Source organism: Nelumbo nucifera, chromosome 5 (assembly GCF_055504915.1).
Source record: "Nelumbo nucifera cultivar China Antique chromosome 5, China Antique-T2T, whole genome shotgun sequence".
Classification (NCBI taxonomy): domain Eukaryota; kingdom Viridiplantae; phylum Streptophyta; class Magnoliopsida; order Proteales; family Nelumbonaceae; genus Nelumbo; species Nelumbo nucifera.
Genome location: NC_142653.1, coordinates 27,778,543 through 27,850,631, shown reverse-complemented (window position 1 = coordinate 27,850,631; position 72,089 = coordinate 27,778,543). Strand labels below are relative to the sequence as shown.

The 72,089-nt window shown below is 42.3% G+C and overlaps 1 protein-coding gene and 1 long non-coding RNA gene across 2 annotated transcripts; one reads left to right on the top strand and one right to left on the bottom strand.

Moving 5' to 3' along the window:
* Positions 1–19,556: 19,556 nt before the first annotated feature.
* Positions 19,557–21,130, bottom strand: LOC148791342 (uncharacterized). Its single transcript, XR_016075950.1, has 3 exons — positions 20,233–21,130; positions 19,912–20,150; positions 19,557–19,880 (listed from the first exon to the last, which is right to left on the bottom strand). It is a non-coding gene; the product is annotated as an uncharacterized LOC148791342 (long non-coding RNA).
* A 22,066-nt stretch (positions 21,131–43,196) lies between these two features.
* LOC104607573 (NAD(P)-linked oxidoreductase superfamily protein) lies at positions 43,197–65,339 on the top strand. The gene is made up of 5 exons (XM_010273240.3): positions 43,197–43,731; positions 43,838–44,066; positions 44,172–44,471; positions 63,901–64,029; positions 64,946–65,339. The coding sequence occupies exons 1-5, from the start codon at positions 43,553–43,555 to the stop codon at positions 65,075–65,077; spliced, it is 969 nt and encodes a 322-aa protein (XP_010271542.1). The 5' UTR covers positions 43,197–43,552; the 3' UTR covers positions 65,078–65,339.
* Positions 65,340–72,089: the final 6,750 nt, after the last annotated feature.

Sequence of the window (72,089 nt, the reverse complement as noted above, 5' to 3'; positions counted from 1 at the left end):
CTGTGCTGCATCAGCTTTGTAATGTCGGTCACCCACTCCTACAAGAAGCTACTAGGAGCTCGACCTTCGGGGGCAGCACTACTAACTTTAGGTTGCCAGCTCACACGGGAGCCTTGGAAGGCTCGACCGGTAAGGACGCCTATGTAGTCTGTTGGCCGTCAACTCCCGCGGAAGCCACGAAGAGCTCATCTTTGTAGGGGGACCTTGCGGAGAGGACTGATGAGGCATTATCTGAATTGAAAGTAAGGTTGGTAGAGCTACTTAGTCTGTTAGCCCCCTGCATAGTTTTTGAGTTCATAAAAAATGTAAACTATAAAGTGATAGCTTCAAAAAAGTGAGGACTTAGCTTTGGTAAGATGAGAACTTAGCTTTTGTAGGATGAGAACTTAGCTTTTCGTAGCGTTTCCCACAGACGGCGCCAATTGATGTAACCATTTTTTGGTCACGTACCATTTTTTGTGATGTATAAATTTTTTGGCTAAGTACCTCGTTGTTTGACCCGGTGGTGACGTGCCTTGGTGATGAGCTACTTGGTGGCGAACTCCCTAGGGGAGAACTACTTGGTGACGAACTGCTTGGTGGCGAACTACCTAGTGGCGAGCTCCCTGGTGGAGGGCTACTTGGTGACGAACTGCCGGGTGGCGAACTGCCTGGTGGTGCTCCCTGGTGGCAAACTGCCTGGGGGCAAACTGCCTGGTGGCGAACTACCTAGTGGTGCTCCCTGGTGGCGAACTGCCTGATGGCGAACCGCTCGGTAGCGAGCTGCCCGGTAGCGAGCTGCCTGGTGGCGAACTGCCTGGTGGCGAACTGCCTGATGGCGAACTGCCTGGTGGCGAACTGCCTGATGGCGAACTCGTCACTTGACTTGCTCCTAGGCGGTCTGCAACTCAGAGGATGGTGGAGCTCCCTGGTGGAGCGCAACCCGACTACCCCCCGCGTGAGGTGATTTTCTCCCCTTTGTAGACGGCGGGAGCTAAGGGACCTGCGAGAACTGAATCAGAGGACACGGGGGTATTTTCCCGACGGGGACTCTCCGATGCCTAAGTTAACATTCTGATTACAAAGGGCTTGGAGAGAAATGAGAGAGCTAGAGAGCGGGGGCTACCATCCTTTTTCTTCTCCCCTTTGTCTTTGGGGGTCGGAGTCCTTATATAGTGGTGCCCTCGCGCGTTAGGTGGGTGAAAAGCCTTCAAATGGTAAGACGTCATATCCCGTCAGAACCGGGGTACGGTGATGAACTCCTCGAGGTTGTCGGGCTGGCGCTTGTGCCAGGCGGCCAGGTCGGCGCCTGGGCCAGGTTGTTAGGTCGGCGCCTATGTCAGTCGACGGGTCGGTGTCCGGGCCAGGTTGCCAGGCCGGCGCCTGTGTCTGTCTACGGGTCGGTGTCCAGGCCAGGTTGCCAGGTCGGCGCCTGTGTCCGGGCCAGGTTGTCAGGTTGGCGCCTGTGTCAGTCGGCGGGTCAGTGTCCGGGCCAGGTTGGCAGGCTGGCGCCTGTGTCCGGGTCAGGTTGTCAGGTCGGCGTCTGTGTCCAAGTCAGGTTGTCAGGTCGGCGCCTGTGTCCGGGTCAGGTTGTCAGGTCGGCGCCTGTGTCCGGGTCAGATTGCCAGGTCGGCGCCTGGGTCCGGGCCAGGTTGCCAGGTCGGCGCCTGTGGCAGGCTGATCAGGCCAGGTCGCGCGCAGGTCGCGCACAGGCCGTGCGTAGGCCGTGCGCAGGTCGGCCAGGTCGCCTTTCCCATGCCGGAGAGGCGACCGGGTCTTAAGCAGTAATGTGGCCCATAGGCTTTTTGGGAGTGACTCGTAGTCTACTCTTTTTTGACTTTTGCCCGTGTCGGAGAGGCGACTGGGTCTTAAGCAGTAATGTGGCCCGTAGGCTTTTGGGAGTGACTCGTAGTCTACTCTTTTTTGACTTTGCCCGTGCCGAAGAGGCGACCGGGTCTTAAGCAGTAATGTGGCCCGTAGGCTTGGTCTGTGAGGTGTCGAGCTATGATTGTGCTGCATCAGCTTTGTAATGTCGGTCACCCACTCCTACAAGAAGCTACTAGGAGCTCGACCTTCGGGGGCAGCACTACTAACTTTAGGTTGCCAGCTCACACGGGAGCCTTGGAAGGCTCGACCGGTAAGGGCGCCTATGTAGTCTGTTGGCCGTCAACTCCCGCGGAAGCCACGAAGAGCTCATCTTTGTAGGGGGGACCTTGCGGAGAGGACTGATGAGGCATTATCTGAATTGAAAGTAAGGTTGGTAGAGCTACTTAGTCTGTTAGCCCCCTGCATAGTTTTTGAGTTCATAAAAAATGTAAACTATAAAGTGATAGCTTCAAAAAAGTGAGGACTTAGCTTTGGTAAGATGAGAACTTAGCTTTTGTAGGATGAGAACTTAGCTATTCGTAGCGTTTCCCACAGATGGCGCCAATTAATGTAACCGTTTTTTGGTCACGTACCATTTTTTGTGATGTATAAATTTTTTGGCTAAGTACCTCGTTGTTTGACCCGGTGGTGACGTGCCTTGGTGATGTGCTACTTGGTGGCGAACTCCCTAGGGGAGAACTACTTGGTTATGAACTGCTTGGTGGCGAACTACCTAGTGGCGAGCTCCCTGGTGGAGGGCTACTTGGTGACGAACTGCCGGGTGGCGAACTGCCTAGTGGCGAACTGCCTGGTGGTGCTCCCTGGTGGCAAATTGCCTGGGGGCGAACTGCCTGGTGGCGAACTGCCTAGTGGTGCTCCCTGGTGACGAACTGCCTGATGGCGAACTGCCCGATGGCGAGCTGCCCGGTGGCGAGCTGCCTGGTGGCGAACTGCCTGGTAGTGCTCCCTTGTGGCGAACTTCCTGGTAGTGCTCCCTGGTGGCGAACTGCCTAGTGGCGAACTGCCTGGTGGCGAACTGCCCGATGGCGAACTGCCTGGTGGCGAACTACCTGATGGCAAACTCGTCACTTGACTTGCTCCTAGGCGGTCTGCAACTCAGAGGATGGTGGAGCTCCCTGGTGCAGCGCAACCCGACTACCCCCCGCGTGAGGTGATTTTCTCCCCTTTGTAGACGGCGGGAGTTGAGGGACCTGCGAGAACTGAATCAGAGGACTCGGGGGTATTTTCCCGACGGGGACTCTCCGATGCCTAAGTTAGCATTCTGATTACAGAGGGCTTGGAGAGAAATGAGAGAGCTAGAGAGCGGGGGTTACCATCCTTTTTCTTCTCCCCTTTGTCTTTGGGGGTCGGAGTCCTTATATAGTGGTGCCCTCGCGCATTAGGTGGGTGAAAAGCCTTCAAATGGTAAGACGTCATATCCCGTCAGAACCGGGGTACGGTGATGAACTCCTCGAGGTTGTCAGGCTGGCGCTTGTGCTAGGCGGCCAGGTCGGCGCCTGGGCCAGGTTGTCAGGTCGGCACCTATGTCAGTCGGCGGGTCGGTGTCCGGGCCAGGTTGCCAGGTCGGCGCCTGTGTCTGTCGGCGGGTCGGTGTCCGGGCCAGGTTGCCAAGTCGGCACCTGTGTCCAGGCCAGGTTGTCAGGTCGGCGCCTGTGTCAGTCGGCGGGTCGGTGTGCGGGCCAGGTTGGCAGGCTGGCGCCTGTGTCCGGGTCAGGTTGTCAGGTCGGCGCCTGTGTCCGGGTCAGGTTGTCAGGTCGGCGCCTGTGTCCGGGTTAGATTGTCAGGTCGGCGCCTATGTCCGGGTCAGGTTGTCAGGTCGGCGCCTGTGTCCGGGCCAGATTGCCAGGTCGGCGCCTGTGTCCGGGCCAGGTTGCTAGGTCGGCGCCTGTGGCAAGCTGATCCGGCCAGGTCGCGCGCAGGCCGCGCGTAGGCCGCAACAGGTCGCGCGGGCCACGCCAGGCCGTGTGCAGGCCGCCCGTGGGCCGCGTGCAAGTCGCCCGTGGGCCGCATGCAGGTCGCGCCAGGCCTGCCAGACCGGTGCCCGGGGGGGACACCAACTTGGTAAGTTGTTGCCTGGGTGCTTACCTAGTTGTCACGAGGTGCCACGTGTCGCAATTTCACTGGAGGGCCAAATCTGCCCTCATCACAATGTAATATCTTGTTAATCACATTAATATTACACAATTTACTCTCTTGATTAGAACAGAGAAACATTGTTATTAATAAGTAAGAATAATGGAGAAATTAGAAATCTTCTTTGCCCCAAATGTTTCCAGGAAGAACCCTACTTTCAATACATAGAAAATATAAATTAAGTCTGTAAGAAACTATGGATGACAGCACTTCAAACAAAATACAATTAGATCATTCAAATTAACACTTTCCTAGGAAAAATGCAATTAATACCCAAGACTTCATACTAATAAAACTATCAGTATGCATCTTGGGCCAAATCCCTTGAAATTTTTACAAATTCTCATCCCAGGCCCACCAAAGTTGCATCCCCAACCCATCCTTTACATCCTCAACTGCATTTGCTGCATTTTTTAGTTCAAAAGGTGCAATTACATTTGTGACAATGCAAAACTATTGCACATGTATTCTTGCATAATCAGGAGACGAGATGCACTAGCCATTGTTAAAATCTACCGGCTTCATTGAAATAAAAAAAAGGGCAGCCCAGTGCACGAGGGGTCTGAGGAGGGACAGATGAAAACAGCCTTACCCCTGCACATAAAGAGGCTGTTTCCAAGATTTGAACGCTGGATTCATTGAAATATCCTTCCAAAATCAGAAAACGTACTCTATTCGCACAGCTTTAATCTGTTGGCCTTACTGCAATGTGTCTCAACAACTCCAATATAAAAAGGTTACTTGACTGAAAATGTATGGAAAAAGCTACACATATGATGAGATTTCTTACGAATTTGTCCTGAACTCAACTCAAGTAATTGACATTGTGCACATCATTTTGAATCTCTAGGATCACCAATCGACACTACAAACACAAGCAAAAGACAATTATGAAATGGTGGTAATAAATGCAAACCCTCACCACTCATCATGCCCGGTATTCACATCATCAACTTATGCAGATTCTTCAACTTTATTCACACCAACAAGATTGCAGAATACTCTCTATCATAGCTCATACAATTACCATAAATAGAGTGTTGCGTACATCTATAACTATCCTCTGAATTGCGCCCATGAAATTGGTTGTGCCTGATCATAACAAGGAAAATATCAAGTACCTTTCTTATATATTCACATGCATCCAGATGTCCTCATGCCCATCACATGCATTGGAATATGTGGGGTCTTGGAAAGAGTTCACTGGACACAAACCTAACCTTTGGTGTTTTTTTTAGGCAGAAAGTGGCCATCTCAAACTCAAAACCACATTTTCACACTTGCCAGCCCAAGATTTTACCATTTCACCAAGAAATATGCCCTGTTCAATCCAAGAATAAGGGTGACTATTAAAACAACCTACTTGAATATAGAGGAACCAAAGCACAATAATTGATTGCATGATATGTAGAGTTGCCCAAGTGACAGAGATGCCTATCCACCATTTTAGGTCCATACTCACTGTCTCACTAGTGAGGTATAACATTTAAATTACGTTTCCTCTAGTTTGTAATCTTAACAAAACCAGACCTTGGGACAAATTATGAATGCCATACAAACCCAAAACATGAGTAAAGAACGAAAAAGAGGAGTGGAAAGAGCATCGCTTTGGGCACACTCTATTTCTAGGAACAAGACATATGGCCCTTGTGTAAGTGTAATATCTTTCCATTACCATAAGAAGAGAACGGGTTTGCACAACATAACAAGAACAGGGTCTGCCCATACAAGCAACCACATATATATACACACAGAGGGTAGATAGTTCATAATGAATTGAACTTTAGGACTAAACCCACCTATGCATAGTAAGGACCACAATACTTGATTATTATAGCATCCTAATGGGTCCCACTAAGTCTTGGGCCTAGCTTGCAACTGGCATGCATGGGCCCAAGCCTAATAGAGACTGACTGAACTTTGATTATGTCTAGCAGATCAATATGGCTGTTAGCCCCCACAGAAAGAACTCAATAAGGTCATAAGCTATCGCACCAACCATCAACATTCTTATGTCAAATTGTATTTCTTTTTATCACTTCTATCTACCATCCATTGTCCTATTTGGCCTTCTCCTTGCACCAAGTCACTCCTTAATGATGAAGTAACCGGTTGCCTTTGAACATAGCCAGACCATCTCAGATGCTGTTTCTTTACCTCATCTTGTCACCTATCAAGGCCACTTATAATCCTTTACAATGCGCTTGTTTTTATTTTCCATGGTTCCTAATTTTGTCACTCATCCATGTTAGTATTCTCATCTCAGCTACCCTTATTTTCTAGACATTTTCTTCCTCTTGATTTCGCAAGACTCCTTTCCAAAGAGCTTTCCAGGTCTTATAACTGTTTTATAAAACTTTGGTTTTAGTCTTGTTATTATATGCCAATCATGCACACAAATACACCAGATGCACCTCTCCACTTAAACCACCTTGCTCCAACTGTAACTCTGAGCAACATCCCTTCACTTCCTTATGATGGATCATGGATGATTGTATTTTTTTTTCATCTTAACATATCAGTATATATTTTTGTTTTGGCAAACCAGGGAAAAAGAAGATATTACCAACAGAAATTATAGCCATGTAGCTCCTTCATAAAGAGTACATTGAACCCTCCAGCTCACCCACCAATAAAAAGACTCTCACATTCCCTGTACCTATCTCTCAATGCAGCTCCACTATATAGCAAACCCATATTTATCTCTTTCCTAGCAAAAGTATCAGCTAGGGAAATTTGCAGATCTCTGTCCATCTTAACAAGGTGTTAAGAATACTGGCTAGAAAGTAGAAACCTAGTGTCCTCGAGAGCATATCTGTACCTCTCTCCCTCTATTCAGCCAAGCTTATCACCACCTGAGAGTACCCTTCCACCTCCAATAACTGTTTTGGGTAATCACTTGATCATCAATGTTAATTGCACACTATTACGACACCTTTTTTTTCTAAATCATTTTCCCATCATTCTTTGGGTTCAGCCCATCTTGAGTCTCATAAATCAAAGTTTAAATTTTTATTATCAACAAACACCACACAAAGGCCTTCTCCATGAAGTGTTTAGTCAGTTCATAATTGAAAAGGACAGGTTGTGTTGATATTGGAGCAAACCCGCTATAACTGAAAAGTTCTTGTCACTTATCAGGTGTTGTCATACATTTACTGCTTCATTATACATATCCATAATGATATCTAAACCTGCTTAAGTCCACTTCTTTCCCTAAATCAACCAAATCACCTCCCTAAGGATTTTATTGTGCACCTTCCTTTAAAACATAAATGCCAAGTGCAGATCTCTCCTTTATCTAAAATTATGTATGAATCTCATAAATAGAGGAGATTGTTTCCCTTGGTCTCTGTGCTTAAGTCCACTTCTTTCCCTAAATCAACCAAATCACCTCCCTAAGGATTTTATTGTGCACCTTTCTTTAAAACATAAATTCCAAGTGCAGATCTCTCCTTTATCTAAAATTCTGTATAAATCTCATAAAGAGAGAGATTGTTTCCCTTGGTCTCTGTAGTATATGGCCAAATTCGTTGTCAAAGACATTAGTTTCATGTCTTAGTAGTAGTAGTTCAAGCACTTTCTACTAAAAGTTTCATTATATGGATTTTTTTTATCAATAACTGAATTTTTTCATTAAATTTAAAAGAGAAGATGACAAGGAAAACAAAATACAAAGGAGATAAAATAGATTATCTGTATAAAAAAAGATTTTACAACTGATCCCAAAACATTAGAGTCTCTCAACCCTTTGTTTTGCCATAGAATCAGCCATGCTGTTAACCGTCTTTTGCACCCATTGAATTTTAATATCCATACCCCTGGTCATCCATTTAATGTAGTCCTGTATATACCTTGTATTCCATTCTTTAGCATTTTTCCTCAAATTATCATAATAGCATGGTCAGCCTTAATGCACCCAGTTCACACATGAACTTCAAATTTTCTATTAAGATACCAGTAAGCCCCAAAGCCTTCCAAATCTTCATCTTCTTTGAGGCCTTTTTAACTTCGCATACTCTAATTCTATGAAAATACTAGCATTCACATTTAACAGTGCTCCTAATACCTCCTAAATTTGAGCTCCCACTGCACAAAGCGTCTGCTCCCAAACTCGAACCCACGTTCTCACACATACCAGCCAGAGATTTTACCATTATACCAAGTAGTGGCCCTTGTGCCCTACATTATTCATTTAATAATCTTTAAAAATAACTTTACCTTTAATCTCCTAATTTTTTACTAAGATTCTCTAATTTACATTCTTGATGCACCTAACATAATCCAGAATTTGTCACTTTTCTTCTCCCAATTCTCATAAGTTTGTATGCATCCCTCTAAACTTCCGCAGCCCCCCATAGTGGGATGTTCCAGCCCAAACCAATAAGATATATTAGTTGCGGACCTTGATCAAACTAGGCAACAATAAAATGGCTACAAGAAATCAGTATCTTCACAATGCCCTAGAGAGAGAGAGTAAAACAAATAGTATCTCCAATGAACTAACAAATCTAAAATTAAAATCAATTGGAAGTTTTGACACAATCAGAAATAAACATGGACAATAACAAAAGCATATTACATCTAGAGATTAGACTATGTTGGCAATGTGTTATCATGAAGATAATAGAAGTTCCAGAAACTGCACCAAGATTCTGTCCATGAATTCCAAGAATGTCCTGAACAAAATAAATGACATATAGAACAGTCCATGTGTGTGCACTGCATACCACATACGTTTAGGTCCTTCAGTTGTCCCAGTGAAATGGTATCATGGATTGATTAAAAGAACTAGCAAGCAAGTTATTAACTTCTTTTTGAGAAAAGGTAAAGTATATTGTATTGTATTAGTGTCAAAAATCACATATCCTGTACAGTGAGAAGCTTGCACAAATGTAAACCCATTTAGGAACCCCAAAAAATCCACCCTCAGAAAAGATGCAGAAAAAAATATCATCTTTAAATACATTAGATATTGACATTCAGCCCTGTTTTCAGGCCTGAGATATGAGAGGAGAGGAAGAGAGGAAGGAGGAAGAAGAGGAAGAGAGAAGAGAGAAGAACGTTTAGATTCAAAACATGGAGCTGGCGGCTCCAGCTCTCTTTTCTTTTTATATTAGGGCGATCCAACTTAGAATAAAAGATGTGCGAAAATTACAAGATTGCCACTGCGGCACTAAAGAACAGAAAAATATAAAAAACTGCTTAGGAGAACTAGCAGATTTCAACAAGCCATTTAAAACCTCTACTACAAGTCACCCCTACCTCTCTGGCTTTGCTTTCTGCTCGAAAATCCAGCCATTCCTTTCAAGCCAAATGGCCCATAAAAATGTAATTGGAATAGCTACCCATAGAAATCCTCCGTTTTTTGGACATAACTGAATCTGCCAGCTTTATAATAGCTCCTTCATCGACCTTGGACCAGTTTAAATGAACTGAGTTTATAAGTGACTCCATACTGTTGCAGAAAAACTACAGTGGATGAGTATAGATGGTTTGAGGATTCAGTTTCTGAGCCACAAAGCAGACAGAGCAGGTCTGGAGTAACAAAGCCATTCTTTATCAGCATTTCCTTTGTGAGGTACTTCTCCCTTGTTACCACCCAAGAGAAAATTTTGACTTTTAAAGGGGCAACAGTTCCCCAAATGGCTTTACTAGGGAAGTTCTGACTTTGCTCTTCAAAGAGGCCCTTGTAGAAGGATTTTACTGAAAACAAGCCTGAGTTTTCCCATCTCCAGATTCTTGAATCCTCAGAATGCAAGTCTAGCTGCTGGTTCTGGATCGAAGAAAGGATTTTTTTTTTTTATCAATAACAGAAGAATTTCATTCATTAAGCAATACTGGAATGTACACAGCAACAAGAGGAGAGATAAACTCTCTTATCTCTCCTGAAAAATTAGAAGATTACAAACAAGCCCAAAATAAATGATTTCTTCTCACCCCTTGTTTTGCCAAAAAATCAGCAAAGAAATTATCATCTCTTTTCACCCACTGAAAAGTCACCTCCATTCCTTGTAGCAGCCTTCTAATTCTTCTCTTTTCATGGATATATTCCCACCATCACCCATCCCCTTGTTAGACAGTTTTGTATGCCCTTAGCTTCAATCAGAATGATGTGCTTTATGAGTTTATTGTAAATGAATAAAGATACATATTTGATTCATGTTCCCTTGGTATGTTTCTGTGTAATACCCTTAAACTGGACACTTAATGAGACTCGTGTTAGTTTAGAATGTTCACAGCCAGTGGGTCGGTCTGGGGAGACCTATCCTGACAAGGCTGACACTGTAGTGCCACCAAGTCGGTTGGGGTGGCTTGTCTCAGCTGCCAGGGTGAGACCCTAGGCACATACAGTGTAGGATTAATTGAATTTTTGAACTGGACCAGATTTCCAATATTGCCCTGGACCTTGGAGATTGATGGGCAAAACTGGAAAGTTACACCCGACCCCTAGACTCGATTATGATACTGCACTAGGTGTCGGATTGGGCTATCTTTGATGTACCAATCAGTGAGATCCTTAGCGGGGGTCAAAACCTGGGTATGTTGGGACAGTCCAAGAATTCATCTGAGTGGGTGATCATAGTGACAGGATCAGCCCCTTTGTCGGACAAAGGTAATGATCGGGGATGCACTCTCACTGATGGAAACCAAGACTGCCGGCAGCCGATTTCAACCGTTGAAATTTGTTTTGCAAAATATATTTTATATAAGATATAAAATATATATATGGTTACTAAAATGTTTGCAAGAAGGTTTTAATTCCCGGGATCCATATGAGTGGAGAGTGCAACACTGTTCCTTGCAGCCGAGGGAGAGGTCCTCTCTTGTCGGGCAGTGTATGATCATTATGGGCTGAGAGGTTAAGTGTAAGACCATTGAGGATAACACCTGATAGGCTAATCTTGCATCTGCCCACAGTCCCTGGGTGTTACAAGGTGGCTTGGCCCAGGGACCACTTAGGGTAAGTGTTGGGCCCATAGAGCTCATTTGATGGGTTTCAGGGGGTACACTGTCTTCAGCAGTGCATTCGGCCAGGCCTTGTAACTAAGGCTGGGTTGAACACATGTGGCTGATGTGTAGATCAATGCTTGAGTCCCACGCCATACAAGGAAGCCCAACTGAACAGTAATTTGGAAGGTTTTTGAGTACATAACCTTAAATGGGCCTTAAGCCCATTTCGAACTGGGCTGATTTGATCAGTCATCTAAAGGGGGCGAATTCTGAAGTGGGTCAGCTAAAAGGATTGGGCTTAGACCCTATCCACTCATAGAGTCCAAGATCTAAATAAGATTTAGATCAGGAAACCTCCTAATTAGATTAGGAGACAGCTGATCTGATCTGCAGATAAGATAAGGATTATCCCTTATCACTAAGGGACTTCTAACCCAAATATGATTTGGATTAGCAACTCTTAATCTGATTAGGAGCTGATCCCTTTAAGATTATAAAAGGGGAAGGGGGTGGCAGCCTTGAAAGACACAATAACATCAATAGCATTCTTCTCTTTAAGAAAGAGAGATTAAGAGATTTCCTGCATACTGCGAATTCTCTTCTGCCGCCACCTTCCTGCCATTGCCATTCCTTCAGTTCGATCTCCAGTTCTTGGGAGCAATCAAGATTGGATCTTGATTTCAATCTTTTGGGAAAAGATTGATTGGAGCTGTACTCACAAGCCGTCCAGTTGATTCTTGCGAAGGGTCAAGTTCTTTTGAAGAACATTGCTGATTCTGCTCCATCCTTCACTGCGCCATCTTCAGTGGGAGCAGATTTTGGATCCTTCCTTGGGCGTGAACACCTCCATTGGGAGATAGTATTTCTCCGTATCAGGTATAATCCTCTCCCACTCCTTTTGGTTCAGATCAGGTTCAGTTTATGGTTCAAGATTGATCCTTGAAAATATGATTTTCTAAATAGGGAATACGATTCCCAGTTGAAGAGAGAGATAAAATTTTTGAAATTCGCCCCTTATTCCGCAATCTTTGGGCGTCCATAGGATGGATTTCTCATCCCTTCAGTGGTATCAGAGTCAGGTTCAAATCTTGAACCAGTTTGTTTCAGATCTGAACCTGTGCAATTGGGCAGAAGGTGTTCTACCCAATTTGCGCAGATATGGGTTTTGGGAAATTTGTTCCCAAAATTAATGGGCGAATAATCTGAAATTAATTTTATATAAATCTGATTATTATTTAGAATTGTTCTTTATGATTTTCTTGATTTATGGGTTGTTCGTACAAGAGGAGATCGAAATCTTGGTTTGCGTAGGGAACCTGCATGATTTGCAGTTTCTTGATTTATTTATTACATTTGGTCTGTAAATAATTTTTTTTATTTTCTAGACTCAATGTATAGGTATTCGATCTGTTGTAATTATTAATAGAAATAGGATTTCTATTTATTTTAATTATGGATCGAAGATGGCGGCGCAGAAAGGGAGATTTCGCAGATGGGAGAATCGCCATCTGCAATTTGCAGTTTGTGAAACTGCATTCTGTGATCTAACCTCTGTTTTGCAGGATGGATTGTGCGAACAGCCCTGATTTACTGATTGTTGTTTTTCTTTTATCAGTAATTAATTTCAGATTTTTTTCTTGAATTAAAGATTTGATTAAAAATCAAACCCTAGACCCATTCGAACCAAGATTGGTTCAAACTGTTTGGTCCAAATCTAGGGCTTAATCAAGGCTGAAAGTCAGCCCTAATTTACCACTAATGGGCCTAAGGATTGATATTTAATTAAATGGTTAATTCGGCCCAACCTGTAAAGGCCCAGTTTTAAACAGTTAAAACTGCTATAAGCCCACTTAACCCTTAAAGCTATATGGGTTGAACCGTTCGGCCCATATACCTAGATAATGTTAATGGTTAATATTATGAATTTAAAATGGGCTTCAAATGGGCTTTACAGATAATTAATTGATTGGATCAGTTTATCCCTGCATGTGATGTATGAATGTGTGATGTGCTACGTACATGGGCCATAAGTACTTGGCCCATGCTCAATCGATAGTGGCTCTTTCGCACACCATGGCTGAATGCACATCATTGCCATGGTGTCCCTTTTGGTCATTGGATGACCTCCCTCAGTGGTGGGCCCCACACCTTATCATGAGGTCTCGTACGGAACCCTAGCCGATTTAGGCCCACCAAAATCTAGCTTTATGAAAGTCAGTGGGAGCCACTTTGGTTTGACCTAAAAATAGAACTAGGGCGTAATTATTTGTTCCCTCTAGTTGATATGAGTGCATGTGATAGGGAGATTCATATGATGAACTCTCTAAAGGCCTTCCATCATTAGCACGAGGATGGGTCCTTCAGTAATGAGGAAACGCACCAGAAAATGGGCTATCCATTTGCTGTTGGGCTCGTCTAAGTGTTTCATAAGATGATAGGGGCGTCATAGACCGATGTGGGAGGGGCTTCACCAGAAAATGGGAACTCTCTCACGGTACCTTGGTGTTCACGAATATGATGGGTAAGCACTCACTGGACAGAAAGGTTTACCTGAAAATGGCTCTGAACCTTGTCTGACAGAGGCCAAAGGGAAAACTCATATGATGAGTGGATATGATCCTTCACAGAAAGGTGGTGGGGTTATGCAGCTGAAACAGTTGGCCTCATGCACCCTATGTGATTTCCCACATTTCCAGAGACAACCCGTAGTCTCCGTCACTGAGAAAGGAGGGAAATCCCAGAGACGAATAAATGGAAATGGATCGTAGATTAAAATCCATATCTATGAAATGAACATGAATCGAATTAGGTCGTGGACTGATGTTTGCTCTTTTATCAGAAAATGGCAAACGAATCATTTGCAAAGCTACTTGATGACAACAAGTTGAAAGGCCCAAACTATGCTGACTGGTACAGGAACCTTATGTTGGTCTTAACCTCTGAGAAATTGGACAAGGTAGCCAAGAATCCTGCCCCGGATCGTCCGGGGGATAGGGCTTCTGAGGCCCGAAGAAGAGAATACCAAGAATGGGAGGAGAAAAACTCCCTTGCCCGCTGCTATATCATTGCCTCCTTAGACAATCCAATTCAGAGGCAGTTCGATCAGATCGAACTTGCTAAGGACGTATTGGACAGTCTTAGGACAATGTACGAAGAGCAGAATCGTTCTACTCGGCAGAAGGTCTTGAAACAGTTCATGACCGCGCAGATGACCAAGGGCCAACAAGTTCACGACCATTGTCTCCGGATGATGGGCTATATCAACGAACTAGAGGCTCTTGGATCCGGGCTGGATCTGGTAACTCAGATCGATGCTATTCTCAATTCTCTGCCTCCATCCTTTAATCCATTCATCATGTACTACAACATGAACAAGCTGAACTTCAGCTTGCAGGAACTCAACAATATGTTGCAGAGGGCCGAAGAATTGATTAAAAAGGATGAACCCATTGCCATGCTTGTTGAAACTGGCAAATCGGGCAAGAAAAGGAAGCGAAGAGAAAGCCCTAGAAAAAGGCTGCCAAACCCATGAAACGGAGGAAGGACAAGGCATCAGATGCCTGTCATTTTTGTAAGAAGACCGGCCACTGGAAAAGGAATTGTCCTGCCTATCTGGAATCCAAGAAAGGTAACTTCGAAACTTGTGTTATAGAAACCAATTTGTTGGTAGCTTCTGCGTCCTGGTGTATTGACTCCGGGGCTTCAACTCATGCGTGTAACTCACTGTAGGGGTTCAAGGTAAGCAGAAGGCTGAGTGAAGGAGAAGTCACACTCTACTTGGGGACTACTACAACTGTTGCAGCCGCGGCCATAGGAACCGTGGAATTATATTTTAGAGAATGAATAATTGTACTGAAAGATTGTCTTTATGTACAAAATTTAAGAAGAAATTTGATTTCTGTCTCAAAACTGTGTGCAGATGGTTATTCTGTCTTCTTTAGTAATACGATTACTATTAAAAGAAATAACAGATTCATCGCATATGGGGAACTGGAGAACGGTCTCTATGTTCTACATCCTTCTCTAGAAACTAATATAACCGAAACTACGTCGGTTGAAAACCCCAAGAAGAGAGCCCGTGATACAGTTAATCCCACGTGTCTGTGGCATTACCAACTTGGCCACATCGGTGTTGACCGAATCACAAGGTTGGTAAAGGATGGTCCTTTGGATTTTCTAGCTGTAGAAGATCTTCCCACTTGTGAGCCTTGTCTACAAGGCAAGATGACGAAACGGCCATTTAACGGTAAGCCTGAAAGATGTACAGGCACACTTGACCTAATACATACTGATGTATGTGGTCCCCTGAGTGTTAGGACACGAAATCAACACGTGTATTTCATCACCTTCACAGATGATTTTTCACGATATGGTTACGTGTACCTAATGAGACACAAGTCTGAATCCTTTGAAAAGTTCAAAGAGTTTAGACAAGAGGTCGAGAAACAGTTAGGGAGAGAAATTAAAGCCCTTCAATCAGATCGAGGTGGCGAATATCTCTCTGATGAATTCAGGGACTACTTAAAGGACAATGGGATAGTATCACAATTAGCTCCTCCTGCTACACCACAACTTAACGGTGTTTCAGAGAGGAGGAATAGGACCTTATTAGATATGGTCCGGTCGCTTCTCATACACTCAGAGTTACCCACATCCTTTTGGGGTTACGCATTAGAGACTGCGATTTACGTGCTGAATCGGGTTCCAACCAAATCGGTTCCGAATACTCCATATGAACTTTGGACCGGAAAGAAACCAAGTGTCAGACACTTGAAGATTTGGGATTGTCCAGCACACGTTAAAAGAACGAGTGCAGACAAGTTGGAATCTAAAACCAATCGTTGCCTATTTGTAGGCTACCCAAAAGGCTCTGTAGGTTACCTTTTCTATGACCCAAGTGAGCAGAAAGTGTTCTGCAGTCGAAATGCGCAATTCTTGGAAACCGACTATATCCTGGACACCCATCGTCAGGAAGTTGTTCTTGATGAGGAGAGCTCAGGAGCAGTGGGAGATGTCCCACAAGTTCCAGGTAGTGACCAACTTAGAAGATCCACTCGGGCATCCAGGCCACCAGTCCGTTATGGTTATGACCAGGATAGTTACCTGGTGGAAACCTTGACTAGTGAGGAGGATCCCGTGACTTACGCGGAAGCTATGTTGGACATAGATTCCCAGAAGTGGATGGAGGCCATGAGAGCAGAGATGGACTCAATGGAGGCCAATGGAGTCTGGACTCTAGTAAATCCACCCTCCGGGGTAAAAGCAATCGGTTGCAAATGGATTTACAAGAGGAAGAAGGGCCCCGATGGCAGGATTGAGACCTTCAAGGCTCGTCTAGTGGCGAAAGGGTACACTCAGAAAGAAGGCATTGATTATGAGGAAACCTTTTCGCCTGTGGCCATGCTTAAATCCATTAGGATCCTGCTAGCTGTAGCAGCATACCATGATTATGAGATTTGGCAGATGGATGTCAAAACTGCATTCCTGAATGGAGATCTTACTGAAGAGATCTATATGCAGCAGCCGCAAGGCTTCATTGCTGCAGGTCAGGAAAACATGGTATGTAAACTTAACAGATCCATTTATGGACTTAAGCAAGCTTCTAGAAGTTGGAACATCCGTTTTGACTCTGCTGTCAAATCGTTTGACTTCGAGCAGAATCCGGATGAACCCTGTGTCTACAGGAAGTACAGTGGGGATAAGGTTACCTTCTTGGTTCTGTATGGCTTTTGCAGCAATTCTCCATGAAAGATCTTGGAGAAGCCTCCTATATACTGGGTCTTCGACTTTATAGAGATAGATCGAAGCGGATAATTGGATTATCCCAATCTGCTTACATTGACAAAATAGTCAAAAGATACAGCATGGAAAACTCCAAGAAAGGAAATGTTCCTTTCAGGCACAGAGTCACTCTCTCCAAGAAGATGTCTCCCAAGACTTCTAAGGAGATTGATGGCATGAAAGACGTTCCCTATGCCTCTGCCGTAGGGAGCATCATGTATGCCATGCTGTGCACTCGTCCTGACATTGCTCAGGCAGTGAGTGTAGTAAGCAGATTTCAGGCCTACCCAGGGCAGGAGCATTGGACTGCTGTGAAAAACATACTTAAGTACCTTCGAAGGACAAAAGAGTTTTGTCTGGTGTTCGACGGTAGCTCACTGCAAATCCAAGGGTATACAGATGTCGATTTCCAGTCAGACCCAGATGATAGAAAGTCTACATCTGGATATGTTTTCACGATAGGATCATGTGTTGTTTGCTGGTTTTCCAGCAAACAGGGGTCCACTGCAGACTCCACGACCGAAGCCGAATACATTGCCACAAGTGAGGCTACCAAAGAAGCTGTGTGGATTCACGAGTTAGGAGTTGTTCCGTCCAGCACATCACCCATCCCATTGTTGTGTGACAACAATGGAGCCATTGCTCAGGCTAAGGAGCCACGAGCCCACTCGAAGTCGAAGCACATCGAGAGGAAGTACCACGTACTGTGGGAGATTGTTGGTAGAGGGGACGTCCTGATTCAGAAGGTAGCGTCAGCAGAAAATGTAGCAGACCCATTGACAAAGCCACTATCACAGAAAGTGTTTGAGAAACACGTGGAAAGCATGGGATTCCGGCTAGTACCTGATTGGACCTAAGTGCAAGTGGGAGCTGTTAGACAGTTTTGTATGCCCTTAGCTACAATCAGAATGATGTACTTTATGAGTTTATTGTAAATGAATAAAGATACATATTTGATTCATGTTCCCTTGGTATGTTTCTGTGTAATACCCTTAAACTGGACACTTAATGAGACTCGTGTTAGTTTAGAATGTTCACAGCCAGTGGGTCGGTCTGGGGAGACCTATCCTGACAAGGCTGACACTGTAGTGCCACCAAGTCGGTTGGGGTGGCTTGTCTCAGCTGCCAGGGTGAGACCCTAGGCACATACAGTGTAGGATTAATTGAATTTTTGAACTGTACCAGATTTCCAATATTGCCCTGGACCTTGGAGATTGATGGGCAAAACTAGAAAGTTACACCCGACCCCTAGACTCGATTATGATACTGCACTAGGTGTCGGATTGGGCTATCTTTGATGTACCAATCAGTGAGATCCTTAGCGGGGGTCAAAACCTGGGTATGTTGGGACAGTCCGAGAATTCATCTGAGTGGGTGATCATAGTGACAGGATCAGCCCCTTTGTCGGACAAAGGTAATGATCGGGGATGCACTCTCACTGATGGAAACCAAGACTGCCGGCAGCCGATTTCAACTGTTGAGATTTGTTTTGCAAAATTTATTTTATATAAGATATAAAAGTATATATATGGTTTCTAAAATGTTTGCAAGAAGGTTTTAATTCCCGGGATCCATATGAGTGGAGAGTGCAACACTGTTCCTTGCAGCCGAGGGAGAGGTCCTCTCTTGTCGGGCAGTGTATGATCATTATGGGCTGAGATGTTAAGTGTAAGACCATTGAGGATAACACCTGATGGGCTAATCTTGCATCTGCCCACAGTCCCTAGGTGTTACAAGGTGGCTTGGCCTAGGGACCACTTAGTGTAAGTGTTGGGCCCATAGAGCTCATTTGATGGGTTTCAGGGGGTACACTGTCTTCAGCAGTGCATTCGGCCAGGCCTTGTAACAAAGGCTGGGCTGAACCCATGTGGCTGATGTGTAGATCAATGCTTGGGTCCCACGCCATACAAGGAAGCCCAACTGGGCAGCAATTTGGAAGGTTTTTGAGTACATAACCTTAAATGGGCCTTAAGCCCATTTCGAACTGGGCTGATTTGATCAGTTATCTAAAGGGGTAGAATTCTGAAGTGGGTCAGCTAAAAGGATTGGGCTTAGACCCTATCCACTCAGAGAGTCCAAGATCTAAATAAGATTTAGATCTGGAAACCTCCTAATTAGATTAGGAGACAGCTGATCTGATCTGCAGATAAGATAAGGATTATCCCTTATCACTAAGGGACTTCTAACCCAAATATGATTTGGATTAGCAACTCCTAATCTGATTAGGTGCTGATCCCTTTAATATTATAAAAGGGGAAGGGGGCGGCAGCCTTGAAAGACACAATAACATCAATAGAATTCTTCTCTTTAAGAAAGAGAGATTAAGAGATTTCCTGCATATTGCGAATTCTCTTCTGCCGCCACCTTCCTGCCATTGCCATTCCTTCAGTTCGATCTCCAGTTCTTGGGAGCAATCAAGATTGGATCTTGATTTCAATCTTTTGGGAAAAGATTGATTGGAACTGTACTCACAAGCCGTCCAGTTGATTCTTGCGAATGGTCAAGTTCTTTTGAAGAACATTGCTGATTCTGCTCCATCCTTCACTGCGTCATCTTCAGTGGGAGCAGATTTTGGATCCTTCCTTGGGCGTGAACACCTCCATTGGGAGATAGTATTTCTTCGTATCAGGTATAATCCTCTCCCACTCCTTTTGGTTCAGATCTGGTTCAGTTTATGGTTCAAGATTGATCCTTGAAAATATGATTTTCTAAATAGGGAATACGATTCCCAGTTGAAGGGAGAGATAAAATTTTTGAAATTCGCCCCTTATTCCGCAATCTTTGGGCATCCATAGGATGGATCTCTCATCCCTTCACCCCTTGCTTTAGCAGCCAACTAATCACCAACTTCGAGTCGCCCTCAATTGAGAGTTTGCTTAAATTCAGGTCCTTTGCTTTCTGATTCCATGACAGCTAGTATTTCAGTTCTTAGAGCATTACCCGCCCCTATTGGACCAGAAAATAGAGAAATAATTTTTCCTTCCTCATTTCTGAACACACCTCCAATACCAGATGGTCCCGGGTTGCCTTCACTGCTTCCATCAAAGTTCAATTTTGTGAACCCACTAGACGGTGGGGATCAAAGTTCTCCATACTTCACCTTTGCAGGAATGGAGTCAGCAACCTTCATTTCCTCATCAACTCACCTGCTGGAATTTCATTTCCTCATCAACTCACCTGCTGGAATGCCCTCAAACATCTTCAATGTCTTCACCCAATGAACCACTCTAATGGATATGACTTCAATTGTCACCTCCCTACTCCTTTCTTTTTCCACAAATATTCTTTGATTTCTTTCTTCTCAAAGAATAAAGTAGACAGCCGTTCTTGTACATTTCCAAAGAATTCTACCCTTCTTCTGCCATCTAACAAAACTAGAGGAGAAAAGGCTTTGTACAGAAGGCAGGGAGTTCCATCTGCACCCAAACAAAGAGAGAAACCATTCTCAAATTGAACCAAAAAAAGGGTAATATATTAATAAGTGATAGCAGGACTCACCATCACCCTTGCAGAGAGGACACCAATAGGGAGAAAGACACCAGCCAGGTCTTTTTTCTTTGCAGCAAGTTACTTGTGTTAATTCTTTCCAGATAAACTTCCCAGCAAAAACCACTAATCCTAAGTGGAATAGGAGTGGTCCAAACCTCTTTAACAGTAAAAGGCACTCCCAAACTATCACTTGGCTGAATCAAATTCAAAAAGAATGGCACACATGTAAAGGAACCAGAGGGAGAGGGGGTTCAAATTTGGTTATCACTATTGGAATGGTCCAGCACTACCTTTCCAAGAGCTTGAAGCAAATTTGATACACAACAAATTTCAATATCTCGAAGCCCTCTTCTAAAACCAAAATCCCAGCCCAGACCAACATTAGAGTTAGAGGGAGCCAAGAAAGATGAAATAGGCTCCCCCCTTCAGGTAGAGAGGGCAAAGAGGGAAGGAACTGTTCCATCAAAGATGAGTTACCCAACCAGAAATGCTCCCAGAATTTGACTAGCTTTAAAGAGCACGGGTTATACCTGATGAACGACAAGAAGGAAGGATGGCATGAATGGACTTCCAAAGGGCAGCTCTTGTAGCTCTGGCCAGAATTCCAAAATCCCACTCATTTGCCACAAGCCAATGAATATTAAAAATTACTTTTGCCCATCGCATGCTTTCGCGCTGACGTGCTCAAGCCGTTGCGCTAACAGCATGATTCAAAACTACAGCGCAACAGTTGCGGCTGCTCCACTCCGCTGTGGTCTCATGAACTGAACTTCGTTGCCTTCCCGCGCGCGAATTCTAGAGGCAATCTCCATAGCCACTTCCCTAGAAAAGTTGTGTTTCTTTCCTAAATATTCCCAAGACCTAAACCTCATTACTTCACATTTAACTATATGGTCCCTCTTCTCCTCTCGTGGTTCCCACAAGAAATCCCTCATGAGCTTCTCAATCCTTCTACTCACCCCCCACTGGAATCCGAAACACAGATAGAAAATAAACAGGAAGATTTGCTAAGGTGGATCTGATTAAATTCATCCTATTCCCCCAAAGACAAATAACTCTTCTTCAAAGAAGCTAGCCTCTTCATAAATCTTTCAATTACAGGGCTCCGAAAGTTGCTCCCTCTCAGGTTCCCCCCCAAAGGTAATCCCAAGTAATTCATTGGAAAATGAGAAACCGAACAGGAGTCCATACTACCCTGCTTCCTTCTAGATGATAACAATCACCAGCCTTAGCTTGTTTAGTTTCAGCCATAAATAGAAGTGGGAATCTATCTCCTAGAGATCTATCTTCATACCAAGGGACCAACCAAAATCTTAATTTTCTTCATCACTTACCTTGTATTTTATCCCTTTAATAAACTAGGGGTAAGGTTTGTAAATGTACCTTTCCACACTCTACACCCGTAAGAGTGATGGGAGCCTTCTGTATCCCACTCATTGGCACTGATTCCATGCTTTTCAGCTATGATAGTTCTCCATAATTCATTTTTCTTAGTTGAGAAGCTCCAATACCACCTTCCTAATAATGCTATATTAAATTGTTTGACCAAGTGGTACTTAGAAGAGTCCTTCCAGCCCATCCAAAGGAAATCTCTCATCTTTTCTTCTACTCTGCCTACCACCTCAGAGTAAATTGGGAAACAAGACATGCAGTAGGCTGGGAGGGATGCCAAAACACTCTCTATTAAAGTGAACTTCCCTCCTTTAGATAGATATCTTTCCTTCCTAGATGCCAACTTCCTACCTACCCTTTCTACTATTGGATTCCATTAACTTTTTGAGATGCATTTTCCCCCCAAACAGTAAACCCAGGTACTTGGATGGAAGACTTTTAACTTTGCAGCCCAAGACCTCAGCCAAATCTTGCACATTTGGAACTTTCCCCACTGCCATCATTTGACCAAATTAATTTTCGGTCCAGAGACCACTTCAAACCAGCATAATAAGTATCTTGAATTGAGGACCTGATCTGATGATGCATTGCAAAAAATTAAAGTATCATCAGCAAATTGTAGGATTTCCACCTTTGTGCCATCGTTACACACCTTAAAACCTTCTAAGAGTCCCAACTCTAATGCTCTAGCTGTCATCATACTTAGACCTTCCATAACCATTAGGAGAAGAAAAGTGGACAGTGGATCCCCTTTCCTCAAGCCCCTTGAGCCTTTAAAATTCCGTTGAGATGGACCCTTGATAAGAACTCAAAAACTTGGGGTGGTAACGCAAAATTTCATCCAATTTCTCCATCTCTGCCCAAAATTCATCCTTGCCATCATGTAATCTAGGAAGGTCCAATTAACATGACCATAGGCCTTTTCTAAATCAATTTGGCACACCAATCCCTCCCTTCCACTTCTTTTCCTTGAGCCATTGAGCTCAATGGCTATAAGTAATCCAATATTTCAATTTGTCAAGGTGCATTTGTCCATAACAAGCAAGTTATTAACATGGAACTACTTTTAAGTTCATCATCACATATTTCATAAGAAAGCCAACAAATCTAAGCATTCAATAAAAAAGCCATGTTTGCAATTACCAATGAACATAAACATTCAATAAGAAACCTAAAGCTTCCTATATTGTCTCTCCTACACCTTCAAATCTATCAGACCAATCTCAATGGATGTTCACAGGTAATTTAGGTCCTTCAGGTATTGGAAGTGTGTTAAAATCCATGAAGGCAGATTCTACAGGTATAAACTGGGTAACAAGCAGGAGATAAACTATCAAGTGGTGTTAGGATGGATGAGAGATAGAAGTGTTACATCAACAAGTGCATCAATGTTGTATCAGAGAGGCTAGATCCTTGGTGGCCAAAGGGAACATTGTATTCTGCTGGATTAGGAAATTTTCTAATGATCTAGATCCTTCTTTGGCCAGAAGTAGAGTAGAGACTGGAGAGCAATGAGTTGTGCCAGGGATCAGCACTTCCAGATAAAGAGCTTTTTCTTTTCTTTTGGGGCATCTGGGGAGCTTGTAATTTGTCAGCGTAGTGGTTTTGTGCATCCTGCTGTTTTTTTCCTCTTTGTAATCTCTTAGTTTCTATCATTAATATAACTCTTGATCCTAATACCAATAAAAATATAAATAAGTACCTAATAAAAATAACATAAATAGTAAGGTGTCCAGGTTTGAATCTTTAAAATAGATAGGAAAGAGACAAAACCCAAAAGCATACATTACCCCCCCCCCCCCCCTCTCAATACACAATAAAAAAAGAAAGAAATTAAATAGAAAAGTTTTATAACAGACCATTGGAAACAACTACAAATTAAGCTATTAGATCACAATTTAAATCAATAAGGAACCAAGCTCTTTCAAATGGTGCCCAATAGTACAGATTGAACATTTAAAAATGATGAATTTGTCATATAAAGACACAAGACCTTTAAACACCTACTTCTACAAGGTTTTCAAATGATCGATTTTATACTTGGGAAATGGTTTATAAATGCTCTGACAAATTTTATTACTCCCAATTCATGGAAAAACTTAAGTGTTTCTTATTCAGTCCGATTACTCCAAGACAACTTTGCATTGGCTAGAGATAATGCCTATACTTTCTTTTAACAGCATCAAGAAATTTCTTAAATTTTTATCAGTATCACCAGAGCTGCACTAGTTCATTTTTAACAATTCCTAATCCAACAAAAAGTAAATAAATAACAATTAAAAAATTACTAGAAAAGGAATCATCAGAGACTGGCTCTGAGAGATCATAAGATAGGAGCGTGTTTATAAAACCTAAAGATATGACCATTCTGCTTTTATCATACCCTTGACCCATTCATGACAGTCTTGCATGTCATGCTGTAGACACCGTCAAAAAATGAATACTTTCAGATTCTTGGAGCTTTTAACTGCATCAAAAACAAAGGAAAAAGAGAAAGGACCATTGAAATTTCATATAATGCATACTATAGATATGTATCCATCCCAAATATACAGACTTTCAGGTTAAATGGAAGATAGAATTGAATACTATAATATTTCCAGCTACTCTTCAGATGCAGAGTCTCATAAGGTCCAGACCTATGAACTTGGAGGTTATATCAAATATAAAACTAAAAAGCATTAGATTCAAGTGATTATCACAAATTTCCAGTTAAAAGAACAAGTATTACAAAGAGTAAACCTAATTTGCACCTGGGGTGCACTTATCAAAAAGTAGACAAGAAGAAGAAAAGAGAGGATCCAAGAGAAAGAGAAGAAAGATTTCAAGGAATTCAGGACCAGCTATCCAACCCTTTTAATTCCTTATTAGAAACATATGATGAAAAGAATATTGTTGAATATGTTAGTCTTTTCTTTAGTTTAGTGCCACAGGGGCACATATGTAATTTTACCTTCTTTTATTTTAAAGTGAGTCGCCCTAATATAAATAACAAAAAGGCTGGTGCCGCCAGCAGTAGTTTTGACTCCAAAACTTTTCTCTCTTCTCTCTTCTCTCTTCTCTCTTCTCTCTTCTCCCTTATCTTCTCTCACTGTTCTGATACTCTACTGTTTGTTTACCAAGAAAACAGATATAAATGTTCTCATTATAGTATACAGCACCTATATGACTTACAATAAGTATTCAGCTAATCATCCAACAACCCCTCTCAATCTGATCCATAAAATGTCATACATGCCCATCTTGCTTATGTTCCAACTTTAATAAAGAAAAGAAAAGGTGAAGAAAAGAATAGGAAAAAGAAAGAGAAGAAGATAGGAAGAGAAAGAGAAGGGAAAGAGAATAAAAGGAGAAGAAAAGAGGAAGACTAGCTAGGAGAAATCTAATCTCCTCTCCTTACTATCGACCTAGGTTGTATTAGCATTCTACTAAAGCTGAAATGACTACAAAACCCTTAGGAAAGTTACAACAGACATTAGAGAGAAAAATAACATGAAAAAGACAATAATGCTCCCATTAACTAATTCTAACACTCCCCCTCAAGCTGGAGCATATATATCATAAAGTTCCAACTTATTACAAATATAATCCATCCTTGAGCGACTCACACTATTAGTAAAAAGATCAACTACTTGGTCTTCATATTTAACATAGGGAGTAACAACCTCTCCACTTGTCACTTTCTCTCTCACAAAGTGGCAGTTAACTTCAATGTGTTTAGCCCTTTCATGAAACACTAGATTGGAAGCAATATGTGTTGCAGCTTGGTTGTCACAAAACAATTTAATGGGTTGACAAATTGTGATATTCATCTCCTGAAGAAGATGTTTCAACCAAACTAGTTCATAGGTAGCATGAGCCATTGCCTTGTATTCAGCTTCAGCACTAATCCTAGCAACCACTCTCTACTTCTTGCTCTTCCAAGTAACGAGATTTCTGCACAAGAAGGTACAATAACCTCTAGTAGACTTCTTGTCCATTAGAGACCCTGCCCAATCTGCATTTGAGTACCCTACCAGAGACATATCTCCCCCTTTCTTATACAAAATCCTTCAACCATGAGCACCCTTTAGATACTTCAGCACCCTCATAACACCATCCCAATGAGAAGTTGTTGGGTTCTGCATGAATTGACTAAGGACTCCAACACTAAAAGAGATGTTAGGCCTAGTGATGGTAAGATAGATCTTGCCTACTAGTCTTCGATACTTTGTAGGATCTTCTAATGGCTCCCCTTGATTATCAGACATCTTCACATTGGGATCCATAGAAGTCTCAACTAGCTTGGATCCGAGCAACCCAATTTCATCCAACATATCCAAAACATACTTTCGTTGGGACAAAGAGACTCCCCACTTCGATCGAGCTACCTCAATTCCAAGAAGTACTTCAAGGATCCTAGATCTTTAGTTTGAAAGTGTTGCTGTAGGATTTGTTTCAACTCATCAAATCCATGTGTATCATTGCTAATGAGAACAATATCATCAACATGCATTGAGTAATAAACATTGCATTGTTTCAAGCCAAAATCTTGCACCACACTACTAAAACGACCAAACCATGCTCGTGGTGATTGCTTCAGCCCATAGATAGCCTTCTTCAATCGACACACCTTTCCTAACTCCCCCTAAGCAACATACCTAGGGGGTTGCTCCATATATACCTCCTCTTGAAGATCACCATGGAGAAAAGCATTTTTTAACATCAAGCTGAAATAGGAGTCAATCAAAGTGGGCAGCTAAGGAAATGAACACTCAAACAATAACCTATTTTAGCCATAGGAGAGAAGGTTTCTAAATAGTCCACACCATAGGTCTGAGTATACCCCTTAGCAACAAGTCGAGCTTTGAATTGCTCAATACTACCATCTTGACAGTGTTTAACTATATAAACCCATCAACAACCAACGACCTACTTCCCAGGTGGTAAGGAAGTGAGATCCCAAGTATTATTGGATTGAAGAACGTAAAATTCTTCATCCATCACCTTCTTCTAGTTAGGAGATGAGAGGGCTTCCTATAGAGAACATGGTAGAGAAACAAAGGATAGAAGGTGATGAGGGATGATTTGACCCAACCTATGAAACGGTGACATGTAGGCACCGACTTAGCATGAGCAACAGCCTAGCCCTGAAGCCCAGAGCGACCAAGTGACGGGCCCACAAAGCAGTCCGCTACGTTACAGCTCACGAGGGGAGGAGTCCGCCGCAAGGCGAACTCCGGGTTCCCTGTGCTATCTTGAGATACCCCGAGGCAACTGTAGCTCGCGAGCTAAAGTTATTAGCTCGCCCGAGCTCCCTAACAGAAGTCATTCCAAGGACCAATTCCACTAAGGTAATCCTGGAGTATCCCAAGCTCGCTATGAGATAGCTCGCGAATGAGCCGCGCTAGCGCCCTCCAGGAAGCTTCCGACTGACAGACTGTACCGGTTAGACTGCACCATATCCTTTATTAACGGCACAATCCCAGTCCTTCCGACAGTCTGCATCCACGTCTCTCAACAGGCAAAGGTGTGCCTGCCACTTTGGAAACGTGTCACTCACTCGGGCAAAGCGTACACCACAACAGCCACCTGCGCAGCCCTGGCAGGTAACGGTTGTGGCAAGAGCCCAGTGGCGGTTATGCCCGACCTAATGTGAGTGTCCCTATAAAAGCCCTCAGGATAGAAGGGAAACTTCTTCTAAAATCTTCGACCTCCTGAACATAGTGATAACGCACCATCCTCACTCTTAGCCTTCGTTCTCCTTTCGCTTCTTGCACACAGTACTAACTTAAGCATCGGAGTGTTCCCGTCGGGAAACCCCTCGGGAGTTCTTCCTTTTTCCTCTCATCTCAGGTACCTCTCAGGAGCCACGTGAGCGCCAGCTAGGAGTGACCGGATTGTGCTACATCATTTGGCACCGTCTGTGGGAAACGCTTCAAAAAGCCTTTCTCTCTAAACACTTTCAGTTCTTTCCCTCCTCGAAACAATCCAACGCTCATGGCTTCCTCTAGCAACGTCGGACGAAGCACGGAAATGGATAACTCCAGGGAACGACCCCAACTTCCTACTGTCTGTATCGGACAGTTCACCATCCCCCTCTCGGCGGACGGAATCCCCAGCTTGAATGTGCCCCTCACAATGGCACCTGTCATCGCCTCACTCCCTGCTACAGTTGGAACGATGTTCACCAAACCTTCGGTCATGCGGTCAGCCCGAACCAGCTGGAGGACCTGATGCAGTGCATGAGAGCCATGCAGGCTCAAATGCAACAGTTCCAACAACTTCAGCTCTATCAACAACACGTACTGCACCAGGTCTCCCAGTATCAGTATCAGCAGCAGTTCCCCCAGCTGCCCCAACCTCAGCTTCAGCAGCCTCATCTCCTGCCTCAGCGCCTAGCCTCACAGCAAGCCAAGTCTCGCCGCCAGAGCGAGCACCCCTTCGGCCGAGGACAGGCCCCCCAAAATCTCCCAAAAAATCTGGCCTCCCCCCACGGCAGACGGGAGAGACTAGCTACCCCGATCTCGCTGCGGGCGGACAGGTCGGGAGGACCCCGGTTCGGCAGGTCTATGTCACCTCGGCAGTCGAAGTTTTGAACCCCGATCCTTGAAAACCGGTTTGAGATCCTGGTAACAGACTCCAAGCAGGACCCCTCTGTCCACAACCATCACCAGTAGACCGAGCTACTCCCTGCGCAAACCACTCCAGATAGCGCGGAGGTGAGCAACACGAACGCTGAACCCACCAAGAAGCAGAGGCGCCGCCGCCGAGCTCGCCGATCTATCTCCCGCGATTTGCCCGAGCTCATGGGCAAAGAAGAGGTAAGCTCGGCCGAAGCCAAAGCTCCCCTCCTCTCGTTTCGTCCCCCCTGTCTTCCGAACTCCTGGCAGTCCCAATGCCCAAGGACTTCAAGCTCCCCCCTCTTGACAAGTATGACGGGTCGTTCGACCCGAATGACCACGTAGATGCTTTTCAGTCACAGATGCACCTGGCGCGAGCTAGTGAGTCGTGCATGTGCGTGGCCTTCTCCACCACTTTTAGGGGAGCAACCCGCACGTGTCCGGAACTTGGCACCCGGTCGATAAGAAGTTGGGCGCAGTTCGCACAAGCCTTCACGTCCCACTTCGTCACCAGCAAACGGTGCCCACGAACTGAAGAAAACCTCCTCAACATAGCGCAAAGAGAGGGAGAGTCCATCCGGGGCTATATCAAGCGGTTCAACGACGCTTGTATGCAGATACCGCACCTGGACCCCGCCGTACGCCTTGTAGCAGCCAAGAAGGGCGTGACGCACAAAGAGTTCAAGTGGCACATGGTCGTCAACCAACCCGCGACCATAACCAAGTTTCTGAAGCATGCGGACAAGTTCATAGCCACCGAAGAGGAGGTCAACCAAAAGGGCGAGGGCACACCCGAAAAAAGAAAGCGAGAAGGAGAGCCTTCCAGTCAAGGGGACAGCCGAAGAAAAAAGGAAATGATTCGGGGGGCAAAGCTGGGTCAATTGTTCCGGGCTCCTATAGCGGACCGAGCTGATTACACCCCACTGAACGCGAAGCGGGCCAAGATCCTGATGGCGATCAAGGACGTCCCGTACGTGAAGTGGCCACCCCGTCTGAGGGGGAATCCCAATGAAAGAAATAAGAGTCTGTATTGCAGTTTTCACAAAGATCACGGTCACAGTACCGAGAGTTGTAAAAACCTCTGCGACGAGATAGAGGAGCTCATCCGTCGCGGATATTTCAGAAACTTTGTACAAAATAATAGTAACAATAATAATAGAGAAGGTCGGCAAGGGGAGCACGGTAAAGATGCCCCCGAGTCTAGCAGCAGGCTGGCCGAACAATTGTAGAGGCAGCCTCCAGAGGAGAGGCCAGTTCGGGGGACCATCCACATGATAGTGGGAGGTTCGATCGTTGCGGGTTGCACTTCTGCAGCAGCTCGGACGTCTGTTCGTGAGGCCACCCGGGAAGAGCAGAACCCCCCAAAGCGGCCGAAGATGGGAGACCCGATTTTCTTCACAGAAGACGATGCATGAGGGGTCTACTACCCCCATGATGATGCACTCGTAATAAAGCTAAGAATCAACGACTTCGAGGTCAGACGCGTACTTGTGGACTCAGGCAGCTCAGCCGACATCCTTTTCAAAGCTGCGCTCGACCAGCTTCAGTTGCAGAGAAGCAACCTGAAGCCTACAGACACCCCTTTAGTGGGCTTCAGCGGAGAGGAAGTCCGCCCCCTTGGGAAAGTAACAGTACCTGTAGAGATCGGCAAATGGCCTTGTGTGGTCAGATTCGAACACAACTTCCTGGTGGTAGCGACCCCCTCCCCCTACAATGCCATAATAGGTCGATCGATCACCCATGTCCTATGGGCGGTGGTCTCCACGTACCACTTGGCTATGAAGTTCCCAACGGACTTCGGTGTGGGAGTAGCGTGGGGCGACCAGCTCGAGTCCCGCAAGTGCTACGTTGCCGCCCTGAAGGGGAAAATCAAGGTGGCCGATGACCTCGAACTGGAACGACCCACGGAGCAAGGCGAAGAGCGAGCCATGCCCACGGAAGAAACAGTCGCGGTCCCGACCTTAACAGCAGACCCAGCTCAGACGCTTCAGATCGGCTCTTCCGTCCAGGAGCCCCTACGATCCGAACTGGTAAGCTTTTTACTTCAAAATTTAGATATTTTTGCATGATCCGCGGCAGAGATGCCCGGTATAGACCCCAAACTCATAACTCACAAGCTGAACACTGATCTTGTAGTTAGGCCCGTTAGACAGAAGAAACGCAACCTAGCCTCGGAATAGTGGAAAGCGGTCGACGAGGAAGTCGAGAAGCTCCTCGCAGTGGACTTCATAAGAGAAGTCCATTACCCAAGTTGGGTAGCCAACCCCGTCTTGGTAAAGAAGGCCAACAGCAAGTGGCGCATGTGCGTCGACTACACCGACCTGAACCAGGCTTGCCCGAAAGACTGCTTCCTGCTCCCCAGAATCGACCGTTTGGTAGACGCGACCTCAGGGCATGAGTTGCTAAGTTTCTTGGACGCCCATTCGGGCTATAACCAAATCCAGATGGACCCGGCGGACGAAGAAAAGACTGCCTTCATCATGGAATTCGGCATGTACTGTTACAAGGTTATGCCCTTTGGTTTGAAAAACGCAGGGGCAACCTTTCAAAGGCTCGTAAATAAATTGTTTGCACCGTTAATCGACAGAAAAGTAGAATGCTATGTAGACGACATGGTCGTCAAAACTCATTTCTCACATGAATTAATACAAGACTTGCATTCTGTTTTTGAAATTTTGCGTAAGTTTAATATGAGATTGAACCCAAACAAGTGTGTGTTCGGTGTGACCTCGGGTAAGTTCCTAGGATACATCGTTAACCGGCGCGGCATTGAAGCCAACCCGGATAAGGTTAAGGCCATCTTAGACATGAGACCACCCTGTAAGTTGAAGGAGGTTCAAAGGTTGAATGGCCGCATAGCCGCCCTGAGTCGCTTCATGTCCAAATCGGCGGACCGTTGTCTGTCGTTCTTCAAGGCAATCAAGAGCAAAGAGTTTGAGTGGACCCAAGACTGTCAGCTCGCGTTTGACGAGCTCAAGAATACCTCGCTAGTGTGCCGACCTTAACCCGGCACGAGGAGGGCGATGTTTTAGAACTGTACCTCTCGGCGAGCGACGAAGTGGTCAGTTCGGTACTAATAAAGGAAGTAGATCGGGTCTAATGACCCATCTATTACGTTAGTAAAGTATTGCAGGGAGCAGAAACGAGATACCCGGAAATGGAAAAGCTAGCATACGCACTAATAATCACAGCTCGGAAACTCTGCCCGTACTTCCAAGCTCATACTGTTATCGTCCTCACTGACAGACCCCTGAGGCAAGTATTTCTTAAGCCCGAGGTCTCTGGTTGGTTGACGAAGTGGGCCGTTGAGCTCAGCGAGTACGACCTCCAGTACAAGTCGTGAACTGCCATTAAGGCCAGCCTTAGCAGATTTCATTGCCGAGTGCACATTCAGCTCCGAAGCCCCTAGGCCGGTCGAGCACGAGGTCCCCAGTTCGGGTGAGCTCGAAGCTCCCAGGCTGGTTCAGTCTGAACCCCATGAGGTAGTAGCCAGTGTGGCATCTCTCCTAGCTAGGCCAAGTGCGAGCTGGGATGAGGAGCCCTGGATCCTTCATGTAGATGGCTCCTCGAACCAACAGGGCAGCGGAGCCGGAATAGTCCTGCATGACCCAAGTGACATGAAACTGGAGTACGCGCTACGCTTCGAGTTCGCGGCGCCTAACAATGAAGCGGAGTACGAGGCGTTGCTAGCTAGACTAGCCTTAGGAGAGAAGTAAAAGCCAAGCACATCGTGATCTGCAGCGACTCCCAGCTCGTGGTCAACCAGACCATTGGCGAGTATGAAGCTCGCGAGCCGACCATGGTAGCCTACCTAACCAAAGTCAAAGAAGCCCTGCTCAACTTCCAGTCACACTTTATCAGACAAATCCCTAGGTCAGAGAACGTTGAGGCCGACGCCCTGTCCAGGTTAGCCAGCACCAGCGACATCACCATGAGAACCGTGTACATAGAGGACCTGTCTCGGCCCAGCATTCTCAGGGGGGCAGAGGAGGTCGCTCCCGTCGTTCAAGCAGAGCCGAGCTGGATTGACCCGCTCGCGAGCTTCTTCCTACACGGGACCCTCCTTGCAAACCGCAATGCAGCTAGAAGAGTGCAGCACCAGGCAACCAAATATGTCATGATAGACGAACAACTATACCGGAGATCTTACACGCTCCCCTACTTATGTTGCTTGCGACCTACTGAAGCCAAGCTCGTACTCCACGACACCCATGAGGGTCTGTGCGGTGGGCACTTGGGGGGCAGGGCCCTCGCCCAAAAGGCACTCCAACAAGGGTACTATTGGCCAACAATGAAGGCAGACGCTATTGAGCTCGTTAGAAAATGTGACAAATGCGAGAGACATGCCAATATTCACCACCAACCCACTGCCGACCTCAAGTATCTCACCAGCCCGTGGCCCTTTGCGCAGTGGGGCATCGATCTACTCGGGCCATTCCCGCCAGCAACGGATGAAAGGAAGTTCTTAGTAGTGGCAGTGGACTATTTTACCAAGTGGGTAGAAGTCAAGCCCCTCGTGACGATCACAACCTGAAATGTCCAAAACTTCTTTTGGAAGAACATCGTGTGCCGCTTCGGATAACCTCAGGTATTGATCTCCGATAATGGCAAGCAATTCGAGGACACCAAATTTCAAGACTGGTGCCGAGAGATGGGGATCCAACGGAATTTTACTTCAGTCGCGCACCCTCAAGCAAACAGTCAGGCAGAAGTCACGAACAGAGCCATCCTCTGCGGACTAAAGGCACGGCTGGACCGAGCTAAAGGATTGTGGGCAGATGAACTACCCAGTGTCCTATGGGCCTACCAGACCACGGAGAAGACCGCCATGGGAGAAACACCCTTCAATCTCACCTACGGTACCGAAGCAGTGATCCCCACAGAGATCAAAGTACCTACATTGCGCCTAGAAACATACAGTGATCAAACAAACGAAGATGAGCTACATACCAACCTCGATCTACTCGATGAAGTAAGGGACCTCACGTACATTAGGACCGTAGCCTACCAGCAGAGAGTAGCTCGGTACTATAACGCCAGGGTCAAGAAGCAAAACCTCCGCGTTGGCAACCTGGCCCTTCGTAAAGTTATGGTGCCTGAGCCCAGCACTGGCAAACTCGGGTCCAACTGGGAAGGTCCTTACCGAGTGAAACGTGTGGTCGGGGAAGGAACATACGAGCTCGAGACCCTCGAAGGGAAACAAGTACCTCGAGCATGGAATACTGTAAACCTAAGGCAATATTATCTGTAAGAATCGAGTAGGCCACGAGCCACTCCCAAAGCCTAAGGGCCAGAATACCGAGCTAATATGACCTCGACACAACAGGACCCAGTCACCTCCATGGCATGGGCAGACTCCGAGAGTGGGCCACGAGCCACTCCTTCATCCCAAGGACCAAAACACCGAGCTAACAAAGACCTCGGCGTGAAGAAAGACTTAGTCACTTCAGTGGTGAAGGCAAGGTATAAAATATCAAAGGCGTAAGCAGCTCAGGTTTAAACCCTACAAAGCATAGCTCGTCTCAATATATTGGTTGAACTGAGAAATAACCAACCAATGCTTAGTTCGGGCATACATAGTAATCACTTCGCGGTATACCATAGAGGCCTTAAACGTTAAAGGACAAATCGGGATAACGACTACCGAAGAGTCCTACTTCGGGCATGTAGCTTTAATAGCTCAAATGATGAGATCGCTTTAGCAAAAATAAAGGGAGTTCATCATACTCAGAAGAAGGAAAAAACTTTCATTGTCAAAAAAAAAGAAAGAGAAGAAAAGAAAAACAACAAGTGTAGTAACCGAGCTAAACAGCTCGGGAAAGGTTTGATTATCACAGGGCACAACCGCCAACCGAAAACTTGTGAAAGATCGGGTTTACGGCACCCGGAAGCCACCAGAAGCCCAGAGAAACGCCACCTCAAGGATTCGCCTCCTCATCCTCTGGAGAGTCAGGCTCCTCTTCATCTGCTTGGTCCGCTGTCTCAGGAGACAGACCTTTCATAGTAATGCCGTCAAGGTAGACCGGAGAACTTCTTCCGAACCAGCCACTAGCAGAGCTTAAACCTTGAGCGGTACGAACCTGAACCATACTTCGCCTGGAGGTCCTGAAATTCCTGGGAGTCTTTAAAATTCCAGACCGCTTTCTCTCGCTCAGCCTCCACCATCTAATCAAAGTTTCGAGTCCAATTCAGAAGAGTGGACTCCAAGTCCCGCACCTGCTGCTTGAGGAGCTCCCTCTCCGCCACCATCCTCGACAATTCCTCCCTGTAACGTGCGCTCTCTTCAGTAAGTCGGGCGATTTGAGCCTCCTGGTCGTGGACAAGCAGCTCCTGAGACTTGCTCCCCTTGCGGGTGTGGTGGAGCTCGCCCCGGATCCGGTCGAGCTCGCCCTGGAGCTTCTAGTTGGTGGCCCGCTGGTCGAGGGCGTCAACACGGTGGATGCGCGCCTGGAGAGCCATGGCATGGATGGTGGAATTCACCTATCGACGGAAAAGAAGATTAGAAGACAGCGAAAAAGGGCAAAACAAGACAGAAAAAGGGAAAAAGGTCACTTACCACCATGCAATGGGCAGAGGCGAATGCGGACAGATCCCTAGGCTCCATGTTTCCCCACTGAGCGATCTCGTCATTAGTGATTGCCTTCCGGCTCCTCCGGCGAGCTACCAGATAATCATTTATCCCTTCCCAGTTTCCCACTGGGAATCGGGGGTAAGGACGGGGCTGAAGGGGGTTACAGGGGGCCTCCCCCGGTCGAGGGAGCTCGTTTCCCTCAGGGTTAATCCCACTAGCCCCCTCAGGAGGGGGCATCGGAACCTCGGGCGGAGGAGAGGGTAGGACCGGCTCAGCAGACCCGAACTCAGTTCTTCCTGAAGAAAGGGTCCGGTCGGGGCGCGTCCTCTTCGCATGGCACCTCTGACTACTCGAGAGAAGGTGGCGTGAATCGGCACTAGACATGATGGCTGCAAAAAGACCACAAGTTATTAGTCCAACAAGAAACAAAATACACGTGCACAATAGTCACAAGGCACTACGCGACCTAAAAGGCCGACCAACCCGGGCTCAAGCCTTTCTGCACGAGCTTCTCCTCGGTCAAGTAGTCCGAGCAAAGGAAGCCTACCGACGCCCAGGACAACATCGTTTTCCGAATCTCAGGGTCCAGCTCGGCCTCGGGGTCCTGGATGGCGTCCCTCCAAGCAGTGAGAAAGGGCCACCCCTCGGGGTTACGGACCACAAAGTAGTCCCGCTTCTAGGCAAGAATCTTATTCGGCAGCTCGTACAAGAGCTTATAGCCGCGACAGGGAGAGAGATAATAAAAGCGCCTCTCCGGAGGAACCCCAGGAGCAGCGTTCTTTATACAAAGGATAGAGACAAAAATATCAAGGTCCAGAGGAAGGTAGTACTCGTGACACAAGGATATAGTCCCAACCATGTTTTGAATGGCGTTGAGATGAAATTGGTCAATAGTGACGTTGAAGTGATTTAACACCTCCACTATCAAGGGGTGTAGGGGGAGACGCAAGCCGACCTTGAGTTGTTCCTGAAAGATTACTATGTCATCGGGACCGTGCTCCCAAGGGAAGTTACCAGTAGGGAGGCTGTAAACCAGGTCCCTAGGGAGGCGAAAGTAGCAGATCAGAAACCTAAGTCTCTCCGTTGTCATTAAGGAAGGGCCAAAGGTATCAGACTCCCTCCCCCTAGAAGTAGACACCATGTCCCCAGAGGCCTCCCGAGCCTCCGAGATCTGCTCCCAGGCACCCTCCGAGCTCGAGGGAGCATCATCATCCTGGCTATTGCCCCTGTGATAGGTGTGATATGGATACCTAGACATGGCTGACAACAATTGGGACTCACCAGAGTAGACGGAACGAAGCAAACTGAGGAACTCGGGTAGACTAGGTGAAGTGCGCAACCACAGAATCCAAAGACAGCAAAATGGCGTGGGAGAAAGTAGAGCCCGAGGGGGCCCCCTATTTATAGTCTCCACCCTTCCAAATTGACGGCCCAGATCAAAGCAGATCCAATGGTCCGCGGGTGCCCTGACCGCATGCCTTCTAAAAACCGAAGGCGATTGGCGGCACGTCTTCCATAGTTAAGGTAGTCACAGCTGCACGACGTTCAGAGTTAAAGGCCACCTCAGCATGTTTTCGGAATCCGAAAAGTCAAGAAAGTCAGAAAATCTCTTGATTCCCGTGAATGCATTTAATAAGGACAGTCAATCAAGTTTGAATTTTAGTCAAATCAGTCCGTCGCACTTCATAAACTCCCCGCGCTAAGGCAGTACTCTTAGCTCGAGGAGTGGGGGGCAATTGATGAGGGATGATTTGACCCGACCTATGAAACGGTGACACGTAGGCACCGACTTAGCATGAGCGACAACCTAGCCCTGAAGCCCGAAGCGACCAAGTGACGGGCCCACGAAGCAGTCCGCTATGTTACAACTCACGAGGGGAGGAGTCCGCCGCAAGGCGAACTCCGGGTTCCTCGTGCTATCTTGGAAGAGATACCCCGAGGCAACTGTAGCTCGTGAGCTAAAGTTATTAGCTCGCTCGAGCTCCCTAACAGAAGTCATTCCGAGGACCAATTCCACTAAGGTAATCCTGGAGTATCCCAAGCTCGCTACGAGATAGCTCGCAAACGAGCCGTGCTAGCGCCCTCCAAGAAGCTTCCGACTGACAGACCGTACCGGTCAGACTGCACCATATCCTCTACTGACGGCGCAGTCCCAATCCTTCCGACAGTCTGCATCCACATCTCTCAACAGGCAAAGGCGTGCCTGCCACTTTGGAAACGTGTCACTCACCTGGGCAAAGCGTACACCACAACAGCCACCTACGCAGCCCTGGCAGGTAACGGCTGTGGCAGGAGCCCAGTGGCGGTTATGCCCAACCTAATGTGAGTGTCCCTATAAAAGCCCTCAGGATAGAAGGGAAACTTCTTCCTTTTTCCCTCGGGAGTTCTTCCTTTTTCCTCTCATATCAAGTACCTCTCAGGAGCCACGTGAGTGCCAGATAGGAGTGACCGGATTGTGCTACATTAGAAGGGAAATGAAATGTTGATGTGAATGATACATACCAAGAAAGGGGATGATATGTGCAAGTGTGCTTACCCTTACGAAGAGCAATAGGGAAATCAAGATCTGAGGATGGTGGCTTTGTCAACGGCAAAGACTCTAGTGGCATGTCAGAAGTTGGAGTTGGATCAATTATTGGCAACAATTTTGGTTGTTTATTGCATCTAGAGTACACTCTGGGGATAGATGGTCGAATAGGCTCCTCCATAGTAGGCAAGGGAATAAAGACGTCACCAAAGTCAGAAGGAAGAGGAATAAAAGGAAAAAGATCACGTCTAGAGAAATAGGGTAAACTCTCAAAGAAGGTAACATCCGGAGCAACAAAAGCTTTTCGTAAATACCATGAGGATTGATGTATAATACCATGAGAGTCAAAATAAGACTGAAAATTATTATGAAAGTATTCCTTGGCATTATCAGAACGAAACATTTTAATGCATGCACCAAAATGATTCCTTATCTCAGCATGAAAAGATAGAAAAATAGATAACAGTTTTGAACGATCCTTCATTAAGTAAATCCATGTCATTCTTGAATTTTCATCAATAAATGTTAAAAAATATCTAAATCCATTATAAGATGACACATAACTAGAACCCCAAACATTGGAGTGGACTAAAGCAAAATGACTCAATACTTTCTTATCATCCCTAAGAACAAAAGGCACTATATGATGTTTACATAACTGACATGACTCACAATCTAGTTGAGTTACAGACCCCAAAGTTGGTACTTTCTTCTTCAAAACACAAAGAGAATGATAACCAAGACGACAATGCCACGTAAGAGAAGAATGAAGAGCCTTCTGAGGACCATGGTCATCCAAGTAGTACAGTCCTCCAACTTTATGACCGCCACCAATCGTCTTCCCCGTTTTGAGATCCTAAAAGACACAGTATGAAGGATAATCATGGCGGTGGTCGTACCTGACTTCACAAGTGTAGCAGTGGCAAAAGTAAATGAGGTAAACTAGCTAAGTTTTTCATACTCCTCACGTGAGATTGAGATTGTGCCTTTATCATTACCAACATTGGAAGAAGGAGCATCTGCAATCACACTAAGACTCCCAAAGTCACCTTTCACCTTTGCATGGTTAGCCCAGGAAGATGGAGGGCCATAATGATCATAACAAAAGTTGATTTTTGTGACTTTTTCGTCTACAATGTGAGCACTCACAACCAAAACCCCTCACATTACTTCCCCCTACACCATGGCTGATCTCTCTGAAGATGGGGGATGATCATTATGTGGATTTGAGGCTCTCCTTACGAGGGAGAAAACCTCAGACAATGATGGAAGATCACTACTCCCTAAGATTTGGGCTTGCACTAATTCAAATTCAGACCTCAACCCAGATAAAAATCTTGCCACATCTAGATGTTCTCATTGTTCTTGTTGAATATTCAAATCAATGGATAGGGATTGATAAACATTGAGATAATTCCTTAAGCTTCTTAGAAAAGCATAGTATTCTTCAACACTTCTATTCCCTTGTTGAAGAGAAAAATAATCTTGGTATAACTAGTAAATTCTTGTGACATTGTCTTGTCCAGAATACAATTGTTTGGTATGGTCCCAAATCTCCTTGGTCATGTCTAGAAACATAGGGTTCACACTAATGTGATTCTCCATACTATTCCAAAGGGATGTCATAATTTGGGCATTCTTGTACCCTTTTGATTCACTTTTCAATGGACCCTCATTGATGTACTTCAACTTGTCTCTTGCAATAAGAGATACCCCAACCGATTTGGCCCATGGGATATAATTAGTACCATTGAGTTTCACCGTAGTTCATTGAGAAGTCATGAAATCTGATTGCACAACTACTGTAGGTTTAGTGCTACTATTTGATGAAGCCATAAGTGAGAAGAGATCACTGATTTATCACATAGGCAAATTGTAAAACAGCTAGCATCCAACTACTGTAACACACTTTTTTCTTTAGGAAAAACATCAGCCCTCTACTTTAGAAACACTTGAGAAAGATTATACACTTACCACAAGGTGTCACCACACCACAAACCACTACAAAATCACCACACATTGAGGAGTAGCTACCTCACAACTCAAAACATCACACGTTTGCCCTTTTCAAAATGCCGAATAGAGGGCTTTTAGAAAAAAACACCACCAACTCACACAACACTGCAATTTGAGGCATTAAAACCTCTTTTCCAAGTGGGCGATCAGTCCTCTTAAGTCCTTTTCCTCTCCATCAAAGAATAGAAAATATTCTCTATTCCTAGGGCACAAAAAAGTTGAGACGTAAACAGTGCCGTGAACAGTACAGTCGACCTCAAGGCTTTGATACCATGTTCCAACTTTAATAAAGAAAAGAAAAGGTGAAGGAAATGATAGGAGAAAGAAAGAGAAGAAGATAGGAAGAGAAAGAGAAGAAAAGGAGAAGAAAGAGGAAGACTAGCTAGGAGAAATCTAATCTCCTCTCCTTACTGTCAACCCAGGTTGTATTAGCATTCTACTAAAGCTGAAATGACTACAATACCCTTAGGCAAGTTACAACATACATAAGAGAGAAAATTAACATGAAAAAGACAATAATGCCCTTTGTTAACTAATTCTAACAATTCTAACAGCTTAGAACTATGGAGAACTTACATCTAGGAATTTCCTTTCTAGTAGCATCTGCTAGTTGCTCATCAATCATCATAAAGGGTAAATATCTCTTTAGAAGCCATTTTTCATGGATGAAATGCTTGTCCCTTTTGATATGTTTAGTGTTTTCATGTTGTACAGATTTATGAGAAATACAGGCGACAACCTTATTTATTAGAATATAGGTTCATCAGTGTCCACACCATATCTTGACCAAGGTTCAAAGTTTTGATATGACACACCACATATCGAGCATATCGAATTGTATCATCAAGTCTCGAAACACCTGTTTTAAGGCTTTTGGGAATTTTCATTTTTAAATGTTTAATAATACAATTATAATCTCCATGAAAATATGAAACAAAAAAAAAGATGGCATTCTACTCACCCGCAACACCCGATACACATGTTCATGCGTATTGAGTGTATTGATACTTTGAACCTTGATCTTGACATCATACATACATATGTACTCTAAATTTTAGCTTAGTCTGTCAATCAAAACTACATGTGGGAAGAAAATGTATAAAAGAAATATGGCAGCAAGAATGTTATCAGTATGATAATTAATAGGATCTCCAGTCATACCCTAAGGAACTGAAAATAATAGAAATAAAAATAAAGAGCAGGAGAGCAGGTGAATAAGGTTAGAGTTTCAACTTTCAAATAGAATTTGTATACAGCTTGACTAGAACTGGAAATATAATCATATAGGAAGAGCAGGGAGCTTCAAAATCACATTGCTTTGACAATTAGAGAAAACACTACAAATACAAATCCAACGAATCTAATGTAACACCTCCAACTGCCTCAAAATATATATCCAAACGTTTTGCCTTCTATGTTTAGATTTTAGAGATCCTAGTTTCCTATCTTCGTGCTTTTAGTCCATCTAAAAAGGTTTACGTTTATTGAAGAGTTAACTTTGATCCTGTGTTTAGCTTACATGTTAAGCCCTAATTATAGCTTATGGGATAAAGCATGCCAAGAGGGTCAAACAGTTGGCATTCAAACCTTTGTCTTTAACTAGATTTCTAAGATCCAAGGAAGTTTTGGTCAGTTAAAATTTTTATTATTTGTGTTTAACCCAGTAACTCCCCAATTCCCACAATTATTTGTGTTTAACCCAGTAAGATTGCCCAAAATCATCCTTAACCTATGAGCGCTTAAATCTTTTGATTTAAGCCTTTAGAATAAAAATGCTCTAAATTTAGCAAAAACAAATGTAGCCCAAGAATCCATTGACATACACTGAAATTAATAGTTCTGCGCTCAAATTTAAATTAGAAAGTTGCAAATCTCCAGTTGAGTCATGTCTACCCACTACAAAGTTCTTGCTCCTCTCTTGTTCATGTTGCGGTTCTATTACAAAAGTTTCCATCTATTTTTGTTTTTTCTTTTTTTTTTTTTTTTTCTTTTCCAGTGACCAGGAAGGCTGCTCAAACTGCATTAAATTGCTTTGTTATTGTCGGAATGAAAAGAAAACTGATAATGAGAGAAATCAATGACGTTAGTGTTCATACAGTCAAAACCTAAGAACTCGATCATGGGAAAATAAATATTCCACGTCTGAAGTCAAACAAAAGGCATATAACTGAAGATATCAATGTTTCAGAAAGCATTTAATTGGAGGTACAATGTCAAGCAACTTCGCAAGCTCCCAGAAACAAGAGGATGCTTCTTGATTTCCAGCAATGAATATAATCCGAAGACGGAAATGGAGATATTTCTACCATCCTGCTGGAAGAAAAAGAAAAAATAACTAGATATAACAGTATTTAAGTTTAACAGAAAAAAAACGAAAATGGAGAAAATTAGTGCTTTCAATTGGCATTTGACAACAGATCTATATATATATATATAGATTACTTTAGTTATTAGTTTAATTAACTCATTTAGTTTAATTAGCTTAACTTATTTAATTGCTCTATTTACTTAGATTACTTTAGTTATTAGTTTACTTAATTAATTAGTTAATTAAATTAATTGCATGGTTTTAAAATAATTGTTTGGCCTAGGTGGTTGAACCAAGAACTAGTCAACTGCTCAATTCCTTTTTATACTTCTCTTGGAATTTTCTCCCTAAAACCTTGACTTGGTCAACAAATAATTGATTCTAGATGGTTGAACTGCTAAATTGTTCAACCTGATGAATGGTTGTTAGGTTATTTTATTTTTTATTTTTTAAAATGTCATGGGCTGATTTATTCAGATCGAATGGCCAAATGGTTTTGCTTTCAGGTCAGTTTTTAGAACACTATTTGATTGGCTTATTTTACTTATTTAGATTGATTAACTTTATTTATTTAATTTATTCAATTAATTCAGTTTATTTAAATAATTTATTTATTTTACTTTATTCAATTGCTTAATTTATATAATTGGCTTAATTTATTTAATTATCTTAATTAGTGTAATTTATTTATTTTACTTAATTAACTTTATTAAAGTAATATTTTCAAACTTTAGTCTTTAGTATCTAAAATGGCCTTAACTTGAGCATTATGATTTATTATTTTATTTATCGTCAAACATATATGTCAACATTATCTCTAAATTCCTTTATTTATTATTATTTTTTTTACGTTAAAGTGACAATTTCATTATAATTTGAGAGTGAAAGTGGTCCTTTCATTTTTTTAAGGTCACGTCTTTTTTTCCAAAGTTCAAAGGTTATCGGAAGAAAAAAAAATCCCAAATACAATTTAATTGCATCAGCATTGGATTAGGCTTTATATGGTTCGATGTAAATGCATTGTATTTGTAGCATTGTAGCCTAGGGCATACATCATTTTTACTTGCGCAATAGATATAAGATTTGACTGAAGAGGCCAAGATTAAGGGGTGTTTGGTATAGTTTTCATTAATTGATAAATGGTTCTATGTCACCGACTCACCGTCAAATCATCATTTATCCATTATGTCCATTGGTATGAATAAATATCGATAAAAGTTGATTTATATGCCATGTGATGTTTCATTTTAAGGCTTTTCTTAATAAGTAATTATTTATTCACTATTTTGCTAATGTGGCGATTAATGGGATTTGGTAGTAGGGGTGATCATAGGCCGGGCCGGGTTTTACACTTATGATAAGGGTTATAGTTTAGTCTCGACCCCATATGAGATTTTGGGCCTGAAATATAAATCCTAGATCAAGTTTATATGGGCCTGAGCTAGGCCGGACCTAATTTTAGGCCGATATCACTCATATATAAAACATTATATATCTATATATTAAATGACATATGTATATAAACTTATTTTATATATTATAAATCCCGTCAAACGTATACTAATATTAAAATCATTAGAATTTGTCCATCCATAATGGAAGAATGAATGAAGGAAGCCCCCGTGATCTTTTCGATCGAAAAGGACGATCCTGCCCGAAGGTGCAACGAAACTTCCCCAACTGAAGCCAATCGTGTGTGATATGGCAACTGACAAAGCGCAAGTTTAAGACCGTATTCTTACTTCGTCGATGTGAGGTGTGCCTCATCCTTTTGTTTTGGACTTTGGAGTGTGCAGTGGAACCTGCTGGCAGTTGAGTTTTCTTTCAGTTACTCCTTCCCGGGAAGAAACTATTTATTACCATTACTCGCAAAAAGGATTTCTCCGGCTTGCAGTTTCAAAACCCTAGAAACAATGGCGACTGAATCGAAGCTCGAGCTTCGTGAGCTCGGAAAAACAGGCATGAAGCTCAGTTGCGTTGGCTTTGGTGCCTCACCTCTCGGCAATGTTTTCGGTCCCGTCTCCGGGGAGGACGCCATTGCTACTGTCCGTGAAGCGTTTCGTCTCGGCATCAATTTCTTCGACACTTCCCCGTATATTTCACCAATCCTACTAACATTTCCAATTTCTGCCATGGCCTTTCTCCTGAATTCTTCCCCTTCTGTTGTTGACGTTTCCTTTTTGGGTTATATCTTGTAGATACTACGGAGGGACGTTGTCGGAGAAGGTCCTAGGGAAGGCTCTTCAGGCTCTTGGAGTTCCTAGAAGTGACTACATTGTGTCCACGAAGTGTGGACGCTATGTGGAGGGGTTCGATTTTAGTGCAGAAAGAGTGACAAGAAGTATAGACGAGAGCTTGGAGAGGTTGAAGCTGGATTACGTGGACATACTGCAGTGCCATGATATCGAATTTGGGTCTCTCGATCAGGTGCTGATTGCTGAATTGTGAAATTCCTTTTCTTTATTATAATTAGGCTTTATTCGTTCCCGATTTTGTACGGACACGCTCAAATTGATTAGGCTGTCCTAGCAGATAGTAAACGAGACGATCCCTGCACTTCAGAAGCTGAAGGAAGCTGGAAAAATCCGATTCATTGGTATAACCGGACTTCCATTGGGGATTTTTACCTATGTGCTCGATAGAGTACCACCTGGTACTGTCGATGTGATCCTGTCATATTGCCACCACAGCATTAATGATTCCACTCTAGAGGATCTGCTCCCTTACTTGAAAAGCAAGGGTGTTGGTGTCATCAGTGCTTCTCCGCTTGCAATGGGACTTCTCACAGAGAATGGTCCTCCAGAGTGGCACCCAGCTTCGCCAGAACTTAAGGTCGTTTTTCTTTTTCCTTCTTTCTTTAAATTTCTCCTTTTTCCTCTATTCATCTTATAGACTTTATCTTCTTTCATTTGGGCTGCTTTTGTTTCTCTCTAAAATGGTAAAGTTTTTCTTGATTGAAATGTTTCAATTATTATTTCTGCTCCCCCCTTCCAATTTTTTTGATGTACACAGCAAGTAAAAAAAATTTCATTGTAAGAGACAAAAGTATTGCTGAAATATTTCAGCCTGAAAAATTCCCATCTGTTTTATATTGAAACAAACACAGCCTTAATGTAATTCATTATTTTGTAACAAGTTGGTCAGGCTGGAAATCCACATCATTATCATAAAAGAGCTTGTCCTCCATAACCTGAGCTCAAATTAGCAAAGCAGGGTGCTCTGTCAAGGATATCGATCCCTTTGAATAGCTGATACTTGAACTCATAATCCTTGCAAGAGTAGGTAAATAGTGAACTAATAGTTCTTTAGGTGTGGAGGATTGCTTTTCAGCTCAATGGACCTGTCAAGGAGACTCCCCAAATGGCTTTGTCCAGTAAGTGTTTGCTCCAGTGTTTTATTGCTGAACTTTATGGTTCTGACATGCAATAGAAGTTGTTGGTTTTTTAGGTGCTCGAACGTGAGAAAATAAGAACTTTTATTGTTGATGGATTTTATAAAAAGGCAATAAAAAGGTTCATTAATTAGGAAGGGGGGTGGGGGGGAAAGGAACAAAGAAGAAAAAAGATCTGAAGTGGAAAGGCTAATCTCAGACATTGAGGGGGATTTAGACTTCAGTGGTAGAGGGGATAGGAGGAAGGGCCTAAAATGAGGAGATTATGGCCTTTTCATGGGTGTTTTTGCTATTTTGTCTCGATGAAAATTATTAGCTGGAATGTAAGAGGATTAGGGAGTGCAAGAAAGAGAAGGGTGATCAAAGACCTACTCCGAAGGGAAAAACCCGATATTGTGTTATTACAAGAATCCAAAATGATGGAATTAGATGGGAGATGGGTGAGGAGTTTTTGGAGGTCTAGAGGTTTAGGTTGGAGCTCGTCTCCTTCTTGGGGAGCCTCGGGGGGGATCGTAACACTGTGGAGGGAGGATGTGGTGGAAGTAGTGGAAGAATTGATAGGCAGATTCTCAGTTTCCATTAAGTGTAAGAATGTAGAGAATGGGTGTGTATGGGTCTTAACCAATGTTTATGGCCCTAATTCCTATAGAGGAATGAGATGTGGGAGGAACTATATGAAATCAAGGGGCTATGGGATGGCCCTTGGTGCTTGGGCGGGGATTTTAATATCATTAGATTCTCTGATGAAACTAGTAATCCTCAACAGGTAATTACAACAAGCATGAGGAAATTTAATGGTTTTATTGAAGAATGTGAACTGAAGGAAATACCTTTGCTTCAAGCCAATTACACTTGGTCCAACCTTCAGGAAACCCCTTTGTGTTCGAAGTTGGACAGGTTCTTATTTAACCTTGCCTGGGAGAATAGTTTGGAAAACTTGGTTGCTAGAGCGCGTTACCTAGGGTCACCTCCGATCACTGTCCTATCCAGATAGGTACTGAGTTTTTTCCTATAGGACCCAAACCTTTTAGATTCGAAAATATGTGGCTTACCCATCCGGATTTTGTGAAAAAAGTGAAGGAATGGTGGGGTGAGGAGGAGAGGGGGGTAAGATGGAAGGGGATCAAGTTTCATAAGAAATTAAAAAGGTTGAGAGCCAAAATAAAAGAGTGGAATAGAGATCATTTTGGTAGAATTGAGGAGCAAAAGTTGTGCCTAATCTCTCGAATAGAAAACTTGGATGTAAAGGAATCTCAAAATGGGTTGACCGAGGAGGACAGAGTGTTAAGGAGACAATTGAAATAGGATTTGGAAGAGGTGTTACTGAGGGAAGAAATCAGTTGGAGACAAAAATCTAGACACAAGTGGATTAAGGAAGGCGATGGGAACACTAGATTTTTCCATGATTTGGAAAATGGGAGACAAAGAAAGAATCTTGTGACCAAGCTAGAGTTAGGAGAGGAGGTGATTACCAACCAGGTTGACATAGCCAGAAAATTTGTGGACCACTTCAAATCGATTTATAGAAGACCTTTGAGTGAGAGAACAGTTGTGGAAGGGGTGGAATGGCCAAAAATTGATGACGGAGTGGCAAGGTGGCTGGAAAGGGATTTCGAGGAAGAAGAGATTAAGAAAGTTGTCTTTCTAATGGATAAATCCAAGGCTCCAGGTCCAGATGGCTTTACAATGGGTTTTTATCAAGACTGTTGGGAGGTGTTGAAAGAGGATTTAATTGAAGTCTTTAAGGAATTTGCAGACAATCACACTATAAGCCCTGGAATTAATGCCACCTTTTTGGCCTTGATACCTAAGAAGAATGATACAAACCACCCAAAATATTATAGGCCTAATAGTCTGGTGACAAGCATCTATAAAATTCTGGCTAAAGTGCTCTCGTTGAGGATCAAAACAGTCCTCCCTTCTATCATTAGTGAAACCCAGGGGGCCTTCATTCAAGGGCGACAAATAACAGATCAGATCTTAATTGCGAATGAGTGTGTGGAGGAAATGAAAAGGTCTAGTAAGAGAGGTTTCATTTGTAAATTGGATCTTGAAAAGGTCTATGATTTGGTGGACTGAAAGTTTCTATTAGAGGTTATGCAAAACTGTGGGTTTGGGGACAAGTGGTGTAGTTGGATTTTTGGGTGTATCAGTACTTGTCACTACTCTATTATGGTAAATGGTATGGTGAAGGACTTTTTTCCAGCTTGCAGGGGTGTCAGGCAAGGGGATCCACTCTCACCCTTCCTTTTTACCTTAGTAGCTGATGTGATGAGTAGGATCATTACTAAGGCTGACAGTGAAGATGCCATTAGGGGTTGGAGAATAGGGAGACACCAAGTCTCCGTCACCCACCTTTAGTTTGCAGATGACCTAATGATCTTTTGTGAAGGAGGTTTTAGCGAAAAGGTAGCAAACCTAAAGGAGCTAATCAAAGGATTTGAAAGTATTTCTAATTTGAGAATAAATTTGGAAAAGAGCTGCATAGCGGGTATAAATTTGGAGGTAGGGGAGGTTGAGGCTATTGCGGAGTGTCTTGAGTGTTCCACCTCTGCTTGGCCTATGTCTTATTTAGGGCTTCCTTTAGGGGCAAATCCCAGGGAGAGTAGATTTTGGACCCCAGTGATAAAAGTTTGAGAAGAGATTAGCCTCATGGAAGAGGAATTATATCTCTTTAGGAGGGAGAATTACCCTAATAAGAGCTACCTTGGCTAATTTACCTACCTATTTTTTGTCTGTTTTTAGGATACCAGTTAGGGAAGCTAGGAAACTGGAGAAGTTGATGAGAGATTTCTTATGGGAGCCAGGACAATAAAAAAAGGATCACTTGGTTAATTGGGAAATTGTGTGCAGAAGTAAAGATGAGGGGGGTTTGGGACTTGGGAGGGTAACTAGAAAAAATGAAGCTCTGATAGGGAAATGGTTGTAGCGATGGCCATTGGAAAGAGAGAGATTGTGGCATGAGGTGGTGGGAAGCATTCATGGGAGGCCAGAAAATGGATGGGATGCTGGTGTATCAAGGCAAGCTAACCTAGCAGCACCTTGGAAGGCCATTCACAACACCCTTCCTCAATTTTATCAAGTATGAAGTTTGTTCTGGCAACTTTGTCCATTTTCGGGAGGATATTTGGGTAGGAGACACACCTTTAAAGGATCTGTTCCCTTCGCTATTTTCTGTTTCTTTGTACAAAAAAGAGGTGGTCTCAAAATTTGTCTCACCTTTGGGAACACCCTTAGATCCTACTTGGGATTTTGGGTTTCGTAGAGGACTTAGGGATGATGAAATTGAATATCTTTCTGTTTTGCTTGGTTGTCTTAATCAGGTTTGTTTGGATCCCTCCAAGCCAGATAAGAGGGTTTGGACTCCTAGACCCAATGGAACCTTCACTTGTGTTTCTTTCTTCAAGTCCATCTCTCAACTTTCTACTCACCAACCCTTTCCATCAAAAGAAATTTGGTGCAGGCCAGTTCCCCAAAAAATTATGGTGTTTTGTTGGGAAGTATTCCATGGGAAAGTAAACACCCTAGATAACCTACAAAAGAGAAGACCTTTCCTCTGTATTTCTCCTAATTGGTGTATCCTCTGTAGAGCTCACAGTGAGGATTGTTACCACCTATTAATATCTTGTCTCTTTTCTGTAGACCTTTGGGCTTGGCTACTTTCGTTGTTTGGGAGTAGTTGGAGTCTACCAGCAGAAGTTCACATGCTCTTCAACCATTCTACCTTTTATTGGCCTACAACAATAGGGAGAATTATGTGGAGATGTGCTCGTGCTGCCTTGATTTGGACTCTTTGGGAAGAAAGGAATATTAGAATTTTTCAAGAAAAGGAAAGGAGCAGTCAAGAATTGAAAGACTGTGTGTTAAATAGGGCAATACCTTGGCTGAAGACCTTGGAAATCTTTCATCAATTCTCCTTTAATGACCTTTGGAGAAATTGGTCAGTAGTAGCGAGGTGTTCATCTCTAAAGGACAAATCAATTACAAGCTGGTCTCCTCCATCCGAAGGCTCACTAAAGTTGAACTTTGATGGAAGTAGCATGGGTAATCCAGCATTATCCGGATTGGGGGGTGCTTTGAGAAATGAGAAGGGAGAGATTTTGTTGCTCTACTCAGGTCCCTTGGAATTGGGGACTCCATCAGGGCAGAACTTTTAGCTGCTGTACAAGGGGTGCAATTTGCAAACCAGCTGGGGGTACAACACCTAACAATCGAGGGGGATTCCAAAGTGGTGGTGGGTTGGTTGAAAAATCCTGAAGAGGTTATGTGGCATTACAAGAATGAAATGAAGAAATTTAGTTGGTTGACAAGGAATATGGTGGTCACTGTATAGTGGGTGGGGAGATCAGCAAATACTTTGTCAGATGTGTTAGCTAAGCAAGGGGTAAATAGGGAAGAATTGTTTTGGGCTCAGTTGTGATTCTTGCTTTTCTTTCCTAGTTTACTTGTATGATTCAAGGAGGGGCTGCAGCTCGCGCCTCTCCCTGGGATGTTGTATGAACTCACTCTAAATCTGCTTCTGAATTAATAAATTTATTATCATTCATAAAAAAAAGAAAGGTTCATTACCCAATGTTGGTCCCAGCTATCTGGGGCCTTGGGAGGTGTGGACTGGATATAGTCATATAGACCTAACTTTTGACTTTTTCCCCTTTTGTGTACAATGTGGCTACTCTCACAATTGAACCTGTTTTCTCATGCTTGTCAGCCAGGGTTTTTTAGCATCAAGCTCAGATACAATGGGGAATGATTATTGCACAAAAAAGGAACGCCTGATAATTCCTGTACAATGCATTCTTAATCATCCCTGTGACCCAGGCCAATGGATGGAATTACTTAACATGCATTAGGGTCTGTGTAAAAATATGATCAGGGGTTTTCATAATTTGGGTGCTTGATGATCTAAGCATTTCTGGTCAAGATTCTTAGTGCCTCTTCATCTATAAGGTTCCATTTCTTAAATCATATTTGGTTCTGGTGAGAGAGAATTAGAAGCACATTAAGATGTAGCTATTAAATAATTTTGAATATGATATTCAGATGAGAATGAGGATCACTAAAGGTGGGTAAATCCATATAGCGGAAGAGATTTTATCATTCCAAGAAGGATTTTAAAGTTAAAATACTGATGGAAAAGTGCATTATGGGTTTAGCCATTTAGTGTATTTGAAATTTTGAATATATTATTCTTAGATACCTAGAAAGTTCTCATTTTTGCTGATAGATGCCGGCATATAGTGGTCCATTGGCCATGTATTGCATACAAAAGACGAGTTCAGAGGCTTTTTTGTAGATCATATAATTCCTAGGTGGACTCTGTTGCTACAAAGATAATCTGATTAGACAGTACTATTCTAAAAGAAAAAAAGATTACAGTACTTGTCAGATCTCTCTCTCTCTCTCTCCCTCCTGAAGGAGTGTTGAAGTTAAATTTTGTCAGGTGCTTTGTAGAGAACCCAGGATCCATGGTTCAAAGTATCAATACTCTTAATATGCAAAACTTACTTTCAAGAGTTTTGGTGAGCTCAAATTATTATTTTTTTAATGTTTTGTTATGATATTTTGACAAGCCACCTGTCGCATCCAATATTAATATATATTTTTTTGATGAATGAATAAGATTTTATTAAAGAGAGATTGTGATGATAAGTCAATACAGGCTGCCCATGGAGAAGCGCGAGCTGGTACCTCTCCTAAACAACAAAACAGTATTACATCAAACTAAAAAGCAAAAATTATAGAGCTGCCCAAAATAATTGTTCCCTTGAGGCCCCTCGCTTAGCTAACCCATCCGCTATGGCATTAGCTGTTTTGCCCACCCATTGTGAAGTAACAGTCATGTTCCTTGAAAACCAATTAACTTTCCTCAAAAAGTCCCTGTAGCATCAAATAACTGAACCTGGATTTGTCAGCCATCCCACAACAACTTTGGAATCTCCTTCAATTAGCAGATTCAGTAGAAGTTCAGGACTGTTATCAGTCTTGAACCCTAATGGATTTTAGGATCGAAAATAAGAAGAAAGGTAAGAGGAAAGAAGAGGAAGAGGGAGAAGAAGCAGTAGAACACAAGAGTTGAAAGGAGGAGCAGAAGCTTAATGTTCTGCCGCCGCCACTTTAATTAATATTTATAGGTTATGCTCATTACATGGAAAGGACAGATCTGCCCTTAGTCTTTACATAACAAATAGAGCAAAAAAAAGACTGAAATAAATAACAACTGAAACAACTAAATGACCAATAGCTAACCCTAGGCAGACTAGAACATCTTCTACCCTACGAACACAGTGGGACCGTAGCTATGGGGCCCACATCAGTGTTCTCTACACTCCCCCTCAAGTTGGGAATAAATGTTTATCATTCCCAACTTGGATAGATCTGCCTCTAGCTTCTTCCGTGGTACAACTTTGGTGAGGATAGCTGTCAGCTGCATGTTGGAGGTGATGTATGGGAGACACACTTCTTGTGATGAGACCCTCTCTCGTACAAAGTGTCGATCAACTTCAATATGTTTAGTCCTATCATGCTGCACTGGGTTGTGTGCTATACTAATAGCCGCTTGATTATCACAATACAGCATCAGGGGCTTCTCATACTCAATACCCAACTCCTCAAGTAGTGATCTCAGCCAAAGAATTTCAGCCACTCCATTAGCCATTGACCTGTACTCAGCTTCAGCACTGGATCGGGAGACAACACTCTGTTTCTTACTCCTCCAAGAGACCAGGTTACCTCCCACAAGAGCACAATATCCAGAGGTAGATCTTCTGTCATCAACACTCCCAGCCCAATCGGCATCCGTATAGACTTCCACTTTCATGTGGTCATTGTTCTTGAACAGTATACCTCTACCCGGGCATCTCTTCAAGTATGCTAGTATTCTTTTTGTTGCTAGAAGGTGCGTGGTTCTAGGAGAATGCATGTATTGACTGACAACACTAACAGCATAACTGATATCTGGCTGGGTGAGGCATAGATATAGGAGCTTTCCCACTAACCGCTGGAACATAACTTTGTCTTCAAGAAGCTCCCCACTCTCTGCACTAATCCTGTGGTTCTGTTCAATGGGTGTATTTGCAGGTTTGACACCCAGCTTTCTAGTTTCAGCCAAGAGATCTAAAACATATTTCCTCTGAGAGACAAAGATCCCTTGTTTAGATCTAGCAACCTCAATACCCAAAAAATACCGTAGTGTACCCAGATCTTTCACCTCAAACTCTTGATGAAGGAGCTGTTTGAGGGACTCAATCTCATGGTTGTCATTTCCTGTCACCACAATATCATCAACATATACTGCAAGTAGTGTCAGTGACGACTCCACCCTCTTGATGAACAATGTATGATCTGACTGGGCCTGTACATAACCGAACTTCCCAAGGGCTAGTTTGAATCTGTCGAACCAAGCTCTAGGTGATTGCTTCAAACCATACAATGCCTTATTGAGCCGGCAAACCTTCTTACCTGCCTCTGTATCATAGAATCCAGAAGGCAACTGCATGTAAACCTCTTCCTGCAAGTCTCCATTCAGGAAGGCATTCTTAACATCCATTTGGTACAAAGGCCAAGTGTAGCTTGCTGCAAGAGATAATAGAACCCGAATGGTGGTCATCTTGGCTACCGGGGCAAATGTCTCCAAGTAATCTATACCATAAGTCTGAGTAAACCCTTTTGCAACTAGCCGAGCTTTGTACCTCTCAATGGAACCATCCGCATTGTGCTTCACAGTAAATACCCACCTGCATCCAACTGGTTTCTTTCCTTTGGGCAAGTCAACTAGCTCCCAGGTATTATTTTTCAACAGGGCATCCATTTCAACTTGCATTGCACCTCTCCACTCCGGGACTAATAGGGCTTCTTGCACTGTTCTCGGAATAGGGACATCAGCAACGGAGGTGAGATAGGACCTGTAGGAGGGAGATAGGCGATCATAGGACAAAAACTGGGAGATGCAGTGGGCTGTAGATGTGGTGCAATGCCGTTTTCCTTTACGGAGGGCAATGGGAAGGTCAAGGTCATCTGTAGAGGGTGAGGTAGCAACAATGGAAGGAGTCTCTGTGGGCCCTGGGACTGTAATATCTGGACTTGGAGCCGCAGAAGAGGTTGGAGCTGGCCGGGATCAACCTGCCTGCATCGCCTGTGATAGACTCTCAACTCCCGATCCCTCTGACCACCCTCGCTACTGCAGCCCTCATCACCAACTGGAATAGGTAAGGGAACAGTCCCAAAAGTATTAACCATGTCTTCACTACACTCCCCCTGAAGAAAAGGACCCAAATCTCCACGCTCACTACTCTCCCCCCGAGGAGAGACCCGAGAATAGTAGGGTGTCTCCTCAAAGAAAGTGACATCCATGGATACAAACTTCTTCCCTGAGACAGGATCATAACAACAATAACCCTTTTGAGTTTGTGCATAACCAAGAAAGATGCATTTGGAGGCCTTGGGTTCAAACTTGGAGTGATGGGGACCGAGAAGCTGAACAAAACAGGTACAACCAAATGTCTTGAGGGGAATAGTGAACAACTCCTCATTGGGGTATAGAAGGGAAAAAGGAGGTTTCATATCAAGAACCCGGGAAGGAATCCGATTAATAAGATATACCGCCGTAAGGATAGCATCACCCCAGAAGCGAATAGGGACATTGGAGGTAAACATAATACTTCTAGCCACCTCCAAGATGTGCCTATTCTTCCTTTCTGCAACCCCATTCTGCTGAGGTGTATGAGGGCAACTGCTCTAGTGGATAACTCCATGATTAAGGAGGTACGATGCCAATGGCTTAGCAAAGTATTCCTTTGCATTATCAGATCTAAGCACTATCATTTGGTGGAAGTTTTGGGTCAGGGCAGGCACCTCATCTCGTGAACGCATAAGATAAACCCAAGAAAACCGGGTGTGGTCATCAACAAATAACAAAAAATACCTGTACTCACCCATAGAAGGAATGTCATATGGCCCCCAAACATCAGTATGCACAATATCAAAAGAACTATTACTCCTTTTATTACTCAATGAATAAGAGTTTCTACAATGTTTAGCAAACTCACAACTTTCACACTTCAATTGAGATGACTCAATAAACTCAAACAAAGTAGGAAACAGACTCTTCAAGGACCGAAAAGATAAATGACCCAATCGGTTATGCTTTGGCATAACCGGACTCACAACCTAAGAAACAAATAACTTCTTATCCACTGACTCTTTCCGACGAGAACTCTCCCCGAGCAGATAGATCCCATTCGTCTCACGGCCAGTCCCAATCACCTTCTTCGTTTCCAGGTCCTGAAAAACACATCGGTCAGGAAAGAAAGTTACTGAGCAGTTCAAATGTTTGGTAATACTACTAACGGAAATGAGGTTAGTATTCAGTTTAGGAACATGCAAGACAGAGGACAAGGATATAGTATCCGATAGTTTGATGTCATCCTTGCCAGAAATAGGGACAAGAGAGCCATCAGCTATAGATACTTTATCCCTACCAGAAGATAAGTAATAAGTAGTAAACAAAGAGGGCAAGCTAGTCATATGGTCGGATGCACCTGAATCTATTACCCAACAAGGTTCAGTAGTACCTGGAGCGGAGGCATGGTAGGCTGAGGCTCGAGTACCTGAGTGTGCAAAGGCCGATGTGGCCGGGGCTGACGATGACTGTGGTAACTGAGCTGAACTGCCAACTTCCTTCTCCAATTGTATTAGAGCAGCCCGAACTGCAGCTAAGGTCTCTAATGGTGTGCCTCTTGTGCCAGATGAGGATGCTGAATCAGTAGTCATAGCCACATGAGCATTACCCTTTTTATTTTTCAACTTTGCCGGGACCAAATGTGGATGCAACTTCCAACATGTTTCTTTTGTGTGTTTAGGTTTCTTGCAATGCTCACACACCACATCCCTTTTATCTTCCTTCTTTCTGTCCCTCTCTGAATCACCCTCTGTTTTGGGTTTGACAACTACCAAGGCAGGTGTAAGCGGCTGAGGTTGCATCATGACTTTCCTCCTGGTCTCTTCACTGTGCACTAAGGAGTATGCCTGAGAGAGGGTCACACTATCTCTGGTCAAAATTTGCTGCCTCACAATATCATATTCTGAATTCAGTCCTGCCAGGAACTCAAACACCTTGTTTGTCTCGATGTGCTTTCTATGTATCTGAGCATCTTTGGGACTCTCCCACTCAAGAGTCTCTAAGTGATCAATCTCATGCCACAGGGACTTCAAGGTAGAGAAGTAGACCGACACCGGTTTCTCTCCTTGTTTAAGGGAATTCACCTCACATTTCAATTCATATGCTCTGGCAACATTAAGGGGTTGGGAGTAAGTCTCTTTCATCACATTCCATATCTCCTTGGCTGTCTTTGCCCATAAGTAATTTCGGCTGATATGGGGCTGCATAGAATTACAGAGCCATGTCATAACCAAGTAGTTTTCTTGGACCCACTTGGTATACATAGGGTCTCCCTTGGAAGGTTCTGCCACATCTCCCAAGAGATACCCTACTTTGCCCCTTCCCCCAATAGCCATCATGGCTGATTGGGCCCATTCCAAATAGTTTGATCCATCAAACTTTACGGTTGTAATCTGGAAACTTGTCTCAGAACCACCACCATAACTGCTGTTCCCAAAACTGCCTTCTGCCGAATTCTTAAACTCCATTTCGGTCAAGAACCAGAAGTCTCAAAATTAGGGTTACTACAGTCAAAACCAGCACTAGGACTACCAGCCACAATCACAAAATCAGTATAGAATCAATCTGTACTCACAGTAGATGTGCATGAAACATGTATAAAACTGATCTGAAATCAATAGCCACACACAACAGCAACAGTCCGAACTGTTTTCACCCCTTTAGAAGTGTTTGAAACCCCAAAAGAAAACCGAAAAACAGTTTGAAGAACAATCTGATATGCTGAAGCCAATTTGAGGTTTTAATCAGTCCTAAAAGCCGTACACTCTAGACAGTACCGTACGGATAAGGTTTGTATTAGGGTTAATATGAAACCCTAAAACTGATCAATGTTGAGGAGAACTATTAGGGTTTGCCGCAGGGATAAGATCACAAGGTTCAGTCCAATACTAGGGTTTGCCGCAGGGATAAGACAAAACCCTAGAGAATAGAGAGATAAAACCCTAGAGTGGTTCGGCCACCCTTGCTGGATAGGTCCAACCTATCTTCTTTGATATTACTTCTCTCAGAAAATAAAAGACTTACAATAGGATGCAGTTCGCTGCCTACCAAGGTTACCCGAACCCTAGTCTTCTCTGATTCTTCCTGATCACCAACTCGCTGCAACTGTGGCACTTCTTCAAACAGCTGCTAATCCTCTGGCGATCTCCAAGAACCAGTCAACGAACTCTGTTTTCTCAGCTTCCAGCCTTAGATGGTTCTCATGTGGTCGGCTGGACTAGACTCACATGAGAAACCCTAGCTCTGATATCAAGTAGAAGTTCAGGACTGTTATCAGTCTTGAACCCTAATGGATTTCAGGATCGAAAGTAAGAAGGTAAGAGGAAAGAAGAGGAAGAGGGAGGAGAAGCAGTAGAACACAAGAGTTGAAAGGAGGAGCAGAAGCTTAATGTTCTGCCACCGCCACTTTAATTAATATTTATAGGTTATGCTCATTACATGGAAAGGACAGATCTGCCCTTAGTCTTTACATAACAAATAGAGCAAAAAAAGACTGAAATAAATAATAACTGAAACAACTAAATGACCAATAGCTAACCCTAGGCAGACTAGAACATCTTCTACCCTACGAACACAGTGGGACCGTAGATGTGGGGCCCACATCAGTGTTCTCTACAGATTCTAAACTCCTAGCTGGTCTTCAATCTGAATACCTTGTACAACCGCTAAAAGCTCAACTCTATTAGAATCTCCTATACCCGCAGGGCCTAAGAACAAGACTAAAATGTTGCTGTCTTTATCTCTCAGCACCCCTCCTATCCTTGAAGGACCTGGGTTGCCTTGGCTGCTACCATAAAATTCAACTTTACCCAACCTTTAGAAGGAGGCACCCACACTGTTGGTATCCTGTTCTTCCTGGTATCACTGTTAGCCCTAGCCAGTTCCTCCAGATATCATCAAAAGAGAAGGTGTGAAAGGAGTCCAAAGATCTCAACCAATGGATTGCCCTAGCCAAAATACATTCCTTCACAGGCTGAATATTTCTCTCCTCTTGGAATAGCCCTGTATTTCTTTCTTCTCAAATTGTCCACAAAGCAGCAGCTCTGATGCATCTCCACATTGTTCTACCTTTTTTTGTGGGCCACACAAAGAAGGAAGGGTCAAAAAGCTGACCTACAACTGTGGTCAGATTCCACCTGCACCCAAACAAGGCAAAGATCCGACCCCAAATAGCAACAGAAAAAGAACAGGGTAAAAGTAAGTGGGAGTAGTCCTCACCGCTAGCCTTGCAAAGTACACACCAGTTTGGAGACAAGCACATGGAAGGCCTTTTCTTCTGCAAGCAGTCCAAGGTATTGATCTTTCTATATAACACCTCCTAGCAGAAAATAATAATTTGAGGTGGAATAGGTCTAGGCCAGATCTCCTTAGCCGGAAAACCCAACTGTTGCGGGGAGGAGTAAAGGGACTTAAAAAAGGAGGCACACGCGAAGTAACCTTTTGGATGAGGGGACCATAATCTCACATCAGATCTGAGGGGGTCTAGAAAAACACTTCCAAGTAGTGACAGAAGGTTTGAAACATAGGAGAGTTCATGATCCCTCAAGCCCCTACGAAACCCAAAGTCCCAATTAAAGAGGATGGTGAAATAGGTGTTGGAAGAAATGAGAGATAGTTTTTTCCTTGTAGAGAGAAAGGGAATAGAGAGATGGAAAAATATCTTTAAGAGCAAAACTACCCACTCAAATGTCTTTTCAAAACAAAACAGAATTACTAGAGCTGATATCATACCTGACAAAATTGAGGAATTGAGGGAGGACACTCTGAATTGCTTTCCACGGAGTTGCCAATGTAGCTCGACATGATACACCAACATCCCATCCATTTCCCAATCTGCCATGTATACTAGCTATCACCTCATGCCACAGCCTCTCCCTTTCTATAGGCCACCTCCACAACCATTTCCCTAAAAGAGCTTTATTCTTTAGAACTAAATTCCCTAAACCCATCCCACCCTCCTTTTTCCTCCTACAAACTATTCCCTAATTTATTAGATGATCCTTTTTTGCTCCCCTGGCTCCCAAAGAAAGTTTCTCATTAGTCTCTCCAACTTCTTAGCCTCCCTAATAGGAATCCTAAAAATAGAGAAGTAATAAATTGGCAAGTTTGCTAGGGAGGCTCTTAGTAAGGTTACTCTACCCCCTAATGAGATATAGTTCTTTTTCCAAAAAGCTAATCTTTTCTCAAACTTTTCCAGAACTGGTGTCCAAAAATTGCTCTCCTTGGGGTTGGCTCCTAGAGGGAGACCTAAATATTGTAAGGGCCACGGAAAAATGGGACAACCTAGAGACAACCACAAACTCAATAGCCCTTTCATCCATATTCACACCCACTACACAACTCTTGTCCATGTTTATTTTTAGATTGGAGACTCTTTCAAAGTGCTTTATCAGAGATTTGGGGTTCCTCACTTTTCTCCTATCACCCCCTTCACAAAAGATTATTATGTCATTAGCAAACTGTAGGTGGGTCACCTTGATATTGTTCCTTCCTATCCTCCAACCTCTCACTACTTCTTTCCTATCTGCCATAGAGATCAATCTGCTGAACACATCTGCAACTAGGGTGAAGAGAAAAGGGGTGTATCAACCACCCCAAGATATGATACGATGCACCTGATACAGAGTGTATTGTATCGATATACTTTGAACCTTGCCAAGAACATCAAGAATAGGAGGCACTTATAGGGATGCTTTAGAGATATTGTGTTGGCATCAAAGGAATAAGATTCTTTGTAGTCTCATGGGTATTGCTTAGGGGTGCTCATGGTTTGGTTAATCGAACTGTGGTCCTATTTTTCAAACCGAATTGGTAGTATTGGGTTTCGGAAAACCGGTAACTAAAACCGAACTGGAGCTGATCAGTTCAGTTCATTGGTTTTTTGGTTTTTTTTTTATTTTTATAATATATGTTATAAATAAATATATAAATATATAATAAAAATTGAAATACATATAAAATACTATATTATAAATAATAAATAATATATTTTATATTATAAATATATATATATATTTATATAATGCATATACATTCATTTATAATATATTAGATAATATAAAATATATATGAAAAATATATAATATATACACACACATATATATAGCGGTCAGTTTTTCATGATCACCCCTAGTACTTCTCATGGAGATTGAAGGTGACAGGTTGGCACATTCAAGTGTGGGTGTGATGGCCCTTGGATATTCCAAGACTATGTTAGGAAGGAGAGAGCTCTGGCTTCTAGAGTGAACGATAATGTGAACTTTCTAGCAAAGAGGATGGCCAGAAAAGGTCTGCAGAGAACCGAACATCTTACTTTATTGAGAAGCTTGTGCTTTGAATCTGGTTTCCTTGGTAATCCAGATGAGTGCACTATTGTTTTTGCTTTCTATTTACATTAATAAAGCTCTTTGATCTTGTTATCAATAAGGAAAAAAGCATTAAATATGTGGTTGTTGTTCATAGAAGGAAATTTTCACTTGTATGTAATGAGATTTTTCTTTTTGTCTTGTGAGTTGTGAGTGAATGATGATACATTTTGGGCTTAATAGTCCATGCTATATACTGGTGACCACTATCCAGGGGTATGTGACTTGAATGATTCTAGTTTTACTTCTGTACAGAAACTGGATTGTAATACATGTAGAAATTGATTCGCTGGTGTGGTTGGAGTACCCATGGCTTCAAGTTGGAGTACCTCAATAATAATCAAGTGTGATTCTGGTTGTGCATGTGTTCTGTTTTTGGGCAACCCACTTCAAACACTAAGCTGTTGTACAGATGACAACTGAATAGCCTGGGCAATTTATTTGGATCTTTTCTTCCTTTCATTTGTTTCTGTTGCTATTGGCTGGGGTAAGGTGGATTTGGTATGTAACACCTCAACCTCATTAATTGAGTCTGGTTTGGGTTGAACTTTCACACAGAATCAACGAACCTGACCTGACCAATCAATTCACTCTATAGAACTAAATGGGATCTTTCTCTGGTATGGGGGGGGGGGGGCTGAAATGAGTCGTCCAGATTAAATGTAGTTAAATCTGAATTTTATCTGAGGTTCATTGGATCTGAAAGATCTCAAACCCAAATTTGAATCAGATAGGATTTTGGCTGGACTTTACTTGGATTTAGAGATATATTACCTTTTCAAATAAAATGAAATATGTCATTTGAAGGTCTGGGGCATTCTTATAGATTGTGGGATGGATGAAGTGATATGGATTCAGGTTGGATCTAGTTGCATCAGAATTTTATCCAAGGTTCATTAGTTCTGAAGATCTTAGATATGGTATTAATCAGATTGGAAATGGGGCAAACTTGGATCAGATTCAGATATATTGCATCCTTAAGCAAAATTGAATTGAAGTCATTTGAGGGTCTTGGACCTACAACCTTTTTATATACAATAGTCTATTTAGTTCATCTACTAAGCATATGTTGATATCTCAACATACAAAATGCAATGGATATCTTTTGAGTTATACATCATTAAAGTAAAAAATATGTTTCTATTTACAAATAGGTGTAGACAGGAAAAGTGATTAAAAAAAAGATGTATACAGGAACAGAGTGCTCAGAAATTGATAGACAGGAGAAATTCTTGCTAACTAAATTTGTGATGGGCTGAAATGGAGAAAAAGCAATGGAATTTGTAGATTATAGAGGAAAGTGAGTTGTAGTTGCTAGAAATTGGTATGCAGTACTGGATCTGGAACTAGTCTTGGTACCAATAATCCCACCCTAAAATGTTTGCTACACAACTTAGTGAGGTATTGTACATCATTTAACAATTGGTACCATGTAGTGTGTTGGCAATGCAGACATGTTTTTTATTCAAAGTTCAAAGAGTGGTCAATTGAGATTTCTAATTAGGTTTTACTTGTTCATGTCTAAGACAAGGGTTCTATAATTGGATTTCTGAAATTTCTCAAAGCTTAATTCATTACTTTCAAGGTGATCATTTTTACTAGGATTTATTATTTAAAAATATGGCAAAAGCTATAAAACTAAAGAATTTTGTTTTGTTTAGAATTCTTATTTAGTTTCTACAACTAAAGATTTCCATTGTATGAGAATGTGTTTTGAGAATGTTTAGAGAAAGTCCTTAATACCACTTTGTACTAGTTCCCAAAATTGATAAGGATGGGGCTGGTCCAAAGGCTCAAAGTACGTTTCTATTCTTCCATAAGTAAGTGAATGGTTAAGAATTGATTTAAGATGATTATGGTATGTTTAGATAAGACATTGGTGGGTTTAGAATGGAGAAAAACTGTAGTTTTGGAGGTGCAACCTTTAGTTATGGGAGAAAACTGGTTACAAGTGCAACCTTTAGCAACACAAGGTCAATATGAATTAACTCTATAAGCTATAATGTACAACATGGAGAAGCACATGGTGCCTGTGGTCAAAGAACATGAGTAGAAAAGTGAGAAGAGAAAAAGGAAGGTGGGGCATTGGGAATATCATAACTAGGGGTGCTCACGGTTTGGTTAACCGAACCGTGGGGTGATTTTCTGGACCGAACCGATATGTTCGGTTTTTACATTTAATCGAACAAAAACAGAACTAATGCAACCGGTTAACTGCGGCTTGGTTTTTTGGTTTTTTATGCCCTTAAAATTAAAAAAAAAAGGAAAAACACAGCCGAAGAGAACTAGGATCGCCACTTCGCCGGTGTTGCCGAGATGCAGTAGAGCCTCTAACCCGCAGCCGAGCCTCTAGTGTCGTTGAAGTAGGAGGGATCGCCAGTGTCAGAGGCTGTCGGTGAATCGGTCGGAGGGCGGAGCATCGAAGGCCAGAACCCAGAACTGGGAGAGTGGGTGTCTGAAAGAGTGAGTTCGAGAGGTGAGAGAGAGAGAGAGAGCTCAGAGAGAGAATCCGAGAGGCGAGAGAGAGCTCAGAGAGAGACTGAGAGGAGAGAGAGAAAGAGCTCAAAGAGAGAGTCCGAGAGGTGAGAGAGAGAGCTCAAAGAGATACTGAGAGGCGAGAGAGAGAGAGCTCAGAGAGAGACTGAGAGAGAGGGAGTATAAGGGAGTGAGAGTTCGAGAGAGAGAGAGGGAAAGAAAGGGATGCGTGGCGGGTGTTAGACGATTCAGACTGTCTGTCGTCAGACAAGCTATTCGCCAGTCTGGCGAACCTGAAAATCTCAGACTCTTAGTTCGACAGTCTGAACATTAGATTTAAAAAAAATAAAAAATATATATCGGTCGGTTCAGTTAACTGCTTGTGTTTTTAAATGGTTAATCGAAACCGAACCGAAACTATCGGTTGAAAACATCGAACCGAAACCAAACCGACCGGTTTGGTTAACCGATTTTTTGGTTTGGTTTCAGTCGGTTCGGTTTTTCGGTTTTTTTTGCTCACCCCTAATCATAACTCACAAGGAACAACATGACATAACTTCAAAGTGGCTGTTCTCAGATCACTTTTACAACAAATAGCAAGTTTACTTTTACTAAAATTAGTGAATTTCTGGCATATTGTGACCTAGCACTGCAACCACCTGGCACTCCTAATAAACTTCTTTTATGGACTATTATCTATTGGCCCTAATGCTATGGGCCCCATGATGAAAACTTTTGATTTCAGATGAACTTCTGTAAATTGCAATAGTCCTTTGTCCTTTTCCCCCCTTTTGACCTGCATCTTCAATCAAGAACATGTTTAGAAAATAACTAAGTAAGACAAGGATTCTGGAGTGGATGATTGGCAAGATTAGAAAGTAAATAATTAGAAATGAGTGCATCCGAGATAGCGTAGGAGTAGCCTCAGTAGGTAACAAGATTAGGTAAAGTCAATTGAGATGGTCTGGCCATGTTCACAGATGACTAATGACTGCACCATTAATCAAGAGTGACTCGGTGTAAGCTGAAGGTTCTAAAAGAGCCAGGGGGAAGACCAAAGAAAGGTGGATTCTTGTAGCCAACTTCAAGACTGATAATTGTACAACTCATATGCTATCTGAAACAACTGATCTATAATAAGTTAATAACTGTCAGATATGACTTGAAAGGAAGAAATTTATTGGGTCCACATCATGGTCTGGACTCTGGACTGTTGGTAAGACTGTTTTACTTCCAGTGGTTAGGACAGTTGGTGGCTTTAGTTGGTATGACGTTCATAGAAATTAATTTTGGTTGCTCTTAACTGGCATGATCAATTCACTCACCAAGGGAACATCATTTAATTATTTAATATCCAGACTTTGTTCTCTGACAGATGAAGAATTCATTAATTATCAAGAAAAAACAACATATAGGAAGGGGAAAGAAAAAAGAGGAACCGCAAGAACAGATAGATATTCTGCACTTGCTGCTATAAAAGATAAAATGTTCCATATATTTAACCATACTCTGATGTATAATGAATAGAAGAACTTTTTATTATGAACGTCACATGGCATAAACATTGGCATGATGGCATTACAGAAAGTTGAATACATGTATATTTTGCTCAAGAGTATGGTGTCTGATATAGAACATGAAACTACTTAAATTATGAATTGAAAGAGATCCAGAAATGCTAATAATTTCTTTGACTGATAAAATTGTTATCTTAACATTTGATGTTTTCTGAAATATTCTTCAATTATTCAATCACTTTTTGTGTCCTCTAAGCAGCTGATAATTTTTGGGATTGATCTCTTCTTGATTCTGATGTGTTTTAACCCCAACCTGTCTGTTCTATTTTAATCACAGTCTGCATGCCGGGCTGCAGCAGCTCATTGTAAGGGAAAGGGAAAAAACATTTCAAAGATTGCTATGCAATACAGCTTGATAAATAAAGAAATTTCATCTGTTCTTGTTGGCATGAACTCTGTTAGTCAGGTTAGTGTTCTTCATATGCTGTAACTATCTAGTTTTCATGAATGGATAGCTAAATTTTTGCTCTTACTAAAATTCATATTTGTTTGTATTCTGGTAGATTTCATTATCATCTCTCAACCAATATTGTTTGATTAATGCAACCAAGGTGCTTTGAATTAGAAATTGCAGAAAAGATGCTCTACAAACTTGTTCGTTTCTTTTTGTTGAACCATGAAACCTGAAAACACATCCTGGAAGTGCTTGTTTCACTTTCACCAGGAGAAATTTTTCATTCACTACAAAATGTAGTTTTCAAGAAAGACAGGTGGTTTTTGTTGTTGAACCATCTACATTTTTGGTCCCAGAACAACAAACATCCCCATTCAAATGAGAAATAAAAAGGAAAAAAGGAAAACTTCTTTCTATTTGCAAAGCCATGAAAAATAGAAGACTGAACATGTATCGAATAAAAAGCTCCTGTTCTCTCTCCTTTTACAAATTTATTTCTCAAATCAATACTGCTTTAAATATCTTTATAATAATATGTTTAATATGTTGGATGATACCCTGTTCACTTGCAAGTGTGCAAGCGAGACATTGTGATTGGTTATTAAATGGGTCTCACCCCAGCATGGAGGGGGTATTTGTCCAATTATAATTGTAATTGTTGCACTCGTACACTTGCCCAAATCACTTTGCCACTCAATCTTCTGTTTGTCATGTTCCACATGACAATGAAGTTACAGTAAATGACATCTATGCCGTATAGCATATTCAACAGATAGATAAGAACTATCAGATATTGAATGCCCTGTAATTGCAGCACTTTAAGCTAGGAAGGTCTATGCTCCATCATAAATAGGAATAGCAAGGAATAGTTTTTTTTTTCCCTTGAACCATGAAAATACCAGTAAACAATTAGCCTTCCCATAATCAGGTCAAGGAAAACGTTGCTGCTGCAATGGAACTTGCTACTGCTGGAAAGGATGAGGAAACCCTTGGAGAGATTGAAGCTATTCTACAACCTGTGAAGAATCAGACATGGCCAAGTGGTATTCAGAAAAGCTAGTACATGTTGAAGCAACACTGTTGGAGGGCATCTCTGCTTTCAAGTTTCAACTACGTAACCTCCAAAGACTATCTATTTGAACGTGATTAGTCATATGTCTGCCAAGTAGAATTCATCTTAAGTGAAGTTGTGGATTCTTTTCTTATGGAGCTAAATCAAATAAATTTGAGCCATTCTACGAAGGTGGCGCACCGTCTTTTCTCAAGTAGTAGAATTGCATTACAATTTATACTTTATAATCTAAGCAAAATTTACTGTGTCAGGAGCCAGTTTGTTAAGTGTGCAGGGTAGTCCAAAAGCACCAGTATCCATAGCCTAACTGCTTTTGCTGGGGCATCCCTTCAAGACCGACGTCGTACATGGACATGGGCAACCCATCAAAAGAAAGGATGACGCACAAGCGCAGCAAAATGCCCCAAAACGAGGCATGGCAATAAGGGCCTCAATTAGGGGTATCAATAGAGTCGGGAAAGTTTCTTCCAACAAATTTTTTGATGAATATTCCTTTGTGGCCAGCCTCCCTTGTGCAGGTTACCTCCCAGGTGCTGAATAAGTAATCCCCTAATGAGATTCAAAGTTCTGAAAAGACGTCAACTTAGGGGCTTAATTCTGTCAATTACCAATTCTGCTCCAGCGTAAAGTTGGACCCATACGGTGTTCTATTTGACCTCTTATTTTCTTTTTATTTAACATTGTTTTTTGGGGTTGCTTAGATCTATATTTCCTTTCTAAACATTTCTTGTGATCTTCCTTTTCTGGTTGTGATTGGATTTGGATTTTCCTTTTATAGACTAGAATTCCACCCACCCCCCAAATTCCCAGTGAATTGAAATTCAGACTAAAAAACTATTATCGCAATTGCAAGCTTCTCGCCTTTAATCACCCATCACTAGGGGTGTCAATTGGACTGGATTTGGTCCAATCCGATCCAGTCCAATGTGAGTCCATTATAAATAGACCAGGTCCAATCCAATCCAGTGAATGTTTTGGACCAATTTGGACCGGTCCAATTCAATGTCTGGATTGTCCAATCTGTTCAAAATCATTTTGATTTAGATTGGTTTCAATCCAAACCCGGTCCATTGACACATATACTCTTATCTTATATCAATGGACTCGATATTGGCTTAATCCAACCCAATCCAATATAAATTTCTTACAGATGGACCAGGTCCACTCCAATCTAATAAATATTTTGGACTGGATTGGTCTAATCCAATATGTCTTGTTGGTCCATCCAATCTGTTCAAATTAATTTTGGATTGGACTCCATCCAATCCAAAACTGGTCCATTGACACCCTTACCCGTCACCAATCACAAACTGACCATCTAGTTGAGCTTAGGAGCTAGGGCCTGATGTGAAGTTGGTCTAACTGAAACTGACAATACACGGATAGGATCAATGTTCAAAATATCGATACGTACGATACGCCGATATGGGCGTATCGGGCGAATCAATACTCCTTTTGGTGGTTTTTGTTTTTTTATTTTTTTTTGCCAACTGGTTCAGGGGAGCCAGTTTAGGTCTTTGCCACACCTTGAACCGGTCAGACCATCGACACACCCATTGTAGGGGTGTATCGGTGGAGTGCCAAAACGATACGTATTGGCCGATACGGGCTGATGCTTTGAAATTTGGATAGGATATAGGTCTTGTTAACTTTGAGGGGAAAAATCAATGGTCTTGATGTAAGTGATGAATGATTCATGTATGTTTTGTTATGGTTTGTCACTAAATCCTTTCCTCCTTGTTACAGGTCATTGGATAAGTTGTTTGGGTTTTTGATCCTTAAGTTGGCTGGTGAATCAATATTCATTTGTATGTTGGGAAATTGTCTAAAACTCACCATGAGTTTTCAACATTTCTCTTAAACTCACCACAACTTTTCAAAATGTCTAAAACTCACCTTCCTTTAGTGCACCGTTAATGCTTCTTAACAGAAGTGTCCATGTCAGCATAAATAACAAATTTTATGACCAAATTACCCTTGAATGGTGAGTTAGAGGAACAATGGTCGTTTTAGTTTTCAATTTTCTTGTTTTTTTTTTTGCATTTTTAGTGTTTTGTTATAATTTCCAATATTTTTTATAATTTCTGTTTTTTCACATTTTTCTATTTTCTACAATCTATAAAATTTTCTGTATTTTTGTTATTTATTTGTAATTACTGTGTTTTTTCTATAATTTTTGGTGTTTTTCTACAATTTTTATTTTCTGATTTTGTTTTTCAATTTCTATAGTTTCTATAATTTGAAAATATTTTTTTTTATTTTGTTTGCAATTTCTATAATTTTTTACATTTTTTGTAATTCCTATTTTATGTATTTTATATTTAAAAATATTTTTTTGAACTTTTTCCTTTTTTCATGTCTAAATATTAAAATGGTAATTATATTAACACCTGTTAATTTATTTTATATATTTTATGTTTTTCTATGAAGGTTAAAATGGTAATATATTAACACCCATTAGTCTGTTTAATGTCAATTTAGTGACATGGTGAGTTTTAGACATTTTGAAAAATTGTGGTGAATTTAAGAAAAATACTAAAAACTCATGGTGAATTTTAGACAATTTTTCTAAAAGGAGTGTTTGTTGGCAATGTGTATGGTGATTTTGTTCAAAAACAAAAAACAAAAACAAGGTTAATTAGTAATTATTATCATGCACACTAACCCCCTAATTTGTCCATTTCATCGTAATGATTCATTATTTAGGCCTGGAACCACAAAATGTTTTAATTCTTTTAAAACTCAATTATTATTATCACAAACTTGATAGTTGCAATGGGTAGATCTGATTATTTTATTTCTCTAATCAATATAAAATGCCATGGTGTATCCATAGTTGAAAAAGAAAATGTATATTAATATTTGTTTCTCCCAATTTGAATTGTTTACAGTGATTATCCCAGAAACAGTTCGGGGCGAATCAATTCATAGTTCATAGGTAGGTTTTGAGAATCTGGCAAGTGGCAACACTTCAATCCACTGAATGGTTGAACCGAAAAATAGAATCCCAAAAGCCATAGAAATAATTCCAATTCCCTGACAAATATAAATCCACCGTTGATCCAACCACAATCTAAAATCAATTTTTTTAGCGGGAGTTTTTATTCTAATTTTTTTTGCAACATTACTCAATTTATTTCATTTCCTGGCTATTTATTACTATCATAGCTTCTTTATGCCAGGAGTTCATTTCACATTTGGTGAAGGAGATTATTAAAAGGTTGTACAGCCACTAATTTCCTTCCCTCCATTTAGTCCCTCAGAATGCTCATTGGGAACGTACAAGAAGTTGGTGAGTCTATTATTTGATGTGATAACCCCATTTAACACAATTTTGGGTTAAATAAAAAAGAAAAAAACAAACCAGCCCAAATTATATATTTCCAATTGTCTTCTAGTTCGGCTGGCCCTTCTTAGATGGACCCAGATGTTGGAGCAAGAACATTGCCCTAACAAGCATGCAAATTTGTTAAATTTTGACGATAATCGTTAATAATGGATCTCACCTGCCACTATTAAAGAGATCCCCTTGATCTATTACATCCCTGACCCAGAGATCCAAATCTTGTTTGGGTCCGGCCCATATAAAGAGAGGATTGATACTTGATGGTTCCAACTTCCATCATTTCTATATCCTGTTTGTCAACTACCAGTAGTAGTCATGCTTCACTTCAGAACATGAGAACAACATACTAATCGGGTCAAGGCGTCAAGGTGGGGAATTTGCTAGTCGACCTCGCCTATTTTGTTACATGAAAGTGTCCTGTGGTTCGGTTGATGTAAACCATCCGTTGTCGGGTAGAGACGCTCATGATCTATCATATATTTATTAGAGATGGCAATTTCTACCGTATCTGGTGGGTACTTGTCCCTATTCTCTTCAGTAGGGTGGATTTTTTTTGTTTGAATAAAGGGTTTTGGGGGATGGATGGGTTTTGGAATTCTATAACTCGTACTGGAACACTGGAACAGGTAGGGTATTAAACCTTCTCGACCCTCATATTGTTGGAAAGTATATAAATTTTATGCTTTACATCTTGAATTAATAATATTTGGAATTTTAAGTAAAGAATAATTGATAATTTATGTAATTTTTACATGTCTTACACAGTCTTAGTCAAATAGTTGGAAATTTTGTTTATTTATATAATTTTACTTATTTATTGCTTATATATGACAAAAAATAATAGGAAACTAGATGCAGATTCTAAATCTAACCCCCCCCCCCCCTTACTCTTGAATACAGGGAGGATAGTATTAGAGAGGGTTTTGCATAGTCATATACGGGGAAGGTTTAATTTCTCAAAATCCAACCCGCTATGGGTTTTAGGGCGAATACAGATTATAAGGTCTAGGGAGATGGCAGGGAGGATAGTATCAGAGAGGGTTTTGCATATTTATATACGGGGAAGGTTTAAATTCTCAAAATCCAACCCGCTATGGGTTTTAGGGCGAATACGGATTAGAAGGTCTAGGGAGATGAATAGAGTCTAGAATTTACAAAACCCTCTCCAAACTCGTCTCGTTGTGGCGTTGCCATCCCTAATCTTTACTCTTCGGTCCACATCTGCCCTGTAGGCTGTAGCTAACATCGATGTCTTGAGTTATGCAAGGTTTTTAAAACTGACCCGGAGAATGAACTGGTCAGGAGTCCTGTTCCCAGGTCAAACGATCGGCCTGTTCTGACAAAAAAAAAATGGTCAAAACCATTCAAATGGTTTGAACAGTTAACCGCCCAGGTCGACGGTTTGTTGACCAAAATCAACATTTTTTTTAGCAAAAATCTGGTTTTGGGAAGAACCGATCACCTGACCGATTCTCAGTTCTTCCGGTCTGACCATCTGGTCCGACCCGGTTTTGAAAACCATGGAGTTATGTCTAAATTTCATGAGCCGTTTCAGAGTTTTCCAACTGGGTGAGGGGGCTATTCCGCTATTGTCATATCGGACGCTTTTGGGCGCCCCAAAGTCGAGGCACAATTCAGTTGGAAATTTGGAAATTTTCGTGGGACTCAAGCAGGGTTGTGCCGTTAAAATCTCCTCTGCTTTCAATTGGGACAGCCGATGCTCTAGTTGTGGATAAATTTGGTTAGAGTTGTACATATGAGCTCAGCTCGTTCATTTCATAGACCATCTTTTTGAGTCTTATTGGATTGGATTCGGTAAAAGGTATACCAGATCCGATTTAATAAGATATCTGACCGAATTTGATAAAAATCTGTTAGATTTTTAAGATTATGATACAAATTTAAATTTGAATATCTTATTAGATATCTGATTCGATTATTCAATTTGGATTATAGTAAAAATAAAAATTTGATGATGTAATATAAATAATAATATTATATTACTTATATAATATAATAATATATTATAAATTTTTTTAATATAATTATATAAATAATATATATTATATCATATTTCATAATTAATGGATCGAGTTTTCTGTTTTGATCTGATTTGTTAGGATCAAGAGAGGTATCTGGATCTGGCTCTTATTGGATTTAATTCGGATTTGAATCGAATTTGATCCGACTTATCTGCAGCCCTAAAATCTATATTACATGGATATATAAGAAGCATTTGGCAATTCTTTTCAAGAAGATAAGCTCAAGACCTCAAGATCTAATCATCCTTGAAACTTCCAAACGCTACCTTACTTAGGATCTGTTTCTCTAAATTTTCTTTTCTTTTTCTCCATCTTCTACTAAATTATATCATCGCTTGTAGACTTCATAACTCACTCCAGTAAACTCCACTCCTAATATTAAGTATGGAGTGATGATCTTGACTGATTTTGCATACAACTTCACCAAGTAAAGTGATAGACTCAATTTGGAAGGAGTATAAATCCAAATACAAAATATGTAGAGCGCAAAACTTTGTATTTTATATTATATTTGTATGTATTTATATTGTACATATTTGCATTTGTACTTTTTCCAAACTGAGCCTTAGGGCGGATTGCTTTTGTCTTAACCTATTTAGTTTTCTTTAATTTGTATCCCTGACTTATGTCACTATTTTGAATTTCATTTTGTATACTTTCTTTCTGGAAAAAATAAAATTGTAAGTCACGTAAGCATAATCCATGAAATTATCTCCATTGTTTTTGATTTTGAGCTAAAACATAGTTTCCATTTTCCCATTTAAGGGTAGACAAAGTTTAGAAGGGGAAATCCTCTTGTCTAAGAGTTTTGGTTAGTATATTGGATTAGTTGAGTGATGATCATCCGTCGTTGCCCCACAGGCAAGACATTAGGCCCACACGGCTTCCTTTCACATGGGGGTTGATCATGGGTGGCCCAAAGTCTCCTTTCTGTCCAGGGCCCATGCTAAGGGCCCAGTCACGGGCTATTGGCTTTTGCAAAATAAAATGACAGAAGAAGGTCAATTGTTGACTGATACTTAGTAACAGTAGGAATGTGATGTAACAAAATACCCATTTTAGGTCTAGGCTCATGGGCCCGTCTAATAGTTGCATTGCACTTGGGTTTTGGAGTTGGGACCATAAAAATCCCCTTTTGGTGTGTCTTTTATCGATTCGGCGGCATTTGTTTACTATGCAACCAGTAGATGGACACTAATAGCAGATCATAAAAAAATGGTTAAGTAACCTTTTAACCGTCTGATTTATGGATTCTTTTCTTATTCCTAACTTTTTGAGAGTTTTAATAGAACCTCGGCCCAAGGCTAAGAACAACCACTAGTTGTGGGCCCTCACTCCTCTAGCCCAAGGCTAAGCTTTTGCCTACAACCACAATCAGTACATGCTTACGACCTTACGTAGGGGAAGGCTTATAATGAAATCCAAGAATCTTGGATTTCCGATCAACCTTAATTACTAAAGTCCAGTCCTACCGCTGACCCAAGGTCTGGGTTGGGTCGGGACAAACCCAGCCCAACTTGCACTCCTCAGAAATTGTTTGCACATAAATGTGTAGGATAACATCTATTGAACTCTGACTTGCCTCATCTCTTGTAAACAATGATGGGGACCC

Excerpts from the sequence above, each read along its gene's own strand:
- LOC104607573 (XM_010273240.3), top strand. The coding sequence starts at position 43,553 with ATGGCGACTGAATCGAAGCTCGAGCTTCGTGAGCTCGGAAAAACAGGC. Across the intron at positions 43,732-43,837 it reads AATTTCTTCGACACTTCCCC|ATACTACGGAGGGACGTTGT; the intron begins GTATATTTCACC and ends TATATCTTGTAG. Across the intron at positions 64,030-64,945 it reads GCATGAACTCTGTTAGTCAG|GTCAAGGAAAACGTTGCTGC; the intron begins GTTAGTGTTCTT and ends TCCCATAATCAG.